This window comes from Capricornis sumatraensis, chromosome X (genome assembly GCF_032405125.1).
Source record: "Capricornis sumatraensis isolate serow.1 chromosome X, serow.2, whole genome shotgun sequence".
Taxonomy (NCBI): Eukaryota; Metazoa; Chordata; class Mammalia; order Artiodactyla; family Bovidae; genus Capricornis; species Capricornis sumatraensis.
In genome coordinates, this window is record NC_091092.1 from 148307208 (window position 1) to 148379080 (window position 71873).

The 71873-nt window shown below is 50.0% G+C and overlaps 1 protein-coding gene across 1 annotated transcript; it reads left to right on the forward strand.

Annotated features, from left to right (window-relative positions):
* The first annotated feature begins 18803 nt into the window (after nt 1–18803).
* On the forward strand, nt 18804–44858 carry MXRA5 (matrix remodeling associated 5). Its single transcript, XM_068963342.1, has 8 exons — nt 18804–18934; nt 21317–21535; nt 24517–24646; nt 25506–25896; nt 27268–30818; nt 30861–32331; nt 36616–37516; nt 42861–44858. Exons 1-8 carry the CDS (start codon nt 18804–18806, stop codon nt 44767–44769), a joined length of 8703 nt encoding a protein of 2900 aa, XP_068819443.1. The 3' UTR covers nt 44770–44858.
* Nucleotides 44859–71873: the final 27015 nt, after the last annotated feature.

Genomic DNA, 71873 nt, shown 5'->3' on the forward strand with positions numbered 1-71873 from the left:
TGCGCATAAGCTCGTGAAGAAAATGTCTTTTGGTGAGTGGTAAGAGTTGGACACGACTTAGCCACTAAGTAACAACATTGAGTTTGTTGACCACCTCAAATCGAGATATATTCTGGAGGGCTGAATGGCCCGCAAGGCTGAATCCAGGAGTAACTCTAAAGGTAAAAATAAAATTGCAAGCTAGAGACGTTCTATTTATCCGGTGGCTGTTTCTACCAATGTGTTTGTGTGTCTGTGTATCCGGTGTCTGAGTCTGGGAAATTAATCGGGTGACTTTGGGGTGGTCCAATAGTTAAGAATCCACGCTTCTAGGCAGGGGACACAGGTTTGATCCATGGTTGGAGAAGTAAAAGCCCCGCCTGTGTGTGTGTGTGTGTGTGTGTGTGTGCGCGCGCGCGTGCACGCGCACGCACACTCAGTCATGTTCAACTATTTTGTGAGCGCGTGGACTGTAACCCATCAGGCTCCTCTGTCCATGGGATTCTCCAGGCACGAACACTGGAGTAGGTTGCCATGCCCTCCTCCAGGGGAGCTTCCTGACCCAGGGATCAAAGCTGCATCTCCTGAATTGGCAGGCGGATTCTTTTTTTTTAACCACTGAACCACCAGGGAAGTCAAGATCCCCTTGGTGCAGCAAAAAAAAAATTTTTTTTTTTAATAAATGGGTCAAGGACCATAATGTTTATAGAGAAGAAGGTTACTGTGGGCTGAATTCTGTCCCCTGTAAAATCCTAACATTGAAGCTCTGACCCTCAGTACCTGAGAATCAAACTGTATTAGGAGATGAGAGTCTTTGAAGCGGGGATGAAGGTGAAATGAGGTCACTGGGGTGGGCCGTGATCCCATAGGACTGGGGTCTTTATAAGAAGAGTACCTGGAATCTCTGCTCCATAGCAGTGATACGCCTGCCCACCCCAACTAGAGCATAGGCCCCACTCGCTGCGACTAAAGAAAACCCCACAGCAACGAAGACTCAACACAGAAAAAAAAAAAAAAATCTTGCATGGAAAAAGACTGGAAATTATCTCTTTAAGGAACAAAAATTTCCCCAGAAAAATACTTGCAGTTCGTTGCCAAGGTAAATACAGTTCTTCAAATCTTGAGACGGGTAACATTGGCAGGCACTCCTTTTTGCCCTGAATGCGTTCATTGACTGACTTGCATTGATTGAACTCACGTGTTAATTAATGTATGGGCACCACCTGGCAAATTTGATCTTTACTTCCAAAGGGACTGTCGAGAAAAATTCACAATCACAACCTTGGGAAACAAACAAAGCTTGTCCCACCTTCAAAGGACGGCCTGTGTTAGCAGATGATTGATTTTCATGGTTGGTTGTCAGTGAAAAAGAAAATCCCTCTGTGACAAAGATGAAACCACCGGGCTCTCTCCCATCTTGCAGAGGATTAGAATAGATACTTCTGCAGGAGTAGGCTTGCAACGTTCATGTTACTGTTGCACCGAAAACAGAAATGACTGAACAGGTCTTTTTGCACACACCAGCCAAACACGCTTGCAAGTGTTAAACAATTTTAGTTACTTTTTTTAGCTATTCCACAGGGGTCTCAGTGGTAAAGAATCCGCCTGCCAATGCAGGAGACCTGGGTTTGATTCCCTGGGTCAGGAAGGTCCGCTGGAGAAGGGCATGGCAACCCATTCCAGTATTCTTGCCTGAAGAATCCCATGGACAGAGGAGCCTGGCGGGCTACAGTCCATGGGGTCACACAGAGTCAGACGTGACTGAGGGACTGAGCAGGCACACACACACACACACACACGCATGCAATATTTGATTGTATGTATGTACCACAACTTCTTTATCCATTCATCTGTTAGATCCAAACCAAACACAAAAACACACATTTAATGTTGATGGAATTCCATATGCAAATAGGCGTATACATTCCACCGCCTTTTTTCATCCGCTATATCTTCCCAGAGTCACTAACATACCTCCATGGAAGCAATTGAGGAAATGGAAGAATAGGAGCCCATCATTTCAGGATCTAACCAGAAGGCTGCTGCTGCAGCTGCTGCTAAGTTGCTTCAGTCGTGTCCGACTCTGGGCGACCCCAGAGACGGCAGCCCACCAGGCTCCCCCGTCCCTGGGATTCTCCAGGCAAGAACACTGGAGTGGGTTGCCATTTCCTTCTCCAGTGCATGAAAGTGAAAAGTGAAAGGGAAGTGGCGCAGTCGTGCCCGACTCTTAGCGACCCCATGGACTGCAGCCCACCAGGCTACTCCGTCCATGGATTTTTCAGGCAGGAGTGCTGGAGTGGGGTGCCATCGGCTTCTCCGATGGTGGATCAAAGTTGTTTTCCTTTTCACAGACTCTGAAAAGGAATGAAAGACCATGCAAATGAACTTATTTACGAAGTAGAAACGGATGCACAGGCTTGGAAAACAAGTTTCTGGTTACCAAAGGCAAAGGGAGGGAAAAGTCTTAGCCGCTCAGTCGTGTCCGACTCTTCGCCCCCTGGACTGCAGCCCCCCAGGCTCCTCTGTCCTTGGGATTCTCCAGGCAGGAATACTGGAGTGGGTTGCCATGCCTTCCTCCAGGGGATCTTCCCAACCCAGGGATCAAACCCAGAATTTGCCTCGTGGCCAAATTCTTTACCATCTGAGCCACCAGGGAAACCCAAAAAGGAAGGGAGAGAGGGATAAATTAGAAGTTTAAGTAGAAGATACACATTACTGTTTATAAGATAGATAAACAACATGATGCTACTATATACCACGGGGAACTATATTCCGTATCTTATAATAACCTGTATGAGAAGAACGTGTGTGTGTGTGTGTGTGTGTGTGTGTGTGTGTGTGTATTACTTGCTCAGTCATGTCCAACTCTTTGCAACTCCCATGGACTGTAGCCCACCAGGCTCCTCAGTCCATGACATTCATCAGGTCTCCAGGCAAGAATACTGGAGTGGGTAACCATTCCGTCCTCCAGGGGATCTTCCCAGACTTCCCAGACCATGTCTCCCGCATTGCAGACAGGTACATATATCCTTAACTGAATCACTTTGCTGTATGCCTGAAACTAACGCAACGCTGTAAATCAACTATTCTTCAATTGAAAAACCTAAAGAAAAAAGAATGATTCCATTCGAGCCGAGAAAGAATGTTCGCCGTTCATCAACTACCTCACCCCAAGTCAGGCATCTTGAACCCGACTCCTGGCAGCTCGAGAAGACGGATCCCAACACGCTCGTCAGCCCCGAGGCATAAACAGAGTCAGGCAGCTATTAATTAGCATTCATAGCGTTTGAGACAAGCACAGCGTTGATCCTTTATGCTCCGGATCCCAGTGTTCAGATGCGAAACAAAAAGACATTAAACACAGTGCGTTTCCACGGGTGGAGTAGGGAAGCCCTTCAGACGCCGTCACGAACTGTGGAGTCTGAGCTTCCCACGTAAGTTCTCTGCTCTTGAGAATCATCGCCAGGGGCCCCAAGAGCAGCTCCCGAGGGACGCAGTTTCCTGCTTAACTTTCTCGTCCAAGACAGGCAGTTCCTGGTAGCGAACTCTTTCAACAGCTCTGCGGCGCAGTCCTTGTATGTATGAGATTCTGGTTGTTTTTGTTAACGTGCCTGCTCGATGCCGGATCCAAAGCTAGGTGGCTGGGGTTACGAAGTGAGCACGACCAGAATCATTAGAACATCAGATGAGTCGACTGTGGTAGGTAGCAATAAACAGGTTGCTGGGAGACATTGTGTTAACAGAGAGAGAGTGGGTTGGTCCGGCCGGTCGGAGATGGGTGTCCCAGGGAAGACGCAGTACGTGCCAAGATCTCCAGCGGATGGAGGTGAAAGGGGAAGGAGAGACAGAGTGACTGGAGGGCATGGCAAAAGGGGAGATGGGTTAGAAAAGTGAGACCGGGGATGGAGAGAAGGACCACAATTTAGGACCTTATGCATCGAGCCAACGATATCATCCTTTGGGAGCCAGCGCTATCGTCCATTGTAAGAGCCGTGGCAAGCTGTGAAAAATCTAAGGAAGGAGAGCTTCCTCATGCAGAAGAGAATTTTGGCCAAGTGACTGCCTCTAAAAATCAAGTGCAGACAGTGACTGCAAGCCACGACATTAAAAAAAAAAAAAAAAAAAAACGCTTGCTGCTTGGAAGGAAAGCTATGACCAACCTAGACAGCATATTAAAAATCAGATACATCACTTTGTCGACAAAGGTCCATCTAGTCAAAGCTATGTTTTCTCCAGTGGTCATGTATGGATGTGAGAGTTGGACCATAAAGCAAGCTGAGCACAGAAGAACAGATGCTTTCAAACTGTGGTGTTGGAGAAGACTCTGGAGAGTTGTTTGGACTGCAAGGAGTTCTTCAGGGTTGATTTCCTTGAGGATGGACTGGTTTGATCTTGCAGGCCAAGGGAGTCTCAAGAGTCTTTTCTCCAACGTCACAGTTTAAAAGCAGCAACTGCAATCCAAGGGACTCTCAAGAGTCTTCTCCAGCAGCACAGCTCAGAAGCATCAGTTTGTCAGTGCTTGGCCTTCTTTACGGGGAAGGTCGCTGCTGCCCCCCAGAATCTGTTCATGGGAAGCAGTTGTTGCCCAGAGGAACCTGCTGGGGTCAGCAAGTCTCGGCTCAGCAGCTGAGCTGCAAACGCACTTTACACACTGAGCCTGCTGACCACGCTCTGGAGAACTTCTTGGCCAAATGCTCCAGGCCATCCATCTGCTGGTGTGGCTGGAGTGTGGACAGCAGCCAGCCCTCCTGGGGAGGAAAAGGGGCAGACGAGCTGGTCCAGGGAGGGGAGGACAAGGAGTCAGCATCCGCCCCTGCCCCCCGACCGCCAGGGAAATCCCAGAGGAGCTGAGAGAGATCCGTCTTTCCTAAAAGAACTTGACAAGGATTCGCGTTGTGCACCGTGGTCTCCTGGAGGCCACAGGAAATGTTGCGGGCAAGAATCTGGCGACTGTCAGCGGGACCGACTTTGCTGGAGCGGAAACTCGCCTCCCACGCGGTGGACAAAAGCATGCAAGGGGAGCGATCAGAAGCCCCAGGGAGGGTGGGCCGAGGAAACGCGAGAATTCCGGTAGCAGGAGCAGAAAGGCTGTGGTCAGTGTCTCCCGGGGTCCTGCCCGCCTTCCCGGGGCGACCCCGTCGCGTCTCCTCTGCCGTGTAGCATCCTCACTCCTGGTCTGCCCCTTCGCTCCCTCCTGTCTCCCTCCTCAGTCTCTCCTCCCATCCATTTTTTTTTTTTTCGTTCGTCCTCCTCCCGGTCTCCAGTCTCAGAAAAGAACTCTGCCTCCAGCCACCCGACAGCTTCCCGTGTTTCATCACTGTCTGTTCTTTAAATATAAGACTGTAAGGACCTCCCGGGTGGGTCAGCGCTAAAGAACCTGCCTGCTGTGCAGGAGATGCCACAACAGAGTACAAGATGAACCGAGGTCAAGCCGTGAGTGGGTTTCCATTTCTGACAGATACACCCCACACCAATAGAGCGTGAAGAATACGATAGAAACAGCCCATAAAGAAGGCTGAACACCGGAGAACTGAAGTCTTACAGTTTGCGCTGCTGGAGAAGACTCTCGAGCGTCCCTTGGACTGCAAGGAGATCCAACCAGTCAAGCCTAAAGGAAATCAACTCTGGCTATTCATTGGAGGGACTGATGTTGAAGCTGAAACTCCAGTACTCAGGCCACCTGATGCGAAGAGCTGACTTGTTAGGACAGAATGTGATGCTGGGAAAGATTGAAGGCGGGAGGAGAAGGGGACGAAAGAGGACGGGATGGTTGGATGGCATCACCGACTCGATGGGAACGAGTTTGAGCAAGCTCCGGGAAATAGTGAAGGACAGAGAGGCCTGGCGTGGCGCGGTCCACGGGGTCGCAGACGGTCAGACACGCCTGAGCCGCTGTACACACACAGCTGGCAGATAGGACCAACCCCACCCGAAAAAAAATCCCTCCAAGATGAAGCAGAGAAATGAAACTCCCCTGCCAGGGAAATATGTTCCCGGCTTCCAAAGAAGCCGTCCTAAGCTGTTTTCCTGCGTCTGCTGGAGGTGAGATAGGGCAGGCGGCCTCTTGAGCCTGACGTTTGCAGCTGGACTCCCTACAAAGATCCCGCGCTGGGCTCTAATCAGAGTGCTATCTCCACGTCTAGACTGTGTGTTTGGCCGCGCTCGCACAGATAGCGTGGGCTGGCCCCCGTCAACCCTGGGTCTTTGACCACAAAGCCGGCGACAGACGGCTCTGTGGTACGAGAGAGATGACGTCCCTTCCGTCACGTCCCCTTATTTTCTTTGTTTGCATTGAAGTATCATTGCTTTACAATGTCGTGTGGCTCTCTGCTGCACAACCCGAGTGAGTCAGCCGCGTGTGGACATGGATCCCCTCCGTCTTCACGCCTCCCTCCCACCCAAATTCACCTTGTGCTTCCCCTCGCCCCAAACACATACCCTGGATATATTTCACGGAGAAACCTCCCACACACGATTTACCTAAAGCGCCGCTTGCGTGAGGTCATTTTTGGCAAAAGCCCCGGATACTAATAAATCATATTTTCTGCTTTTCCTATTGCTGGTCCTTTTTTTTTTTTTTTTTCCTGGCATCTGTTATTGTGCTGATTCTCCAGGGATGTTTCCACATCTCCACGGCGGCCCCTCCTGTGTGTTCACACGTATCTTGAGTCATTGCAACGTCTTCTCAGTAGGCAGCATGTCTGGAACACTAAGAAGAGGAATAAAGAGCTCATTGTTGGATGCGTGAGACATCAAGACGGCGATGAACCGACTTCTGAAAGTGTTATGAAAGTCACCGCGGTGGTAGCTCCTGAGAGTCCTCTCTGTGTGTGATCGGTCCTGGGCTGATGGCTTCAGGGAAAATTTTTTTTTTGGGAGCCGGGGCTCTGAGGATGATCCAAGTGGGAACTGAAGCCTGAATGCAGGGTTTGGCTTCCGTCTCTTGAGTGCTTAAGCCACTTGTCTACACAAGAAAGCCTTTCAGAGCTCAGCATCATCATTATAAGTGGGCTGCTTTTTCTTTTCTTGTGTTTTCACATCAGGATCTTGGAGTTCTTTCAACACATAAATAAATGTGGATTTTTGTGTGTGTGTGAAACAAATTTTTTGCTAGAAATCTTTTTTTTTTTTTTTCCTTTGCTTTTTTTCTATTTCAGCTCCCTCCAAGGAGAAGACTGTAACTCAAAGTGGGGGAAGTGGGGGGTGGTGGAAAACCAAAATGATGATCCAAGTAAGAATAGTTTATGATGGGGCAGGGGGGAGGTACAGACAGTTATTGCATTTTTGTTCCACCATAAAGCCAATGGCTCAGATGGTTAAGGGTCTGCCTGCAAAGCGGGAGACCTGGGTTCCATCCCTGGGTGGGGAAGATCCCCTGGAGGAGGGCATGGCAACCCACTCCAGTATTCTTGCCTGGAGAATCCCTAGGACAGAGGAGCCTGGCGGGCTGCAGTCCATGGGGTCAAAAAGGGTCGGACACCACTGAGCGACCGACACAGCAGGAGTGGGACCATATCAGAAACCCATTCCTAATCACGCCCTCCAGTTTGAAACTGGAAGTGTCCTTTCCTGGTGCTTTCTCCGAAGGGCCAAAGGATATTTATCTCTTTTTAAACAGATTTGTAAAGTCCCCTTTTATTTCTGTAGAAGGACACGTGGGATGTCGGTTCCCTGACCCGGGATCAAACCGGTGACCCCGCATTGGAAGCGCAAGAGTCTGAACTACCGGACCGCCAGGGAACTTTAACAAAGGACATTTCTCTGTGTGCGGTTTCTCAACAAGAGAACCTGTGCAAACCTGTTTCTTAACATTCTGGTGCAGTGCTCACCGCCGTGAAAAAGAAGTCACTTCTTTCTGGAAGGACAGAGTTTTCGGAGGGCCCCTGCCTTTTTTTAGCCCTGCGCCATTTAGCTGCAGGGAGCGAAGGCGGCTTCAGTTCTGTATGGCTTGCTTTTCTCTGGTTGCAGTGTGTGGGCCTCTCGCTGCGGTGCCTTCTCTTGTTGCGGAGAACTCTGGGCTCTTAGGGCGTGACGGTTTTAGTAGCTGCAGCTTCCAGACTTCGTTGCCACATGGCACGTGGGAATCTTCCGGGACCAGGGGTCGAACCTGTGTCTCTTGCATCGGCAGGCGGATTCTTTACTACTGAGCCACCAGGCAAGCTGCAATGTCGTTTTTACAACCCGGGCTACATGGTCACGTGGCCTGGGGAGCCGAAGAACAATTCCACGGCTAGGTTCTCAATCCAGGAGATTCCGTTTCAATGGATGTGCCGCTCAAAAACTGCGGTCCATGGATCCAGACCACCAGTATCACCCGCGAGGCATTGGAAATGCGCAGTTTGGGGCCAACTGCTTCAGATACGTCTAGTAAGAATCTCTTGTTGTGTCTGACTCTCTGCGACCCCATGGACTGTAGCCCGCCAGGCTCCTCTGTCCACGGGATTCCCCAGGCTAGAATACTGGAGTGGGTTGCCATTTCCTTCTCCAGGGGATCTTCCTGAACCAAGGATCGAACCTGTGTCTCCTGCATTGGTGGGCACGTTCTTTAGCACCAGAGCCATCTTTGTTCAGTTGCTCAGTCGTGTACGACTCTTTGCGACCCCATGGACTGCAGCACACCAGGCCTCCCTGTCCATCACCAACTCCCAGAGTTTGCTCAAACCTATGTCCATTGAGTCGGTGATGCCATCCAACCATCTCATCCTCAGTCGCCCCCTTCTCCTCCCGCCTTCAGTCTTTCCCAGCATCGAGGTCTTTTCAATGAGTCCATTCTTCACATCAGGTGGCCAGAGTATTGGAGTTTCAGCTTCAGCATCCGTCCTTCCAATGAATATTCCCAAAGAAGAATGTGTACTGTACTAAGACCCCTGGGTGACTCAAAAGAACGTTGAGGCTTTAGAAGCAGTAACCTAGTAAGATTTCTCCGACCCATATGTTGTGGGGTCTTCTTGCAAAGCATGACACGTAATACTGTACCTCCTGAAATAAGAAAGGCTGTTTTTATTTTAAGACCCTCTTACCAGGCGGTCCACCCATGAGAACATTCTCCCCGCCCCCAGCACCTCCTTCACTAGACTTGAGACACACAGCATCTGCATTTTTATTTTATTTTTAGATCTCTTTAATAGATGCTTGCCCTCAACCCTTTAATTTAACACAGTATCCATGATGAGCCAGAAAAAACCTGAAACCTCTTTTCAAAGTCAACAGTGTTGAGAAAGAATCTTTTGACGCTTCATCATTTTTTTTTTCCCCCCTAGACCGAAGCTAACCATCCCCTCAAACCATCCACTCCCATTCCAGGGCACCATGGAACTCTTAAAAACAAATTAGACATAAAAAATTCGCCACCACAAATTCCCAGATGATTGGTGACGGGGCAAGTAGGCACAGCTCACAAAGAAGAAAGAAAAAAAACTGTGGGGGGGCGGGGAAAGGAACCGTTCTTTCCGCGATGGCTTTATTTTTTTAATTTGGAAATTGGCTTCCTTTTTGAATTTGTCTTCCAAGATGTACAGTGGCTTAAGCGGCGGCCCCTTGCCATCTGTTGTACTCAATTTAGAACTCTTCTCATCATGGTATTTTTTTGACCACTGCTTTCTCTGTGATTTTCATCTACCTGCTCCGTGACAGTGAAATTGTGCGTTTGTTCTGAACAGCTGCAGTTTTCAAGGTCTTTTGCCAGAATCATCAAAGCGGAGGCATTTGCTTCTCTTTATGAAGTTTAAATTTTCTTTCTTTTTTTTTTTCCCCCTTTACACACTGACACGCTGTAGATTGGGGATGATTCCATTCATGTCTGGTACTCGTAATGAATCTTCACCGTTTGCAGTTTCGAAGCTTCACCGTATTGCATCGTCTTATATTATACGAGGGGGGCTCAAATGGTGAAGAATCCGCCTGCAGTGCAGGAGACCTGGGCTCGATCCCTAGGTCAGGAAGATCCTCTGGAGGAGGGCCTGGCAACCCACTCCAGAGTGCTTGCCTGGAGACTCCCATGGACAGAGGAGCCTGGCAGGCGACAGTCCACAGGGTCGCAAAAGAGGATACAAGTTAGTGAGTAACACTGACACTTTTCATACAGTAAAAACGTGGCAGGTTTTTCTGTGTGTGTTGTGGTCCCTCTGTAAAAACAACTCCAATGAAAATGTCTCAAAATGCCAGTTTCCTCCCCCTCTTTTGCATGTAGTTGAATTAAAGATTCAACGTCTGTCTGCAACATCAAAGGTGACCTCTGACTCCAGAGCTAAAACAAAGACGTTTCCAACCTTCTGAAAGGATGCCGCTCCGATTTTCCAAATGCTGGTCCCCTAATAGTTTGCAAATGCAAAAGGCATCCTTTAAAAACACCCAGAAGGCAGGGGCCCGAAAGTAATCAAAGCAGCATAGGATGCTTACGATGGTGTCACACACGGGGAGGAAAGTTTTCAAATACTTTCGGCCGCATTTCTGCTTTCACAGAAGAGCCTCTGTTTCCTGTGGGTTTAACGATTTGTCTGTTAGCCTCCTGACCGGGAGACGGGAGAAGGAAGGAGAAACACGGGCCAGCAAGCAGGTTTATTTTGAATGGATGATTCCTAACGCAGTGGGGTTTGAGCCAGATGGAGAAATTCTTCCATCAAAAGACAGCAAGATAATAATGATGCTAATGCTATGTATCATTGCAATGTCTATATAAATGATATAATGTACTACTATATATTATTACCATATATAATATATATTATTACCATATATAATATAATATACTACTATATATTATTACCATATATAATATACTACTATATATTATTACCATATATAATATATAATTAACTACTATATATTATTACCAAATATAATAATATATAATAATACTATATATTATTGCAATATATATACAATATACTAATAATACATTATAATACATATACTAATAGCATATATTATTTCAATGTATATATGATAATGTAATACTATATATTATTACAATGTATATATTATATATTATTACAATGTACATGATAATATATAACAATAATACTATATAATATATATATTATGTAATAATACTCTATTATAATGCATATATAATAATTACAATGTATATATAGCAATATATAATACTATGTATTACAGTGTGTTATAACATATATAACAATAATATACATATATTACAATGTATATGTGATAATATATAGCATACTATATAATATTATTATGTATATATAATAATATACTATATATTATTACAATGTGTATATAACTATATAACACAATAATGATGCTATGTATTATTACAATGTATACAATATATAATTAATAATATATATTATAAGTATATATAATACAGTAATATATATTACAATAATACCTATTACTATATATTATTGCAATAATATAACTACTCTAAACATTATTATATAGAAAGTATTATATTGATTAATTATATAATGTACTATATTATCAACAATAATTTTTTTTTACATTGTTGTCTTTCCTGGAAGAATTTCTCCATCTGCCTCAAATAACTGTTAGTTAGTTAAGCCGCTCAGTCATGTCCGACTCTTTGCAACCCCGTGGACTGTAGCCCACCAGGCTCCTCCGTCCATGGGATTCTCCAGGCAAGAATCCTGGAGTGGGTTGCCATTCCCTTCTCCAGGGGATTTTCCTGACCCAGGGATCGAACCCAGGTCTCCCGCATCAGAGGCAGATGCTCTAACCTCTGAGACACCAGGGGAGCCAAATAACTGTTATAGAGTAATTATTCTACAAAGAGAATAAACACTATTACAGTTCTATTGATGCAATGATTATTATTATTCTGTTGGCACCAAAGAGTCTGATATTCGGTCTACTTACAACCCGTGCGTGCATGCTAAGTTGCTTCAGTCGTCTCTGACTTTGCAACCCCATAGCCGGGCTCCTCCGTCCATGGGACTCTCCAGGCAAGAATCCTGGAGTTGGGTGGCCATTCCCTTCTCCAGGGGATCTTCCCGACCCAGGGATGGAACCTGGGTCTCCTGCATTGCAGGCAACTGAGCTGCGAGGGAGGGCCTCCCCGCTGGTCACCATAAACTTATTTTCTATGCCTGTGAGTCTGTTTCTGTTTTATGAATGAGTTCGTCTCTGGCCTGTTTTACAGGCCGCATCTAAGTGGTATCACATATTAGTCCTTTTCTGACTTCCTTCACTTACTGTGACACTCCCTGGGGCCAGGCATGTTGCCGCACATGGCATCACTTCATTCCTTTTTTAATGACCGAGTAATACTCCATCGTATACAGCTAGCACGTCTTCTTCATCCATTCATCTGCCGGTGGCCATTTGCGTTGTCCCCATGTCTCGGCTGTTGTAAACAGTGCTGCTATGAACATTGGGATGCGTGTAATTATGGTTTTCTCTGGATATATGCCCAGGAGTGAGATGGCTGTATCACATGGTATCTCCATTTTTAGCTTTTTAAGGAACATCCATACTGTTCTCCACAGGGCCTGTAGCAATATACATGCCCACTCCGTTTTTACTTTTTCTTGTATCTTATCTTCAAATAGTCAAGTCGTCTGAGGGTATTTTCTTCGTACACATCTTCTGCCAGGCTTAACACTAGGAAGGGGTATTGAGGACTTTTATAGAAGTGGTTCAAAGAGGGCGTAAGCAGCTCATGGACATTGTTCTGACTGACTAAGTGTTAGGCGCTCAGCCGTGTCTGACTCTCTGCGACCCCATGGACTGCAGCCCGCCAGGCTCCTCTGTCCATGGGATTCTCCAGGCAAGGATACCGGAGTGGGTTGCCTTGCCCTCCTCCAGCGGATCTTCCCCACCCAGGGATGGAAGCTGCGTCTCTTGTGTCTCCTTTATTAGCAGGCAGACTCTTTCCCTCCTAAGCCATCAGGGAAGACCCGTTTTGAAAGAATGTAGAAAAGCAACGGCTGGTACAAGGGTTTTAACCAAGACACGCGCAGACGTGTATTTATTTCTACAGTAAAGAAAACACAGGAAACATAGAGTTTTTTGTTTTTGTTTTTGTTTTTTAACATTTAAAAGACAGCCAGGGAGAGGAACACTCATTGAAAAACGATGCTGGGAAAAATGGAAGGCAGGAGGACAAGGGGACGACAGAGGATGAGATGGTTGGATGGCATCACTGACTCAGTGGACATGAGTTTGAGCAAGCTCCGGGAGTTGGTGATGGACAGGGAGGCCTGGCAAGCTGCGGTCCACGAGGTCGCAAAGAGTCGGACACGACTGAGCAACTGAACAGCGACAGGGAGGTGAAGTACTCCTAGGTGTCTTACCCGTCCCCTGGGGGCAGGCATACCTATGACCCACGAAGGTTACAGAGACATGGATTTATAGGGCTGAATGTAACGAAGCTTGGCCTGCCTCTCAAAGACCCAAGCCCGTATCGTGGGAGGCGGGCAACTTACGTAGTTTGGCTGGGAGCTTGGCAGGAATGGTATGGAATTAATGTAGCCCTTGATGAGGTGATAAAATCAGATGGGAACTATATAAGCAGGTAGGAAGCTGCCCACTGTTGAATTTTATTTCCTTTGGAAGCACAGTTAACCTGTTCTTCCGAAGGTTCCTGCACACCAGCTATCCTGAGTTCAGCCCATGGGCCATCTATTCACGCTGGGAAAGATTGAGGGCAGGAGGAGAAGGGGACGACCGAGGATGAGATGGTTGGATGGCATCACCCACTCGATGGACTTGAGTTGGAGCAAGTTCTAGGGGTTGGTGATGGACCGGGAGGCCTGGTGTGCTGCAGTCCATGGGATCGCAAAGAGTTGGGTATAACTGAGCAACTGAAGAACAGCCCTACAGGTCTCCTAACCACTAAAATTACGGAAGAATCCAGGTCATCTGACTTCCTCTGGGTCTGTACCATCCCCCACCCCCATCAAGGTTGAAGTTGCTATTGCAACAGTGTATTACTTTTCCAATTAACTTAGCCCAGCTCCTTCCCCGCCAAGTATACACACAGACTGTTGTTTCTGGGGGCTTCCCAGGTGGCCTTAGTGGTAAAGAATCCGCCTGCCAAAGCAAGACACGAGTTCAGTTGCTGGGTGGGGAAGATCCCCTGGAGAAGGGCATGGCAACCCACTCCAGTATTCGTGCCTGGAGAATCCCATGGACAGAGGAGCCTGGTGGGCTGCAGTCCATGGGGTCGCACAGAGTCGGACACGACTGAGTGACTAACACAAAACTAATTTTGGTAAAGAACCTTTCTGCAATGCAGGAGGTACGGGTTTGATCCCTGAATCTGGAAGACCCCCTGGAGAAGGGAATGGCAACCCACTCCAGTATTCGTGCCTGGAGAATCCCATGGACAGAGGAGCCTGGTGGGCTGCAGTCCATGGGGTCACAAAGAGTCGGACACCACGGAAGTGACTGAGCAGGCATGGACTGTTCCCAGATGCGGAAACTGTAAATCGTATCTGTATTTCTTCACAAAACATACTGTATAGCGATATATATATATAATTCTGCAGGTGTCTCATAGGTGTGTTGGCCCCAGGGTTGAAATTTACATATGATCATGTCCTGTGCTTTTTTTTTTTTTTTTTTTACTTCCTTCACCATTGGGAAATGTTTACTCTGTCTCAGAAAGACGGTTACCTAAGATCGCAGCCTAAGGTGTGTCACTTGAGGGTACAGGATGTTGAGCTGAGTAAACAGAGTCAGCTCTCCTGAGAGGCTCTTGAAGGATGCGTAGGGAAGAAGGTGGGTGGTTTGTTTAGAACACGAATCTCAGGACTTTGCCTGGCGGTCCACCGTCTCATCTGTTTGTCCGAGTGACTTGGACGACTCTTTGGAAACTCATGCATAAGTGAGCCTGCTCATCCCAGTTCAGCAGCTTCCCTGATGCCTCAATGGCTGATAAATCCACCTGCAGTAAGGGAGACAGAGGAGCTGCACCTTTGATTCCTGGGTCGGGAGGATCCCCTGGAGGAGGGCTTGGCCACCCACTCCAGTCTTCTTGCCTGGAGAATCCCCAAGGATAGATGAGCCTGGCGGGCGACAGTCCATGGGGTCACAAAGAGTCAGACACGGACTGAGCAATTATGGCAAAATCGTTTCCATCTTCTCCCGAAATCCCTTTTCGCATAAGCCCCACGATGATGGGTCACTCTTGGGTTCACGTCCTTGTGTGGCTACCCTCTGGGTTGACCAGGAATTTCTCCAGCCTGTTTGGCAGAAATAATTCAGCTGAGCTCGGGAGATCTGGGAGGTTCCCTCTGATGGGTCCTTCTTCTTTTCTATTTTGAAATACGCAGTTGAGAAAAATCTGGAAACATTTGAGTGAACGCCACGGAACGGGAGACTTCCACCGACTGTGGTATGAACTAAGGAAGAAACCCAAAAATAACCCCTCATTCTCAGAGCCAGTAGCTTGGATTCTCATTTGAGGCTCCCCCCTAGACAGACGGCGGGCTGGGGGGCAAGTTTCACATGCAACATTCCTCAAAGTCTCTTTCTGCTCAAATAAAGATGCTGTTTCCCCATCAGATACCAGTGCACCCCTGGGATTCCGCGGCTTGGGCAAGTACACATTGCCTGTGCAGACTTCTTTTTCCCTTCACCCCCTTTTGTTTCCACTCACCCTAGAATATTGAGGGTCAGTTGTCCCCCTGTTGATGGAGGGTGAGTAGTGGTCGTGGAGGGAGGATTCACTTTTACAGCCCCCGTTAAGCAACAGGACTGAAAATCGCTCAGTCCTGTCCAACTCTTTGCAACCCCCTGGTCTTGACCGTTGATTCCGTATCATGTCTACCGTTAACAGGGCTGCAATGAACATGGGGGTCCATGTATCTTTTTGAATTATGTTTCTTCCACACCTCCCCGGGTGGATGCCCAGGAGTGGGATTGCTGAGTCATATGTCCATCAACATAGGGATGGATAAAGAGGTGGTGATGTGTGCTAAGTCGCTTCAGTCGTGTCTGACTCTTGGTGACCCCCTGGACTGTAGCCCGCCATGCTCCTCTGTCCCTCAGGATTCTCCAGGCAAGAATACTGGTGTGGGTTACCATGCCCTTCTCTGGGGGAATCTTCCTGCTCCAGGGATTGAAGCCAAGACTAAGTCTCCTTAAGAGTCCAAAAAGAACCCGGAGTTTTTAAAGAAGCTGACAGGTAGGTTTTTTAGGACTATTGCCACCCGGGAAGCCCAAAAACCACTAATGTGTGTGTGTCCAACTCTTTGGGACTCTTTGGGACCCCATGGACTGCAGCACGCCAGGCCTCCCTGTCCATAGCCAACTCCCGGAGTTTACTTGAACTCACGTCCATTGAGTCGGTGATGCCATCCAACCGTCTCATCCTCTGTCGTCCCCTTCTCCTCCCGCCTTCAATCTTTCCCAGCATCACAGTCTTTTCTAGTACATCAGCTCTTTGCATCAGGCGGCCAAAGGATTGGAGTTTCAGCATCAGTCCTTCTGATGAATATTCAGGGCTGATCTCCTTGAGGATGGACTAGTTGGATCTCCTTGCAGTCCCAGGGACTCTCAAGAGCATTCTCCAGCACCACAGTTGGAAGGCATCAGTTCTTCGGATGCTCAGCCTGTTTTTCTCTCTTCCCAGTGACTGCCCTTACCCTGTCTCACCTCTGCCCAGGTGGTCTCACTGCTGATAGCCCTCAGCTGACCCCTTGCCCTTTTTTCCCAGTTCTCCTTCCTCCTGGAAACCAACACAGGTCTTTCTCTCCCCTCTTCCTTGCCCTTCTGCGTTACAGACAGCACTGTCGTCTCCAGCCTTGATTTCCCCAGCCCTCCATTTCACTTGCCCCCGCCAGTACCTCGGGGCTCCACAAAGCGCTCATCCCGGCCCAGCCCCTTCAGGCTCTCCAAACCGGGACGAGGAAAAAAAAAGAAAGCATTCCACCTTTTTTTTTTTTTGGCAAAAGGACTCAGGCTGGAGGAGGGATGGTGGCTGCCAGGAGCCACAGGAGAGGCGGGAGGGCGTGGCCGGGGGCTCTGGTTGCAGCCTCGCCTACGGCTCCTCCGGAGATGCCGGCGGGCGCCCCCGGCTGCCTGCAGCCTGCACTCGGGGTCCGGAGGCGCCGCCAGAGAAAACTCCAGCCCGCCTGGGGGAGCGCAAGCCGTGTTCCTTCTCTCTTCCCCCCACTGAAAAGAAAGACACAGTCCTCCTCCAGGTCTTGCTGGGAAGGGCGCTCCGGGCGCAGACCTCGGGGCTGTGCGCTCCCGGGTATCTCTCCGTCCCTCGGGTACCCCCCGGAGTTCCTCTCGGGGGGGGGGGGGGTGAAGGGGCCCGGATACTTCCCCACCCCCGAGCCCCGCAGCAGTCCCTCCAGCTTCCTCCAGCCGGCCGTGTGTGTGCGGGGCACCAGCGGTTCGCCCCACCGGCGTGGACGAGGCGTGCCCACCCGGGCCGTGCGCGGCGCCATGCGGAGCCGAGAGGAGGGCTGAGCGCGCGGCGGCGGCGCGGCCAGGGTCCCCCGCGCCCAGTCTCCCCGGGGTGGGGCAGGGTGGGGCTGGGCCGAGGCGTGCTCTCGGGGAAGGCTCTCGGCGACGGGAATAAAAGGGCGCCGCGCTGGGAAGCCGAGCCGCCTTGCCTCGCCCCCCGGGCAGCAGGACATGGCCCCGGCCGACCCCCGGCGGTGACTCGCGCGCCCCGGCCCAGTGGATGCTCTGGGCGCACCGCTCCCGTGGGTCGCGGCTTCCGACAGACAGGTGAGGACCAAGGGCTGCCGGGGCGCCCCCGGCGGTTGCTGGGGAGGTGGCCGGGGGGGGCGGGGGGGCGGCTCTGTCTGCAAGGGTTGGAGAGAGTTAGAAACGGGACCGGTGTTGCGTTGAGGGGAGCAGGGGGCGAGGGTAAAGGCTTCTGGAAATGTTTCCTGGCGCTCCGTTAAAGCTCCAGCTACCATCCAGAACGGGCTTCCTTGGTGTCTCAGCTGGTAGAAGAATCTGCCCGCCATGCGGGACACCTGAGTTCGATCCCCGGCTGGGGAAGATGCCCCTGGAGAAGGAAACGGCAACCCACTCCAGCATCCTGGCCTGGAGAATCCCATGGAATTCCGTGGGGTCGCCAAGAGTCGGACACGACTGAGAGGCTAAGCACAGCACCGCACCGTCCAGCGCAGAAGCTGACGGAAATCATGCCGGAAGATGCACAGAGTGGGTCTAAGGTCCCCTTTCCAAAGTGGCCTCGCTCAGCTCCCCCGGGGAGCCCCGACAAGACCCTCAAGTGTAACCGGCTGTGCTCCTGCGTTGGTGGCGAGAGGCAAGTCACAGTTGCGGGGCCGTCTCCCCAGTTTCTCCAGATCCCTAAGACTCTCCACCCCCAACCCCCCGCCCACCTCCTTCTTTTGCCCTGCAAAGTGGGGAGACGCAAAGCAACCCCCTTCCTCTGCCAGGGGACGGGGGTTTGGGTGGGGGGAGTGTCTGAGCCGCGCGCAAGCTGGGGAAGTCATGATTTGGGGGAGAGACGCCCTTTGGTGTCCGAGTCTCTGGCCTCGGACACCTTCGGGGTAACCCGAGACGCGCTCCGGGAAAGCTTTGTGAAGTCACAGCGCAGCCTGCCCGGGCGCGTCCGGAGCGCGCGCTGGAAGCCGGCCAGGGGCGTAAGGCCGCGCGCCCGGCCCCTCCAGACTCTACCCGGCCGGGTGGACGCCCGCCGACCGCCTCGCGCCCCGAGTCCAGCTTCCCGGGGTTCGCCGGGCGTGCCCGGAGGTCGCGCAAACTCAGGGAGGCTTCCCCGCGAGGCCTCGGGATTGGGCTTCAAAGGGGAGCGGGGGCGCGTCCCTGCGGTCTTCTGGGGGTGAGAGCCGGAAGCGAGGCTTCGGGACGCCCGGGACCAGGTCCGCCTGCGTGCACAGGGCTTGGGCATGAGCCCGTGTGGAGTGTCAAGCGCGCGGGTGAGGGGCCTGGAGAACCGAAAAAAAGCTCTGCAGAAGCCGGTCGGTTCCAAGGCGGAGAGGAGGCCCTTGGGCTCGGTGTTTGCAAAGCTGCTTGCACCGTCAGCTCTTTAGGAGCAGCTGAAGAACGAAACGCTTGTTAAGGCTTCAGAAAACGTCTGTTCCCAGGTCCCCTAAGGGGCAGCAAACGCTGTGCGTGCATCTGGGGTGTCCCTACAGCGCGGGGGCAAATGCAGTGTTTGTGATCAGAAGTCAGGGTTCGCCACCGTCGGGAACGGGCGCGTTTCTCTCACCGTGTTCCGCCTGCTGTTACTGATCCATAAACTTCAAGCAGGAGTTGGCGAAAGCGGGATTTGATGCAGGCGTGACTGATGCATGAAGAAATAGTCACCGACTTTCTAAAGGAGACAGCGGCTGGTGCACCCTATATTGTCACTCATCTTTTCCTTCTCTCTCTCTCTCTTTTCCTCTTTCCCTTCTTTCTCTTCTGACCTCCCTTCTTTCCTGTCCTTTGTCCTTCCTCTCTCTGTGTCTTTTTTTGGTCTTACTGAGCTTGTTTGTTTCCCTCAAGATTCTTCGTCAGGCTATTCCTTGCCTCTTTCTCTCATGGCAGATTTTTCAGACGTTTCTCCAAATTTGCTCCCTGGTAAAGAGTGATGTTTTTCCCTCTCAACATTTTGGTTCTTCCAAGGTGTGTGTGTGTGTCGGGGAGGGGGGTGCGGAATTAAAGAGAGGAGACAAATTCACATACAGTGGAATACATTCTGCTTTAGTGAACATCTCTATAAAGCCCTTGAAGACGGTCTGAGTAAAACTTTAAGGAATGCCATTAAAAGAAGGAAATACTTCTGGTCATAATGGATTTCCTGAGAAGCTTGTTATTCAGTTATACAGAGTATGTACGGCTTGAGATAAAACATCGGAGGTGGACAGATAACAGTTACTTTTCTGAGTTGAAACATGAATGTATCTGGCATCCAAGGATGCGTGGGTGTTAGTCGCTCAGTCCTGTCTCTTTGTAACAGCGTGGCAAGGATGTGTGGGTGTTAGTCGCTCAGTCCTGTCTCTTTGTAACAGCGTGGCAAGGATGTGTGGGTGTTAGTCGCTCAGTCCTGTCTCTTTGTAACACCGTGGTCTATATAGCCCACCAGGCTCATCTGTCCATGGAATTTCTCATTGCTATATGTAAGCACAAATGTATATATACACATTTATACAAGCATATACTTGTGTGTATAGATACATTGTTGTTCAGTTGCTAAGTCATGTCCAGCTCTTTTTGTGACCCTATGGACTGTAGCCCGCCAGGCTCCTCTGTCCATGGGATTCTCCAGGCAAGGATGCTGGAGTGGGTTGCCATTTTCTCCTCCAGGGGATCTTCTTGACCCAGGGATTGAACCCCGTGTCTCCTGACTTTCCTTCATTGCCAGGCAGGTTCTTTCCCACTGAGTCACCTGGGAAGCTCTTATTTCTACATTTCTATAAATACATATTTACATAGACATATATTTGTACATTTGTGACTGTATATATACATTTTTACAAATACATATTTATGCATACAGGACCTCCCTGGTGGCTCAAACAGGAAAGAATCTGCCTGCAATGCTGGAGATCTGGGTTTGGTCCCTGAGTCAGGAAGATTCCCTGGAGAAGGGATAGCCTACCCACTCCAGTATTCTTGGGCTTCCCTGGTGGCTCAGCTGGTAAAGAATCTGCCTACAATGCTAGAGATGTGGGTTTGATCCCTGAGTCAGGAAGATCCCCTGGAGAAGGAAATGGCAACCCATCCCAGTAGTCTTGGCTGGAGAATTCCATGGACAGAGGAGCCTGGCGGGCTACAGTCCATGAGGTTGCAAAGAATCGGACATGACTGACTAACCCTTTCCTTTCACCTTTCATACATTTATACAAATATATATTTGTATATATACACCCATTTGTGTATTTGTTGGTATGTACAGGGCTTCCCTAGTAGCTCAGCTAATAAAGAATCTGCCTGCAATGCAGGAGACCCTGGTTGGCTTCCTGGATCAGAAAAATCCCCTGGAGAAGGGATAGCCTACCCACTCCAGTATTCTTGGGCTTCCCTGGTGGCTCAGCTGGTAAAGAATCTGCCTGCAACGCGGGAGACCTGGGTTTGATCCCTGAGTTGCGAAGATCCCCCTGGAGAAGGGAACAGCTACCCACTCCACTGGGCCTGTCAATTTCATACCCTCCCTTACAACACAGCGACATTTCCAAGTCGTAATATCGATGTCAGGAGTGGAGGCTGTATTCTACAGTTGTATTAAACTGAGTGGCGAATGACGATTTAAAAAAATCTTTTTAAGTTTTTTGTTGCTCCACGCACATGCTTTGCGTCACTCAGATGTCCCACGCTGACACCTTGCGAAGCTTAGCGTCGTGAGGCACAGTGGAGGTGAAACCAGCTGGCAGTACGGAAGCGGTCTGACACCTGGCTTTGTGTGGTTCCCCGACAGGTGTGCCGGGATGGCCCACCCGGACGAGATGCCGATGACATGGGCGTGGTGGCGAGCCCTCTCCATGGTGCTGATTCTGCTCTGGGGACGCCCCCACGTGGCCCTGGCCTGCCCCCACCCCTGCGCCTGCTACGTCCCCAGCGAAGTCCACTGCACGTTCCGCTCCTTGGCCTCTGTGCCCGCTGGGATCTCTCCACATGTGGAAAGAATCAATCTGGGGTTTGTACCACATTCCTTCTGAGCCATCTCAGCCTCCTCGCGAGCGGGCGGGCGGGTGGGTTTCGTCTTTCGTGTACGGGTGTGTGACCACGTACGTGACGGTGAGTGTGTATTCGTCTGTGGGTCACCGTGCCTTGCATGATGTGGGCCTAATTAAGAGGACATGTATAACTCTACTAAATGTGGTTCTTTGGGGGCTAGTATCTGAATTAATTAATCAGCACAAATCTCTGTCACAAAGCTTATGACCCATCAGAGACAGCTTCAGCTCCTTCATAAATTTCCATTAATAACAGTTCTTTAATACACTGCAGATGCGGAATATATGACGTGTGCATAAATATGCTGATAGCGTTTAAATAGATTTCAGCAGTTATTGATAAATAGAATGAGGGAGACATCTTTGACCCTGTAAATTATCTGTATGACTCAATCGTGACTTTGCTGAAAGAAGAGTTCTTTCAGGTTTTGCCTATTTAAAATATTGATGTCTTTTAAGCAGTTTTTTTAAAAATATATTTATGTGGCTGCATCAAGCCTTAGTGGCAACATACAGAATCTTTAGTTGTGTCAGGCCAAGTCTTAGCTGAGACATATAGGATCTAGTTCCCAGACCAGGGGTTGAACCTGAGCCCCTTCCATCAGGAGGAGCATGAAATATCAACCACTGGACCATCAGAAAGTGAAAGTGTTGGTTGCTCAATCGTGTCCGACTCTCTGCAACCCTATGCACTGTAGCCCACCAGGCTGTCCTGCCCATGGGGATTCTCCAGACAAGAATGCTGGAGTGGGTTGCCATTGCCCTCCTCCAGAGAATCTTCGCAACCCAGGGATCAAACCCCCGTCTCTTACATCTCCTGCATTGGCAGGTGGGTGCTTTTCCCCTTGCTGCAGCTGGGACCACCAGGGAAGCCCCCTAAACAGATATTTCAGTGCAGCATTTCAGGTAGAATTTTTATGTTTCAGTTTTCTTGTATACCCATATATACTTTCTATACCTAAGTGTCCATTTCCGTGAATTATAGGTACTCATAAAATTTTCATACTAAGCCCTCATTTGCACAATTCTAATAGTTAACAATCATTTGGAGTTCTTCAGCAAAATATGCTAGCTACTTCCTCCCACGTATAAAACAACACAACTATTTAGGGTTTGATGAATAGACGTTTTAGTAAGACAAGGTCCTCTTTGAGCACAGAGCCTCGAAAATTCTTGCCTTTACCGATTAGAAGGTTCAGTAGCAGAGTGGAGGAATGGGCAGTTAAGAGAGTGAGATACACACTTTGCAAATCCATAGCAATGGACCATGAAATAGCTCTCTCCAAAAAAAAAAAAAAAAAAGGCTTGGCAAACTTGACTGTCTGAAAAAACAAGATCTAACCACAATGATGATCACTCCACAGGGAAAAGTCGTTGGCTTTGCCAGAAGAGAGAATAGTAACTGTTTCCTTTTTATCATCTTTAAATCATTTGACAATTTTAAAACCAGCTTCCTTTTCACAGTCTTCCAATCTATGCAGGAGAGGAACGAAAGCTGTTTGATTCAGGGTAGAACGGGCGCTGCGAGTTGGTAGAAAGGAAAACAGAGTTGATCTGTGATCACTCTTGGCTCTTGGGCTTTCCCAGTGGCTCAGTGATAAAGAATCTGCGGGCCGTGCAGGAAACGCGGGAGACGCAGGGTCATTCCCTGGGTCGGGAAGATCCCCTGGAGGAGGGCAGGGCAACCCACTCCAGTATTCTTGCCTGGAGAGTCCCATGGGCCGAGGAGCCTGGAGGGCTACACTCCATAGAGTTGCAAAGAGTGGGACGACTTAGCAAATGAGCACGCAAAGACTTTGCCAGCGGAAGCAAAGACAGATATCAAAATGACTCTTTTTCCTACTTCCGCCAACAGTATCTTGAGATGGTTTTCTGTAATATTCAGTTCAGTTCAGTCGCTCAGTCGTGTCCAACTCTTTTTGACCCCATGAACCGCAGCACGCCAGGCCTCCCTGTCCATCACTAACTCCTGGAGTCCACCCAAACCCATGCCCATCGAGTCAGTGATGCCATCCAGCCATCTCATCCTCTGTGGTCCCCTTCTCCTCCCGCCCTCAATCTTTCCCAGCATCAGGGTCTTTTCCAACGAGTCAGCTCTTCGCATCAGGGGGCCAAAGGATTGGAGCTTCAGCTTCAGCATCAGTCCTTCCAAAGAAGAAAAAATAAAAAAGACCAGGACTAGTTTCACGGCACCAACGCGTAATACTTCCCTCTGGCTTAACGTGTAACTTGATTCAGCGTACCATGGTTTTATTGTCTGATTCGTGTTGCTGTATGGCAGAAACCAGTACAATGTTATAAAGCAATTATAGTCCAATTGAAAATTTAAAAAGAAAAAATTAAGTACACATAGTAGAAAAATATCACTCATAATATCGCAGCGCTGTTGCTCCATAGTGTCAAGTCGCTCAGTCGTGTCCAACTCTTGTGACCCCATGGACTGTAGCCCCCCAGGCCCCTCTGTCCATGGGATTCTCCAGGCAACAATACCGGACTGGGTTGTCATTCCCTTCTCCAGGGGATCTTTCCCACCTGGGGATCAAACCCCGGTCTCCTGCACTGGACGTGACTTCTTCACCGTCTGAGCCACCAGGGAAGTCCAGCCTCAAAGGAGATAACGAGGCTGGCATGGTGCATTTTGTTGGGAAAAAAAGCAAAAGAGAAAACAGCAGTGTTTACCGCAGATAGAACCCAGGGTCTGCGTTGCCTGTTAGCAGTCTGCAAAGGGTTGAAAACCCTCGGGGAATGACCGATTATTGGCAGAGCGCTCCTGATTTTCATTCCCACACAGATGTGTTTTTCAGGGTTCTCATTCAGCATTGAAAGAAACAGAGTGGCTCTTTCCTGTTTTGAAAGAAAGAGTTGTTGTTTCCTGTTGGGCAGCCCCAACGATTTTTTTTTTTTTTCCAGAAATGACTTTCCATTTTTTTTTCTTTTTTAGGTTTAATAGCATACAGGCTTTATCGGAAACGTCATTCGCCGGACTGACGAAGCTGGAGCTCCTCATGATCCATGGAAATGAAATCCCCAGCATCCCCGACGGGGCTCTGAGAGACCTCATTTCGCTCCAGGTAAACCAGGCGTGGCGGTTTCCCAGGTGGCTCAGTGGTAAAGAATCTGCCTGCCAGTGTGGGAGACACGGGTTTGGTCCCTGGGTCGGGAAGATCCCCTGGAGGAGGACACGGCAACCCACTCCAGTGTTCTTGCCTGGAGAATCCCATGGACAGAGGAGCCTGGCGGGCTACAGTCCATACGGTTGCAAAAGAGTCTGACACGACTGAGCGATTCACAAACACACACACACACCTTTCTGGGAGACTCTCTGGGTGGGGAACCCTAACCCTAACCCTGGAGGAGGACATGGCAACCCACTCCAGTGTTCTTGCCTGGAGAATCCCATGGACAGAGGAGCCTGGCGGGCTACAGTCCATGGGGTCATAGAGTCGGTCACAACTTAGCTACTAAAAACAAACTGGGCAAATAAGACCAGCACTAATTGCAAACCTCTAACCACCAGCCGTGGAGAGGGAAAGCTTTAAAATCCTCCTTCACAATGAATGAAACGGCCACTTTTTCTAAACATGAAAAACGAGCTTCCTGTCTGTCCTTCCCTGACCTTTCTTCTGCTTTCTGTTCCTGTTTGTGCTGTTTCATTTAAATTATAAACAGGGCTTCCCTGGTGGCTCAGCTGGTAAAGAATCCGCCTGCCATGCAGGAGACCCCGGTTCGATTCCTGGGTTGGGAAGATCCCCTGGAGAAGGGATAGGCTACCCACTCCAGTATTCTTGGGCTTCCCTGGTGGCTCAGCTGGTAAAGAATCCGCCTGCAATGCAGGAGACCTGGGTTCGATCCCTGGGTTGGGAATGTCCCCTGGGGAGGGGAAAGGCTGTCCCACGACTGAGAGACATTTTCCACTTCTGGTCTTTGCAGGTGTTCAAGTTCAGCTACAATAAGCTACGCGTCCTCACGGGCGAGACCCTGCAGGGGCTGTGGAGCCTGGTGAGGCTCCACATGGACCACAACCAGATTGAGTTCATCCACCCGGAAGCGTTCAGGGGCTTAACCTCCCTGAGGCTCCTCCACTTGGAGGGGAACCTGCTTCGCCAGCTGCACCCCGCCACTTTCTCCACCTTCGCCTTCCTGGACTACTTCAGGCTCTCCACCGTGAGGCACCTCTACCTGGCCGAGAACGCCATCAGCGCTCTCCCCGCCGGCATGCTGCAGAACATGCCGCTTCTAGAGAACCTCTACCTGCACGGCAATCCGTGGGCCTGTGACTGTGACATGACCTGGTTTCTGCAGTGGGACGCCAAATCCAAAGGTAGGGACCGTGCAGGCAGCTCGGACGGTCAAGAATCCACCGGCAGTGCGGGAGACCTGCATTCGGTCCCTGGGTCGGGAAGATTCCCCTGGAGGAGGAAAGGGAAGCCCACTCCAGTTCTTCTTGGCTAGAGAATCCCCACGGACAGAGGAGCCTGGTGGGGCTACAGTCCATGGGGTCGCAAAGAGTCGGACACGACTAAAGCGGCTTGGCCCGGATGAATACAGAAAAGCCGAGAGGCGTTTAGCAGGGAGGAAAATGTAGTCTGATTCTGTAGACATCAGTTTGAGGAGCATTTGTACCATCTGACGGGCTTGTCAAGTAGGGCGTCGGTATGCCTCTCCTAGGATGGGTTTGGAATGGAGAAGCATAGACGGAACTCATCGTCGGCCAGTAGACGGTAATTGAAACCACCCGCGTGGGCGAGACCCTCAGTGACAGGGCAGGGCAAGAAGGGAGGGGTGTTAGACCGAGTCCAGGAATCGTTCATCCGTAATGAGTTGGGCAGAGAAACGCTGAAAGCGTCAGTGTTGGCCAGAGAAGGACAAAACTCTGGAGGATTGAGTGTCCAGGAAGCCAAGAGTAAGAATGTGAATCCAAAAAAGAAAATACTGCCTGAGATGAAAAATTGTTGCAAAAGAAACTGTAGTTATGAAAGGGCGGTATGAAATGAGTTATGCCAACAGTTGGTTCTGAAGTGTTAATCACTCAGTCGTGTCCGACTCTTTGCAACCCTGTGGACTGTAGCCCACCAGGCTCCTCTGTCCGTGGGATTCTCCAGGCAAGAAGACTGGAGTGGGTTGCCATTTCCTCCTCCAGGGGATCTTCCTGACTCAGGGATCGAACCCCAGTCTCCTGCATTGCAGGCGGATTCTTTACCACGTGAGGCACCAGGAAAGCCCCACAGTTGGTCCTAGCACCTGGAAATAGGTTCATGGCTTGCAGAGACTTACATAGGTTCTCCTGAACCTTCATAAAAGGAAAATTGCATCCTATGTACAAAGAGAGGTTCCTTGTCAACTTAAAAATGTCTTTTCCTTGCCGCATGTGGGATCTAGTTCCCTGACCAGGGATGGAACCCAGGCCCCCTGCGTTGGGAGCATGGAGTCTTAGCCACTGGACCACGAAGGAAGTCCCTAACAATATCTTTTTAAAAAGTACTCCCTGTCAAGAACTTCCCAGACCCTTAGTTAGCACACACAGGGTTAAATGGATTTAAGCTCCTAGGTGACATCAGGGACACCAGGTTGGTAAGGTCTTGAATCTTGGCTGAGATGCACCCAGGTGATAAAGATGCAAATAGAGGCTTCATCCTGTGCCCATTCTTCAGGTCACTGACTTAGAGCTCATTCGTCTGCTGCTGTGTTTCAGGGGTCCTGAAGTGTAAGAAGGACAAAGCGTACGAAGGGGGTCAGCTCTGTTCCACGTGCTTCAGTCCCAAGAAGTGGCACCGACAGGAGCTTCAGAAGCTGCAGGACGTCCGCTGTCAGAAGCCTTCTATCGAGTCCCCACTGAGACAGAACCGGAGCCGGAGTCGCGAGGAAGATCAGGACGAAGACGAGGATGCTGACCACCCCTTCTCCCCGGACGGGCTCCAGTTCCCTGGGTGGAACGTGTCCGTGAACATGAGCGACGAGCACGGAAACACGGTCCACCTAGTCTGCGACATCAAGAAGCCCACCGACGTGTACAGGCTGCACTTGAACCACACGGACCCCCAGGAGATAGAGATCAACGCCACGGTCGCCTTGGACTTTGAGTGTCCCATGACGCGGCAGAGCTACGAGAAGCTCTGGAAGCTGATCGCCTACTACAGCGAGGTCCCCGTGAAGCTCCACCGGGAACCCGCGCTCGGCCAAGACCCCAGGCTCGGCTACCAGTACAAGCAAGATGCCGACGATGACACCACGCTGTACTACACGGGCGTCAGGGCCCACATCCTCGCCGAGCCGGAGTGGGTCACGCAGCCGTCCATAGAGCTGCAGCTCAACCGGCGTCTGAGCTCGGCCAAACTGGTGGTGCTGTCCTATTCGTCTCAGCACGCCCTGGTCGTGTCCGCCAAGGACGCGAGGCTGTCTCGGAGCAGGAGCTGGGTGATGATCGAGCCCGGCAGAGCCGTGCAGAGAGCCCAGACCGTCCTGGAGGGGAGCTCCTGCCAACTGAGCTGCAATGTGAGGGCCTCCGAGAGCCCCTCCATCTCCTGGGTGCTCCCGGACGGGTCCGTCGTGAAAGCGCCGATGGAAGACCGCGACGGCAGGTTCTCCGTCCTCACCAGCGGCTGGCTGAAGATCAGGTCGACGCAGCCGTCGGATGCTGGTCTGTACCAGTGCGTCGCTCGGGTGAGGGATGAGACGGACCAGATGCTCTACAGGGTCCTGGTGCAGCCGCCGGTTGTTCAGCCTCCTGACGCGTATACGGTGACCGTTCAGAAGAACCCAGGGGAGCCCGTGATGCTGCCTTGCCAGGCGCTGGCCGTACCGGAAGCCCAGATCAGCTGGATCCTTCCAAACAAAAGGATGCTGAACGCGATGGCCAACGCCTCACACGCCTACGTGCTGGCCGACGGCACTCTTTCCATCCCCAAGGTTCAAGGCAGCGACAGTGGTTACTACAGATGTGTGGCAGTCAACCAGCGAGGGGCAGATCACTTTACGGTGGGCGTCCAGGTGAGCAAGAAGGGGTCTCCGAAAAGACACGGGCGCCCAGGAGGCAGGATTCTTCCCGGAGGGCGAGGCGGGATCGTGGAGGATGAAGGCGGATCCGGTATGGGAGATGAAGAGAACGTATCAAGGACGCTCCTCCACCCGCAGGACCAAGAGGTGTTAATCAGAGCAACAGATGACGCCGGCGGCAGGGGTAAGAAGACCAGGAAAGGGCGCAGAAAGCTGAAACCCTGGAAGCACCCTGCAAAGGAGCCGGAGACCAACGTCGCTGAAGGCCGCAGAGTCTTTGAGTCCAGGCGGAGGATAAACGTGGCCAACAAGCAGATTAATCCAGAACGCTGGGCAGATATCTTAGCCAGAGTCCGTGGGAGAAATCTCCCTAAGGGAACAGAAGGACCGCAGGTCATCACAGTCCGCTCGCCTTCACTGATGAGGCAGGAAGTGACTCCACCTCCGCCTGCCGTCGCTCCCGGCTCAGCATCGCCTGTGCAGACCACGAGCAGTGCAGAAGAGTCCTCGGGAGATATGTCCGTATTTGGTGAGGAAGACCAGGTTTCCAGTGCTGTCTCCTCCCCTAGGACCGTTCCGCTCCAACCTGGCCATGACGGAGTCATTCGTAGTGAACCCAGAGTGACAAGCACTCACGCAGAAGAATTTATCGACGAGGACTCTTCTGAGAAGACCGTGGGTGCAACTCCCACTGAAATTGACTCCAACCAGACCCCAGCCACAACACCGGCATCTGTACTTTATGAATCTTCTACTCTGCAGACCCTGGAAATGGAACACAAAGAGCCCACTGAGGAAAACGTAGCCACAGACGGCTGGTCTACCCTCCATGCTGGATCCGTGCCGGACTCCACATCCCCTGAGGAAGAATCTCCGATGGACGCCGTACCCTTGGCTGAGTCTGAGACTGTGACCTACTTTTACCCCGACCTGGGGACAAATTCACAACCAGCTGAGAAGACCGTGAAAGAACAGGCCTCCACACGCTTCACGCCAACTCCCGCCTCGTGGGTTGCTGAGGCCAGGACGTCTGAGCCTTTTGAAGACCCCGCCTTAGGGGACCCTGACGTCCCAGCTGAAACGCGCCTCCAGGAACAGACAGACAGCCAGCAGCTTGTGAAAACTGGTTTAAGCACTCCAGGCCACCCACTGACTCCCGAGGACACGGAGGAGACTTCTCAGACACTTCAGGAAGGGGGTACGCTAGAGACACACCCCACAGACTCCAGAAGCGTCGAGGGAAATGGGCAAGCCGCAGACCCGACCACTCCGCTTGACTCGATGCTGGAAGTGGTGAACAGCGTCACTGATTTGCAGCCTGCCGGGGAGTCCACGCTTGGCGTCGTGTTTGGCAAGGACACAACCACGGCACCTGTGACCACACCAGCCCAAAAGGACACTTCACCGTCGGCACTGACCACTCTTCCTTCTCGAAAGAGGCCCCATGGGAGGAGGCGATTCCGACCCCACAAATTCCGACACCGCCATAAACAGACCCCGCATACGACGTTTGCCCCAACAGACACTTTCTCAACTCCACCGACCCAAGTCCCCGAAGTGAAGACTCCAAGCCTTCACGTGGTGAGTTCTCTGGTTCCTACGACCTGGGTTAACAGCGCTGTAGGTACCACCGGACGCTTGGACATGGAGGACCACGGTGAACCCGTATCCAGGGGCAGCCCACAGAGGAGACAGGGCAAGAGGCGCAACAGACACCGATACATCACTTCCACCCTGAGCTCTGCGGCTTCTGTGTCCAAGCCCAGCCTTTCTCCAGAAGATAAGCATAAAACCTCTTTTCCCCACAGTTCCCAAGCTGCGCTTTCCCCTACCACTGTCTCTTTCACTACTGGAGACCCACGGGAGATAACCCGCGTGGAAGCTTATAGCATAGCCAGCATCAGCAAAACACATTCATCTCCTGGCAGATTCCGAGAGACCGTTCCAGTCACACGTGAGCCCGCGTCAGACGGAGAGGAAATGAAAAAGCATGGTGTCACAGACCTCGGGGACTATCAAACCGTGGTCCCTGGAGGCTCACTCACTCACGCGGCATCACCGTCTGTGGCCGAGGTCTCCCATGCGAGAGGGTTTAAGGAGGCGTCTCTGACGTCTCCCTTTCCAAAAACGACGAGCTGGGATGGGGCATCCCAGCCTGGGATGGAACACACAGACCCACCTGTTACCAGCCCTTCGGAAGCTGTTACAGAATCACCCTCTGAGAGAGAGTCGGCGGATCTAGCTTTGCTTGTTACCAGCCCTTCGGAAGCTGTTACAGAATCACCGTCTGAGAGAGAGTCGGCGGATCTAGCTTTGCTTACTGAGTTTTCTCCTTCAGCAGCGGTCTCTACGCTGTTTCAACCCCAGCGGGCGGCTCCTTCAACAACTCTCCCCGTCCTAAAAGTAGAGGCATCCTCAAGTCCGGCGGAAACCACCGTCCGTGATCAGAGAGGCCGTGAAACCACTCAAGCTACCGTCCATTCTGAAATCGGACCCCAGAGTCGCGTGTCCACTCACGCCCCGGTGGAGGAGCCAGAATGGCCATTCCCACCCACAACTTTGATGCCCTTCGCAGAGACCACCACAGAGCCCACACCACCTCTTACTTCAGGGACGTCCCCAGCCTGGGAAGCTTCCAAACACCACGTCTCCTTCCATTACGTGGGGACCCCAGAAACCAAAGCGCCTTCCGTGAATAACGAAGTGATTCGGCATCTGGTGAAGCCAGACCAGTTATCCACGCCCTCTTCCGAGCAGGACAGGTTCACCTTGACCCCAGAGGAGGCGTTAAGAAAGGAAGCGTTTGATGGTACAATGAAAAACGTGCTTCCCCGTGCTCCAGACAGTCCAGACGAGGCTGGGAGGGCCCCGGTTTTCCACCAACCAGCCAGAGTTCCCGCCACACCGATCCCACCGAGAGGAACCGTGAGACCCCCGCACGAGGTCACACAAAGCCCCTTCAGATCCTCGGTCACCTTCCAGCCCCCTCATCACCTGACCCGCAAACTGGGAGTCACCGCGTACCCGTCGAGGGTTTGGCCGGAGGGCAGGCACACGACGACTCCGAGATCACCGAGTTATCTGACGACTCCCGTGGTGGTTTTGTGGCCTGGGTCCGAACCTAGCCTTCCGGGTACAGTGACCGGCCAAGGAGCTGACCGATTCCAGGGCAACTCCAGATCGTTTGCAAATAACCACCTGCCCGATCTAAGAAGAGACCCTGTGGGCAAGCTTCCGAATTCAAGAGCGCCTCCTCTTCCCGGCGGAAGATTCCCTTTCTTTATCAACAGGACCGTCTCTTTCCCCCAGTTAGGAGGTACTCCAAAACCTCAGGGACCCAGCTCTCCAGCCCCAGCATTGAGAGACAGGAAGGTCAATGTAGGTCCCTACACGCGGATCCACTCTCAGAGCACCTTCCACATGGACCTGGGGCCCCCAGCGCCTCCCGTCTTGCACGCCCCCAGGACCACAGCGTTCCCTTCCACCAACGTACGGACCATCCCCCCAGTCTCCTCCACCCGGACTTCCATCCCCTTCACGATGTCTTCCGCCCCGCCCTCCAGAAGCTTCCATCACGGCAGCGGAAAGCTCTTCTCTGCCGGAGGGCCGCCTGCGTCCAAATTCTGGACGCTCGGGGAAAAGCCGCAGATCGTCACCAAATCCCCGCAGGCCGTGACCGTCACCGCAGAGACGGACGTCACATTCCCCTGTGAGGCCACGGGGAAGCCCAAGCCCTTCGTGACTTGGACCAAGCTGTCCACAGGTAGGGCGTTTACACGTCGGGCGTCCTAAGCGGGGCTGGTAGGTGAAGAGGGGTCAGTTCCTTGAGCATGAGAAGTCCACGTAGAAGCAGAGACTCTCAGAAGAGGACAACAGATAGGTGTGATAGGAAAGGACTCCAGAGAATCTTATCGACGGGTGTATCCCTTTACAGAGACGGGGGAGTAAAAAAATGGACAAGGGTGTGAGGTTTTTTTTTGTTTTTTAAAGCAGCCGTGGAAACACGTAGCATTCCTAAGCGGGACTTAGGGCTTCCCAGGGGGCTCAGAAGTCAAGACTCTGTCTGCCAGTGCAGGAGACGCGGGTTCCATCCGTAGGTCGGGAAGATCCCCTGGAGAAGGGCATGGCAACCCACTCCAGTGTTCTTGCCTGGCGAATCCCACAGACAGAGGAGGGTGGCGGGATACAGTCCACGAGGTCGCAAAGCATCAGATGTGACTTACCAACTAAATGATGAGAAACCGAGGCTTAGAAATGTTCCGCACAGGAACCTCTTGCCTCATCCCCGTGAGGTTCGGTACAGAGGTCATCCGCAAGCCCCGAGGGGCTTGCAGGAAGGGAGGGTGAGGGGAAGCCCGCTGCATCCCCTCACTGGCGTGGAAGGTCGCTGGAGGTTGGTCTCAGCTCGGCGGGCGTTGGTTTGCTTTGAACCTAGAGCTGTGATTTCAATGAGTCAGCTCCGTCTGCTATCACTGAGCACCCTACACGGGGCGGCTGGAGCAGCCAACTTATTTTCTGACCGTTTGGGAGGTTGGAAGTCCGAGATCCAGGTGACAGCAGGGCTAATTCCTCCTGAATCCTCTTCGGCGTGTCAGTGGCCTCTCCTCACGTGATCATCCGTCTGTGTGTCCTCATCTCCTCTTTTTATCAGAACCCCAGCCCTATGGGATCAGGACACATCCTCGAAGACCTCATTTTTTACCTTCATCCCCTCTTTAAAGACCATCTCCAAGCATAGCTGCATTCTGAGCTTCTAGGGGCAGCGGTGGGGGGGAGGGGACAGGTCCAACTCCAGCATAGGAATTGATGGCGGAAGGACAAAATTCAGCCCATATAACAAGGGTCCACACAACAGTCTCTACTTGGCAGGCTGGGGTGCTGCAAAGACCACTTTGCTTCCTCCAAAACGACCCATCTGCTTGGATGTCCAGATTCTAGGCGACGCAAGGAACTAAACGTGATGAGCCCCCCTCTAGGTCATCGCAGAGCACCGAGCTGAGCTCTCTGTGTTATTTAGAAGCTTGCCAGTCTCTGTCTGTATTTTACACGTGTGGGGTATATATGTCAGTGTCCCTGTCTCGGTTCATCCCACTGTCTCATTTCTCTGCTGTGTCCACAAATCTGCGTCTCTATTTCGGCCCTGCAGTCTCCGTGAACGTACCTCCCTTTTCCTCTTTGTCTTTCCTCCTCTCTCGAGCACAGCTGTGTCCTTCAGGCTTGGATTCGGTTCAGGAGCTTGGGTTTTGTTTTTTTTTTTTTCCCCTCCATCTGCCATGTGGATAACCCAGGAAGTGACCGATGCTGCTACACTGGAGACAGCTGTACGTCTCTGCTAACCTCAAGTATGCTGGACGTTTTCCAGTTGTGAGAAGAGGTGCTGGGCGCAGGCGGATTACTGACATCTCTGATAGGCTCCATGCCGGACGCCAAATGCTTCCCTAATGATTTAATGAGGAATTTGCTGGAGGAAGCAAGCAGGGGACACCGCGGGGTTTTTCATTCTGAAAGGACTCTGCCTCGGATGGAAGGCGTGTCCCTCCACTGAAGAGACCCCATTTGCATTCGTCCTCAGCGTCCTCTGTGCCTTGTTCCATCCTAGAGTGCCCCTGGACCACGCCTCCTCCCGAGACCATCATGCATCTTCTTCTACCTGACCAGGATTCTGCTTCTTAGCACCAGCTTTTCCTTTGGAGCAGGGCACGGCAACCCACTCCAGTATTCTTGCCTGGAGAATCCCCATGGACAGAGGAGCCTGGTGGGATACAGTTGACAGGGGTCACAAGGAGTGAGACACGACTGAGTGACTAACACTGTTCCTAGTTAGCTCCACTTTTTTTTTTTTAATATAATTGCTTTACATAATTCTGTGTTGGTTTCTGCTGTACAGCAACGTGAATCAGCTATAAGTATCCATATATCCGCTCCCTCTTGAGCCTCCCTCCCAGCCCCCAGCCCCCCATCTAGGTCATCAGAGAGCCCCGAGCTGAGTTCCCTGGGCTACACCCCAGCTTTCCTCCATCTGTCTGTTTCACACACGGTCATGTGCATATCTCAGCGCTGCTCTCCCGATTCACCCCACCTTCTCCTTCAGCCGCTGTGTCCACCTGTCGCCCCTTCGCTCCATCTGCACCTCTGTTCCTGCCCTGCAAACAGGGTCATCAGGACCGCCTTTCCAGATCCCGTATGTAGGCGTTAGTATTACAATATCTGGTTTTCTCTTTCTGACCTCCTTCCCTCTGTATGACAGACTCTAGGTTCCTCTGCATCTCTGCAGCAGGCTCAGCTTTGTTCCTTTTCGTGGCCGAGTAATATTCCATTGTGCGGGTACCACACCTTTATGCGCTCCTCTGTGGATGGACACTTAGGTTGCTTCTGGGTCACGGCTCTTGTCAATGGTGCTGCAGTGAACACCGGGGTGCCTGGGTAACGGCTTCCCTGGTCGCTCAGCTGGTAAACAATCCGCCTGCAATGCAGGAGACCCCAGTTCAGTTCCTGGGTCGGGAAGATCCCCTGGAGGAGGGATAGGCTACCCACTCCAGTATTCTTGGGCTTCCCTGGTGGCTCACCTGGTAAAGAATCCGCCTGCAGTGTGGACAACCTGGGTTCAATCCCTGGGGTTGCGAAGATCCCCTGGAGAGGGGAAAGGCTACCCACTTCCAGTCTTCCTGCCTGGAGAATTCTTTGGACTTCATAGTCCACGGGGTCGCAGAGAGTCGGACACCACCGAGGGACTTTCACTTTCTGACTTACTCCACTCTGTGTGACAGACTCTAGGTTCATCCACCTCTCTACAAAGGACTCGATTTCGTTCCTTTTCATGGCTGAGTAATATCCCAGTGTGTGTGTGTGTGTGTGTGTCTGTGTGTGTGTACCACGCCTTGTTTATCCGTTCATCTGTCGATGGACACTGAGGTTGCCTGCATGTCATTACTGTAAACACTGCTGCGTGAAGGCTGTGGTACATGTGTTTTTTGTTTTCGTTTGTTTGTTTTGAGTTACGGTTTTCTCGGGGTATATGCCCAGGAGCGAGATTGCTGTGTCATATCTAGTCCTGTGTTTTGTTTTTCAAGGAGTCTCCATGCTCTTTTCCATAGTGGTTGTTATCAGCTTCCATTGCCACCAACAGTGCAAGAGGCGTCCCTTCTCTCCACACCCTCTCCAGGATTTATCATCCGGCAGTTGAGTTCAGTTCAGTCGCTCAGGCGTGTCCGACTCTTTGCCACCCCATGGACTGCAGCTCATTTTAAGGGGGAAAGAAATAGATGGCGTAGCAGTGCTAAGTCCAACTCTCTGCGACACCAAACAGCAAAGGCAAAAAGACCCACCCCCAGTACCTCCACAATCGTGTGCGTTCTGGAGGGGTGTGTCTTTTGCTCTTTGCTGCGTGGACCTAAAGGGGAGAAGTCAATAAATTAAAGGGCTTCGCACGTGTCTTAGTGGTAAAGAACCCCCCTGCCAGTGCAGAAGACTCCAGTTCGATCCCTGGGTCGGGAAGATCCCCTGGTGAAGGGCCCGGCAACCCAACTCCCATCTTCTTGCCTGGAGAATCCCACAGACAGAGGAGCCTGGTGGGCTGCAGTCCACAGGGTCACAGAGAGTTGGACGCGACTGAAGTGACTTAGCACACGCACACAAATGAGATTAGAGCACGTCCTGGGGACTGGGCCTTTTGCTTTCTTTTTTTTTTTTTTTTTTTTTTTTGCTCTTTGGACATAAAGAGGAGCATCAGATTAAAGGGTTTCCCTGACGGCTCAGTGGGAAAGAACATGCCTGCCAATGGAGGAGACTCAGGTTCAATCCGTACGTCTGGAAAATCCCCTGGAGAAAGGAAATGGCAACCCTCTCCAGTGTTCCTGCCTGGAAGAATCCCACGGACCGAGGAACCTGGTGGGCTACCGTCCAGTGGGGGGGTCGCAAAGGGCTGGACACGACTTAGCGCCTGGGCAGTGGCAACGCACAGATCCATTAACTAACACTCTTTATTCCATCCTTGTGGAAAGGGCTCGGTGTACATTGCATGTGACGGCAGCTATTTTTTGAATTCCAGGCGCTCTGATGACGCCCAACACCAGACTGCAGCGGTTCGAGGTCCTGAAGAACGGCACTTTCATCATCCGGGGAGTCCAGGTGCAGGACCGCGGGCAGTACATGTGCACAGCCAAAAACCTGCACGGCGCCGACCGCAGGGTGGTCCTCCTGTCGGTCACGGCGCAGCAGCCCGAGATCCTGGCCTCCCACTACAAGGACGTCACCGTCTACCTGGGCGACACCATCGCCATGGAGTGTCTGGCCAAGGGGACCCCGGCGCCGCAGATCTCCTGGGTCTTCCCCGACGGGCGCGTGTGGCAGACCGTGTCCCCCGTGGAGGGCAGGGTCACGCTGCACGAGAACCGGACGCTGAGCATCAAGGAGGCGTCCTTCCAAGACAGGGGCGTCTACAAGTGCGTGGCAAGCAACGCGGCGGGCGCCGACAGCCTGGCCATCCGCCTGCACGTGGCGGCCCTGCCCCCGGTCATCCACCAGGAGAAGGCCGAGAACATCTCGCTGCCGCCCGGCCTTAGCATCCACATCCACTGCACGGCCCGCGCCGCGCCCCTGCCCAGCGTGCGCTGGGTGCTCCGCGACGGCACCCAGATCCGCCCCTCGCAGTTCGTCCACGGCAACCTCTTCGTCTTCCCCAACGGGACCCTGTACATCCGCAACCTGGCGCCGCAGGACAGCGGGCGCTACGAGTGCGTGGCTGCCAACCTGGTGGGCTCGGCGCGCCGGACCGTGCAGCTCCTGGTGCAGCGTGCGGCCGCCAACGCGCGCATCACCGGCACCTCCCCGCAGAGGACCGACGTGCGCTACGGAGGCACCCTCCGCCTGGACTGCAGCGCCTCCGGGGACCCCTGGCCGCGCATTGTCTGGAGGCTGCCATCCAAGCGGATGATCGATGCACTTTTCAGGTACGTACGTACGGGGGCGCTGCGGGCTCCCCGTCATTCCCCGGGCACCTCCGTGCGCTCCCCGGAACACCTATGCACGCTTCCCCTTGCAGTCTTCTTCTTGGGATGCCTCCCTCCATCTCCAGTTGGAACTTTGTTGTTCAGTTGCTCAGTCGTGTCCGACTGTTTGCGACCCCATGGACCGCAGCAGGCCAGGCCTCCCTGTCCATCACCAACTCCTGGAGTTTACTCAAACTCAAGTCCATTGAGTCAGTTATGCCGTCCAGCCATCTCATCTTCTGTCGTCTCCTTCTCCTCCCGCCCTCAGTCTTTCCCAGCATCAAGGTCCTTTCCAATGATTGGGATCTGGGGAGACCCCTTTTTGTGGGGTCGGACAGAAAAACGAACAACTCCTTGTCTGGAATGAATGGGCTTCGCTGGTAGCTCAGTTGGTGAAAAATCTGCCTGCCAATGCAGGAGAGACCCTGATTCGATTCCTGGGTGAGGAAGATCCTCTGGAGAAGGGACAGGCTACCCACTCCAGTATCCTTGAGCTTCCCTGGTGGCTCAGCTGGTAAAGAATCCGTCTGCAATGCAGGGGACCTGGGTTCAGTGCCTAGGTCGGGAAGATTCCCCTAAGAAGGGCGTGACAACCCAGTTCAGTATTCTTGCCTGGAGAATCCCACAGACAGAAGAGCCTGGCGAGTTTCAGTCCATGGGGTTCCAGAGTTGGACACAACTGATCGACTGAATAGCAACAACTCAAGAATAGATAAAAAGCAGTTTCCCTTCTTTTTCTATAATCGAATTTCAACGAAACACATAGAAGCTCCAGATGTTACGTTAAAATGTATCAACAGAAGGAAAGGAGGGGAAGAAAGATGGAAAGGCACTGTGGCAGCACAAAGGTCGCGCATTTGAATTCCTTAAAGTTCATTTTGGCTACAAGGAAACGCACCTTGCCTTGTTGCCCTGTCTTCGAGCCCCAGATGTACGAATCTGGAGACATGAGTCTGAACCCACGGGGGATTTTGTGCCCCCGGGGAACTCTGGGCAATTTGGGGAGCCATTTTTGGTTGATGTGACTTCAGGAGCGGGGAAGCGGGGCTCCCGGCACAGGGTGGGTGGAGACCAGGGGCGTTCCTCCACACCCCATGGTGCCCAGGACGCCCCACATCAGAGAGCCGTCCAGTCTGGGTGTCAGGTGGGCTGAGGCTGAGAAACCCTCAGCTGGCACGAGAGACTGTCTAATTATCCATCCGTACATCTCTCTGTCCAACCATCCATCCATCCATCCATCTATCTATCCATCCACACATCCATCCATCTATCTATCCATCCACACATCCATCCATCTATCCATACATCCATCCATCTATCCATACATACATACAATCATACATACATACATACAATCATACATACATACATACATATTCCTGTCTACCCATCCATCCGTCCAACCATCCATCCATCCATCTATACATACGTCCATACATCCATCCATCCATCCATCCATACATCTGTCCATCTATCCATACATATGTACAAACATACATACATCTATCCATCTATCTGTCCATCCATCCATCCATATGTCTGTCTACCCATCCATCCATCCATCCATCCATCCATCCATCCAACCACCCAACCACCCATCCATCCATCTTTCCATACATTCATCCCTTTATCCATCCATACATGCATATATATATATACATCCATCTATCCATCCATACATACATCTGTCCATCCATCCATCTACCCATCCATCCATGCATACATCTATCTGTCCATCAATGCATACATGCATACATCTATGCATCCATCCATCCATGCATCCATCATCCATCCCTCCATCCATCCATCCATGTCTATTTACCCATCCATCCATCCATCCATCCCTCCATCTATCCATCATCCATCCATCCATCCATCCATCATCCATCCATCCATCATCTATCCATCCATCCATGCATACATCTTTCTCTCCATCAGTGCATACATACATACATCTATGCATCCATCCATCCATGCAGCTATCTATCCATACAGACATGCATACATCTATCCACCCATCTATCTATCCACCCATCTATCCATCCATCCATTATCCATCCATCCATCCATCCATCTATTTATCCATCTATCCATCCCTCCATCTCTCCATCCATCCATCATCCATCCCACCATCTATCCATACATCTATCTGTCCATCAATGCATACATACATACATCTATGCATCCATCCATCCATGCATCTATCTATCCATACAGACATGCATACATCTATCCCTCCATCTATCCATCCATCCATCATCCATCCATGTCTATTTACCCATCCATCCATCCATCTATTCATCCATCAATCCATCCATGCTACTGTTTAATTAGTATAGATCAGGAGAGCTGCCACAAACCATCCATCCATCCATCCATCCATCCATCCATCCATCTATCCATCCATCCCTCCATCCATCCATCCATCCATCCATCCATCCATCCATGCTGCTGTTTAATTAGTGTAGATCAGGAGAGCTGCCCCAACCCCGCCGTGCGCAGGACACCCACCGTGGGCAGGCATCCAGCCCCCGATATCAGTAGTGCCAAAGCTGCAAAGTCCTGGGCTAGTTCCTCCCAAAGCCACCGTCTCTGTGTTCAGTGTTTCAAGCTGCAGAGGAGAGAGACAGTGGTTGGCAGCAGGGAGGCAAAGCCGCACCCATGACACCGTGTTGAAACCACACCCATGACACCGTGTTGAAACCACCCCCTTCCCTGGCTCTTCAGCCTGTAGAGCCAGGCAGCTCGGCTCGGTGTGGGTTCCTCCCCGGGGACAGGACCAAAAAAAAGCAGCATCCAGGGTTCTGTGCAGCCATCCAGTCTCCTTCTAGTGCAGGAAAATGTTGCCGTCGCGTTCTCCCAGCCTGTATATTTTAACTTCAGGCAGCTGGGTGGTACCTCGCGAACTTTTGCACAGTCGATCCGGAATACCACGTACCCAGTTTTCCGCAGAACATCTTCCAGCTGGGCCGGCGTCCTGCCACGCGGAGGCCTGTTTTCCATTGACATTGGCAAGGCTGAGGCAAGTGTGGAACGGACGCTGAGATGAAGGATGGTCATTCCAATGTCGACGGGGGCCGTTCTGCAGCTTCTCGCTGTAAATCATAAACGGCGGTCTCTGTAGCTTCATTATTCCTAGCTTCTGGCTAATTACATTCTCAGAAGAAAAAAAAAAGTGTCATTAAATAGCGCATGGGAGTTTTATAAAGGAGTGGGCTCTCTGCCCTGCCTACACGCTGGGATTGTTCAAAAAAAAAAAAAACAGAGATATTGGACTTTGGCGTCTTGAAGCCAAGTCTCCTGTGCGGTGGAGCCAGGTGCCTTTTTCAGGCTTGCCCTGTTGATTCTGATTGTGACCAAGGCTAGGATTTGCTGCCATAGGCATTTCTAAATGTTTTTCAGCCATGTGCTACTGTATACATTTCTGGAGTCTGACTCCAAGACACATTAAAACATCTCTGTCTTCACTGCTCTCCAGTGACCGATGAATTCACAGAGACTTGACTCTCTTTTTCATGGCCGGAAAAACAGTTGTTTTGGTCCTTGTCAATAGGTGATTCTAGCTCAGTTGGTAAAGAATCTCTCTGCAGTGCAGGAAGAGCTGGGTTTGATCCCTGGGTCGAGAAGATTCCCTGGAGAAGGGGCATGGCAACCCACTCCAGTATACTTGCCATGGGAAATCCCATGGAGAGAGGAGCCTGGTGGGCTACAGTCCTTGGTGTCTCTAAGGAGTCAGCTATGACTTAACAACAGCACCAATGAGGTTGTCACGTTGAATTCCATCATAGGCATTTTTTTTTCTAATTAACCATTCCATACATGCTATGAGAATGAGGCAGTGTACAGGAAATATTTAAGGATGAATGTTCAAGTTCCCCCTACAGAAGCTAGAATGGTCATTTATAAGTAATTTGGATGCTGGACACTTTTAAAGTAGCAACTTCCCAAATGTCTTAACCCGTTATTCATAGCATTAGCTTTGCACTGCTGGAGGAGATGCCAATATATGTTTATAAAAATGTCCTGTACCTAGGGTAACTATTTACGTCTTTCTTTCCATGTTGCCCCTTTATGCTGAAAAAAAATTTTTTCTTACATAATAACTCAGCAGCGTGTGAATGTAGGCCTACTGCGTGGAGAAATGGCATGTCAGCATAGGGGAGTGAGAGCTGGTGAGGGTCTGTAAGCTTTATGGAGAAGGAAATGGCAACCCACTCCAGTATTCTTGCCCGGAAAATCCCATGGACAGAGGAGCCTGGCGGGCTACAGTCTTTGGGGGTTGCAAATAGTCAGACATGACTGAACCGCTTAGCACACTGACATTGACACATTGTAGAGAAGAAACCTGTAGACCAACAGCATCAAGTTCTGAAGCATCCTACCTTAGCGTCGAAACTCTTCAGATCACCACACCTCCGTGATCCATGGAGTCAGCGCTTTGCTTCCCTGTTTGCCTCACAGTTCAGTCCAGCAGCATAAGAATTGTCAACGGTAGAAATCGTCCATAAAGTGCTTTCTTTAGGAAAAGTTTCACCTCTTCCTAAGGTTAATGCATATTCATTCTGTCTGTGATTGTAGCATTTGATCTGATTTTATCATTACTCTAAGCACCGCACTGGCCAGCAGGCAAATATTTGATCCACACACACACACTAACAGGGTTGATGTCGTAGGCTGCATTTCACATCTTTGAATCCGTGGCTGGGCCAGCCAGAGGGCAGGCTCCACCGGGAAGTTCTTATTCATGGTAAATAAATTGCTTCTGTGTTTGGGTCGTGTCCCCTCTCAGCTGCAAAAACCATCTGACGTTTTGAGTGGCAGCCTTGTGTACTGATGGAGTTTCCCTGGTGACTCAGCAGTAGAGAATCCACCTTCCAGTGCAGGAGATGCAAGTTGCATCCCTGGGTGGGGAAGATCCCCTGGAGAAAGGGCATGGCAACCCGCTCCAGTATTCTTGCCTGGAGAACCCCACAGAGTAGGCGACTCAGAGGTAAAGAATCCGCCTGCGATGCAGGAGAGGCGGGTTCGATTCCTGGGTGGGGAAGATCCCCTGGAGAAGGGGCATGGCAGCCCCCTGCAAGTCTTCTTGCCTGGAGAATCCCATGGACAGGAGAGCCTGGCAGGTGACACTCCACAGGGTCGCAAACAGTTGGACATGACTCAGTGACTGTCAACAACCAGCCTGAGCATCGGTAATTCTCAGAACCCCAAGTTGCTGTCAGGCTTTTTGATGCTCTCAAGCCAGGCGAGAGGGAGCATTTGGGAGACTGACTTTCTTCCTCCTTTTCTTCTTCCCTCCCGTCAGCTTCGACACCAGGATCAAGGCGTTCACCAACGGGACGCTGGTGGTGAAATCGGTCACCGACAAAGACGCGGGGGATTACCTGTGCGTCGCCCGGAACAAGGTGGGTGGCGACTTCGTGGCGCTCAAGGTGAACGTGCTCATGAAAGCCGCCAAGATCCAGCGCAAGGAAGCCAACGACCACCAGGTCCTGTACGGGGGCGACCTCAAGGTGGACTGCCTGGCCACGGGGCTCCCCAACCCCGAGATCTCCTGGAGCCTCCCGGACGGGAGCCTGGTCAACTCCTTCATGCAGGCGGACGACAGCGGCGGGCGGGCCAAGCGTTACGTGGTATTCCACAACGGGACGCTCTACTTCAACGAGGTGGGCCCGCGGGAGGAAGGCGACTACACGTGCTTCGCGGAAAACCAGGTCGGCAAGGACGAGATGCGCGTGCGCGTCAAAGTGGTGAGCGAGCCGGCCGCCGTCCGCAACAAGACGTACTCGGTCATCCACGTGCCCTACGGGGACGTGGTCTCCGTGGCCTGCGAGGCTCGAGGGGAGCCCGCGCCCAGGGTCACCTGGCTGTCTCCCACCCACCGGCTCATCCCCGCCTCGTCCGACAAATACCAGGTCTACGAGGACGGCACGCTCCTCATCCGAAAGGCCCAGCGCTCCGACAGCGGCAACTACACGTGCGTGGTCAGGAACGGGGCCGGGGAGGATCGGAAGACCGTCTGGATCCATGTCCACGTGCAGCCACCCACCATCAACGGCTACCCCGAGGCCATCACCACGGTGCGGGAGGTGGCCCCCGGCGGGAGCCGCAAGGTCATCGACTGCAGGGCAGAAGGCGTGCCCGCGCCGCGCGTGCTCTGGGCCTTCCCCGAGGGCGTGGTACTCCCCGCCCCCTACTACGGAAACCGCATCACCATCCATCGCAATGGAACCCTGGACATCAAGAGCGTGCGGATGAGCGACTCGGTGCAGCTGGCGTGCATCGGGCGCAACGAGGGCGGGGAGGCCCGGCTGGTGGTCCAGCTCACCGTCCTGGAGCCGCTGGAGAAGCCCGTCTTCCACGACCCGGTCAGCGAGAAGATCACAGCCATGGCCGGCCACACCATCAGCCTCAACTGCTCGGCCACGGGCACCCCGACGCCCGCGCTGCTGTGGGCCCTGCCCAACGGGACGGAGCTGCGGAGCGGCCAGCGGCTCCACAGGTTCTTCCACAAGGGGGACGGCCGGCTGCACGTCAGCGGCCTCTCGTCCGAGGACGCCGGCGCCTACCGCTGCGTGGCCAGCAATTCGGCGGGCCACACGGAGAGGCTGGTGTCCCTGAAGGTGGGGCTGAAGCCCGAGACGAGCAAGCGCTACCACAACCTGGTCAGCATCGTCAATGGGGAGACCCTGCGGCTGCCCTGCGTACCCCCGGGCGCCCGGGGGACGCGCCCCTCCTGGACGCTGCCCAGCGGCGTGGTGCTGGAGGGCCCGCAGGTGCGGGGACGCTTCGCCCTCTGGGAGAACGGCACCCTCACCGTGCAGGATGCCTCGGTCTTCGACCGGGGCACCTACGTGTGCCACGCGGACGGTGAGCACGGCCCTTCCGTCGTGAGCGTCCCGGTGATCGTCATCGCCTATCCTCCGCGGATCACCAGCGAGCCCACGCCGGTCATCTACGCCCGCCCCGGCAGCGTCGTCAAGATGAACTGCATGGCTATGGGTATCCCCAAAGCCGAGATAAGCTGGGAGCTGCCGGACAAGTCTCATCTCACCGCGGGGACTCAGCCGCGTCTCTATGGCAACAGATTCTTGCACCCGCAGGGGTCCCTAACCGTCCAGCAGGCCACCCAGAGAGACGCTGGATTCTACAAATGCACTGCGAAAAACCTCCTGGGCAGCGACTCTAAGACCACCTACGTCCACATCTACTGAAACGCCAAGCAGGGCGGCGAGGCCTCCACCTTCGTCGCCTGAAAGCGAAAGTGTTCATCGTTCAGTCGTGCGGGACTCTCTGCAACCCACACCCCCTGGACTGTAGCCTGCCAGGCCCCTCTGTGCATGGGATTCTCTAGGCAAGAATACTGGAGTGGGTTGCAATCGCTTAGGAAGTTAAAATGAAACCTGCTTTGTGGGGGGTCACAGCTGGGGCCAGAAGGTCAGAGCTCGAAAAGGGTTTGTCTGGCGCTACAGTGGCGTGACAGGAAAGACTGAAGGCTAAAGAAGAAGAGGGTGACAGAGGATGAGATGGTTGGATGGCATCACAGACTCAATGGACATGAGTTTGAGCCAACTCCGGGGAGATGGTGAAGGACAGGGGAGGCCTGGCGTGCTGCAGTCCATGGGGTTGCAGAGAGTCTGACACAACTGAGCGACCCAACAACAAACCACAGTGGCGGCCCCTCTCCAGGTCGGTGGGTTTCAGGCTCTCGTTGACCTTGACCCACGCTTGATGATGAGGGGAAACAACCGCAAACGCTGTAAGGAGGTGTCTGCCGCTGTCGGGGGAACTTTGTGACATGTTTACAGAGTGCCAAGTGCTCTGGTCTTGCTTTTCACGGGACTTGGGTGCGGATCTCAACTTCTGAGTTGCTGGTACCACCCTGCCGCTTGAACGAGCGTCTGTAGGATCCCTAAGGAGCACTCACTGCAAATAAATCATAGAGATTCACTGTGCCTTGCTACCCGCCTGCAAAATGCCTTCCCTAGTTAACCTGCTGCAGTTTCAACACGATAGAACCTTCTAGAACGAGTATCCATCTTTCCGTTATTTCAGCATTCCGCTTTGCCCAACAAGGGCTGAGAACCACAATGATTGAATTTTTTTCCCCCCACGTACAAGTGTCATACAATACATCTCGTTTTATAAGAATGCTTTCTTCCTGGAACACACTTTTTATATAGTGTTTTATATATATTTTTTTCTTTCGAATCAGACGATGAGAGTAGAAAAGAAAACGTACTTTCTGTCTCATTTAAAAATAATAAATTATTGGTCTTTACAAGACTTGGATACATTAGAGCAGGCATGGAAATTCAAAGCAAGTTTCCTCCTCAACTTCCTTCAAATTCTTGAACCACGAAGACATTACTGTTCCCAGGGAATCCTGTGGTGGGGGGAGGGGAGTGACATATTGAATTTCCTGGCTTGTAATAAAGTTTATCCCATGAAAGTTGCAGGGAGAGGAGAGGAGACAGAGCAGAAAGCAAAGTTGTGACCCCAGAGAATAAACCCCCTGCCTTCTGGACAGGCCCGGAAATCGCTTTCTTCCTGTCCATTTGTGTCCACTGAAAGTTCATGTTATTTCCATGACTGCTTTCCTGTATTTTTAAGATCGATATAATGGACATTGGATAATAAAATAATATTTCCCAAAGAGCCAAGCAGTCATGATAGTGATATTTTTCAAGGGCAAAAGCACATGAGTTGCATTTGAGTTTTAAATCAGATTGGTTGCTTTCACTTCCCTGGTGATCCAGTGGATAAGACTTTGAAGATCCCACATGCCTCGGGGCCAAAAAAACCCAAACCTAAAATGGAAGTCGAATTGTAAGAAATTCAATAAACACTTTAAAAATGGTGGGCCACGTCAAAACAAAACAAAAAAATCTTAATAAATCAGATTGGTTAAAAATTGCTTTTATCCACCGCACTGGAATTACTCCATTCTCTGAAACTCTTTTTATTACAAAGAAACTTGAGTCCAAGGGGGTGGTTCTGGCGACCCCTTTGACTGGAAGAAAGGGTGGAAACAGTTCCGATCTGAACCAAGATAATTTGAGGCTGAAATAATGGTGTCACAGCAATCCTTCAGCTAATTTTCTTTAGGAAAGACACATCCTGGGTGCATGTCCCGTGCACAATTTTTGGCTTTCTGCGCCGAGAAGCGGGTAAAAAGCAAGATAGTTTTCACCATGCCACCAGTCTGGAAAGAAATAGCAGTCATTGAAGCAAAAGAGAGCTTGGCTTCCCACCATTCTGGGAAGCGTGGATGCTGTCTCAGGCATGAATCCATTTATGGGCTTAAGGATAAGTCCACAGCCCTTAGGATGTGCCAGGTACCAGGATGGGGTACCGGGGGGTACCCAGATATGTTGGAAACATGTCCTGCTTGAAGCATTCATGCTCCGGAGACAAAAGGCTTTTATCTCGGACAGGGTTTGTCAACATTCGCAGCACGGATTTTGGGGGCTGGGTCATCTTCTGGAGTGGGGGCTGGGTCATTTTCTGGAGTGGGGGCTGTGGTGGGCATCATGGGGTGTTTAGCAGCATCTGTAGGCTGTACTCATGGAGCGCCAGTAGCTTCTTGCACTCCAGGTGTGTGGCAGTGAAGTAATGGCTCTAAATATTTTCAATGCCCCCCCCCACCCTTAGTTGAGAACCACCATGAGAGATCTTAAGTAGATACAGTTTGCTAGATAATACATAGCTAGCTAGCTAGATGATTCATACATGATGGATGGGTGGATGGATGGGTGGATGGTTGGTTGATAGACATATGCGAATATCAGTTCAGTTGAGATAAGATTTGATAGATAATACATAGCTCGCTAGATGATACATACATGGATGGATGGGTGGATGGATGGGTGGATAGATGGTTGATAGATATATGCGAATATCAGTTCAGTTGAGATACAATTTGATAGATAATACATAGCTAGCTAGCTAGATGATACATACATGGATGGATGGATGGAAAGATCATTGATAGATATATGCAAATATCAGTTCAGTCGCTCACTGATATCCACCTCTTTGCGACCCCACGGACTGCAGCATGCCAGGCTTTCCCTGTCCATCACCAACTCCTGGAGCTTGCTCAAACCCATGTCCATCGAGTCAGTATATAGTATAAGTATATGGCAGATGACAGAAAATAGCTCAATGATGAAAGGTTGTTGCTGAACCACGAAAGACGCCAGGTTTCTTGGCCTCTAGAGGAGAAGAATTCAATCTGGGGCCAGAGATGAGGCTTGATTGCTCACAGCTTTTGTGTAATAAAGTTTCATTAAAGTATAAAGGAGATAGAGAAAGACATAGACATCAGAAGGGGGCAGAAAGAGTACCCTCTCTAGTATTAGCAATCCAGTTTTAGACTTCTTAATTGGCTATTACAGTGAATCTAAGGTCCGTCTAGTGAAGGCTATGGTTTTTCCAGTAGTCATGTATGGATGTGAGAGTTGGACTGTGAAGAAGGCTGAGTGCTGAAGAATTGATGCTTTTGAACTGTGGTGTTGGAGAAGACTCTTGAGAGTCCCTTGGACTGCAAGGAGATCCAACCAGTCCATCCTAAAGGAAATCAGCCCTGGGATTTCTTTGGAAGGAATGATGCTAAAGCTGAAACTCCAGTACTTTGGCCACCTCATGTGAAGAGTTGACTCACTGGAAAAGACTCTGATTCTGGGAGGGATTGGGGGCAGGAGGAGAAGGGGACGACAGAAGATGAGATGGGTGGATGGCATCACTGACTCGATGGGCGTGAGTCTGAGTGAACTCCGGGAGTTGGTGATGGACAGGGAGGCCTGGCGTGCTGCGATTCATGGGGTCGCAAAGAGTCAGACACGACTGAGCGACTAAACTGAACTGAACTGTGAATCAAAAGAATGTCTAGTGATAGCAATCCAGTTTCACACTTTTTAATTAGCTATTACAGTGAATCAGAAGAATGTCTGGACGTTGGAAAGACCTTACTAGGCCCACTCCCATAATTTACATTTTAAGATAACAGGATTAGCCAGAAGGCTTTTTTCCGGAAACTCTCCTCAAGCAGGCTACATTATTGTTATATAATGCTCAGGAATGTAGAAGGAAAAAAAAAAAGTCTGTTCTTTCCTCCTCCTTGAGAATTCCAGACCCCTCTCTCCTTGGGGACCCCCAGACTTCTTATCAACCTGCCTAGGAGTTGACCCTCTCAGTGATATGATAGATGAGATAAACAGGTATGTGGATAGACGAATGGATGGATGATTGACAGGTACATGTATAGACAGGTATGTATAGATAGATACGATTGATAGGTAGACAGTATGGAGATACCTAGATGGATGGTACATAGAGACTTGGATGATATATAAGATAGAGAGGTGTGTGGATGGATGGATGGATAAGTGGACAAATCATTGCTAGATACATAAAGGCGTGCCTGCGTGCTAAGTCACTTCATTCATGTCTGACTCTTTGTGACCCTACGGTCTGTAGCCTTCCAGGCTCCTCTGTCCATGGGAATTCTCCAGGCAACAATACTGGAGTGGGTTGCCGTGCCCTCCTCCAGGGGATCTTCCCCCACCCAGGGATCGAACTCACAGTTCGTGTGGCTCCTGCCTTGCAGACGGGTTCTTTACCAGCTGAGCCACCGGGGGAGCTCGGATACATACATATATAGCAGGTAACAGCTAGCTCGCTAGATGATGATAAAAGAGATGACAGCAAACGGGTAGATAGGATAGATAAGAGCTGAATGATAGAGGAGATAAATAGGTATGTGGATAGAGGAATGTACCTTAACTGAAGTGAACTTGCTCAGTCGTGTCCAACTCTGCGCCTCCATGGACTGTAGACTACCAGGCTTCTCTGTCCATGGAATTTTCCGGGCAAGAATACTGGAGTGGGTTGCCATTTCCTTCTCCAGAATGCATAGAAAGGGGATACCTAAATATATAGTGGACGATACATATGATTCATAGACAATGTCTGATACACAGATATAGAGAGATGTGTGGATGGACGCATGGATGGATTATGGAAGTAGCTATGTAGACAGATGATTGATACATACCTATACAGTAGATAGATACCAGCTAGCTAACTAGCTACATGACAATCAAAATAGATACATGGGTTTCTATGATCAAGGATGGATGAATTCCTTGTTTTACGCCACCCACTTTGGTGTAATTCATTATAGCATTCCTGAAAAACTCAGCTCTTAAAAATTTTCTAGTAAAGACAGTTGCAGTGAGACGTACTTAAATACTTCAAAACTGGATCAGCAGATAAAGAATTCACCTGCAATGCAGGAGATAGAGGAGATGTGAGTTCGATCCCTGGGTCGGGATCGATCCCCTGGAGAAGGGCATGGCACCCCACTGCAGTATTCTCCCCCGGAGAATCCCACGGACGGAGGAGCCTGGGGGGGGCTACAGTCCACCGGGTCGCAAAGAGTCAGACATGACTGAGTCGACTCACACACGTGCACACACATGCAAGTACGCATTGCTATTTCCAGAATTCTTGCTGTTATTCCCCTCCGGTTTAAAACGGCTATGGTTTGCAAAGCACTTTCAGGCACTGTATACCACTGAGACTTCCACAGTGTCCTTGGAAAGGCTGACGCACCACGATCCCCAAGGAGGGGGCCCCGGGTTCGATCCGTGGTCGGGGAACTAGGTTCTGCATGCTGCCACTAAGTGTGAGTCAAGATCCCATGTGCCACAGCTAAGACCCCCGTGCAGCCAGATGCACAAACATTTTTAAAAGAACAGAACGAGTAAACTGTATTTTGATTTTTACAGTCATGAAAAGATAGGGAGCAGAGATGCACTGTTAGTGAGAAACCTCATTCAACTTTCCATTATTTAAAAAATAAACACACACACACACGGCTTTTGGAAGGAAACAATAAACGAGGCTGTTTTCTCCATTTGGAGAAGGAAATGGCAACCCACTCCAGTGTTCTAGCCTGGAGCATCCCATGGACAGAGGAGCCTGGAGGGCTACGGTCCATGGGGTCGCAAAGAGTCAGACATGCCTGAGCGACTGACACATTTTTTCCATTAAGATCTGGCAACGTGATTTCAAAAATAATGGTAAAACAAATCCAAGAGACTTCCTGTGTACCGTAAAGGTTCCTGCAGTCTCTCTCTCTCTCTTTTTTAAATTGCTTTATGGTATATAAGCATCTGTGAAATATGTGACGATAATTCAGTGATACTTTTTCTGAGTCTGGATGAAGGCTGGGAGTTTATGGACTTCCTCAAGATCTTTCTCTCAATGATTATAAAAATAGATTCTGTGTAAAAGCATTTTTTTTTTTTCTGTTTTTCTTCCTGGACAATGGCAGTAGCCAGAGGTCTATTTTAAATTACTAGCTAAAAGAGGAGCTTAAAAGCACAATTTTCAGGGGACAGGATTACTATCCTGTTTCATTTTCTTTTTGTTGATTCTGGAAAGTGAGACTCTTTGTCAAAGCCGGGATTTAAAACTAATAATTAAAAAAATAATAATAATAACCACCGAGATTTTTCCTACAGAAAATACCACACTGAGTCCATTTCAAAATGGGGGGAAAAGTGATCTTTCTTGATGTCTTTCCAGCAGAAACCAGGAAAGTGCTCACAAGGCCACCCACCATGAGGCCAGGTTGCTGGAGAGACTAAAAGAATTTAGCCAGAAATGAGAAATCCCACAGACAGAGGAGCCTGGTGAGCTACAGTCCACGGGGTCGCAAAGACTCGGAAAGGACTTAGCAACCAACCAACAGTAACAGCGAAACACAGATCCGATCGGGGGTGAGGGGCGTTCTGGGAGGAGAAAACCAAGTTTCTAATGTTTTCACGCAGCAAGCTCGTACTCTCCTGAGTGTTTTTAAATCCTTATTCTGTAGTAAACGTTGTATCAGTTCAGTTCAGTCGCTCAGTCGTTCGTGTCCAACTCTTTGCGACCCCATGAACTGCAGCACGCCAGGCCTCCCTGTCCATCGCCAACTCCCGGAGTTCACTCAGACTCACGTATAAATAACTATAAACAACAAATATAGGAAGAAATGGAAAGCGTAAAACACAAAAATTCCCAGTCATACTGTGTTCTGTGTTAGTCGCTCAGTCGTGTCGGACTCTGCAACCCCATGGGCTGTAGCCCGCCAGGCTCCTCTGTCCGTGGGATTCTCCAGGCAAGAGTACTGGAGTGGATTGCCATGCCCTCCTCCAGGGGACCTTCCCAACCCCGGGCCTCCTGCATTGCAGACAGATTCTTTACCGTGTGAGCTACCAGGGACCAAGGAAAAAAAATACTCTGAACAGCCTCAGATTTTGGTAAGTGTATGCAAAGATTAGACACACACACACACTGGAAAAGACCCTGATGCTGGGAAAGACTGAAGGCAGAAGAAGAGGGTGACAGAGGATGAGACGCTTGGATGGCATCACCGACTCAGTGGACATGAGTTTGCGTGAACTCCGGGACTTGGTGACGGACAGGGAGGCTCGGCGTGCTGCAGTTCATGGGGTCACAAAGAGTCGAACACGACTGAGCGATTGAGCAACAATTATATCATGCACTCACACACAGACGCACGTATACACACATATGTTCTGTTTATAAACCAGACTATATGGTGTTAGGGCGTCTCGGGTGGCAGTAGGGGTAAACAACCCGCCTGCCCATGCGAGACACGTAAGAGACCTGGGTTCGATCCCTAGAGCAGGAAGATTCCCCTGGAGAAGGGAATGGCAACCCACTCCAATACTCTTGCCTGGAGAATCCCATGGACAGAGGAGCCTGGCGGGCTGCAGTCCATGGGGTCGCAGAGAGTCGGACATGCCTGAAGCGATTCAGCATGCACGCGTAGTGATCGGCGCATCTATTTCCCACATTAACAATATGAATGCTTTTCCCCATGTCGTCAGTCAGACTAAGACCCCATTCAATGCATATGCCGTTAAGAGTTGAATCCTCTCTTGGTGGCTGTTCATGGTATGTTCCATGTTTGGCCATCTCTGCAAAGGCTCTCCCATAAATCCCTGAATCCCGAGATAGATCACTGCAACCCTGAAGGGTGTGAACGTTTTTAAGGTTCTTGCCAAGCATTCTGGAAGTGCCTTACAAAACCCTACAAGGCTTTCCAATTTCTGTTGCCGCTGTACTGGCATACAAAGATACTATGTTTCTGCACATTCTGCCAAAGAACGGCTCCCATTTTCAGTTCAGTTCAGGCTCTCAGTCGTGTCCGACTCTCTGCGACACCATGAATCGCAGCACGCCAGGCCTCCCTGTCCATCACCAACTCCCGGAGTTCACTCAGACTCACGTCCATCGAGGCCGTGATGCCATCCAGCCATCTCATCCTCGGTCGTCCCCTTCTCCTCCTGCCCCCAATCCCTCCCAGCATCAGAGTCTTTTCCAATGAGTCAACTCTTCGCATGAGGTGGCCAAAGTACTGGAGTTTCAGCTTTAGCATCATTCCTTCCAAAGAAATCCCAGGCGTGAACTCCTTCAGAATGGACTGGTTGGATCTCCTTGCAGTCGAAGGGACTCTCAAAAGTCTTCTCCCATTTTCAGAACCCCTAATTTCATGCTCAGAGATACCCATGTATTTCTCTCTTTCATGCTTCTTCATTAACAAGTCAAAATACATAACTTGTCCGTTTCATGATGGAATTATTTATGACCTTTTGAGCTGTTTACACTTTGCTGTCTGAGCAATGACAGTGATTTACATAACAAGGCATCCACATGTCCTAAATACTGCAAATACTCAGCAAGGCATTAATACTTGTTCTAAGCATCACAAATACTTGTGTTTCTTTTAGTCCTCATGTTTTCCAGTTTTGTTTGTAGAACAGCAGTTTTTGAAACGACAGCATTTTTAAATTGTTTGTAGGTTGAGAAATAAGAAAATATCTCTCATTTTCTTCCTCTTGCTTTCACTTTTTTTCATTTTTTTAAAAAAATTATCTTGCCACGTTTAGACAGTGCTTCATTCTGAGATTAAATATTCTCCTCCGAGCTTCTAAGATATTTTTCACTTTCAAATATCAAAACTGAGAACATTTGTAACTCGCATAGCTCTAAGGCATGAGATGAAAAATCTAATTTTTTTGACCAATTAAACCATTTTTTCTAACATCAGGTATTGCTGTGTTATTTCCCCAGCAATCAGAAGTGCTTCCCACATTAAATACACCTGCAGGCGTCTGTTCTCTGGCTTATCGTAGAGTGTCTTATACCATATTTTAATGCAGTGCAAATCTTATATGTTAGTATGGCAGTGCAAGTCTCTCAATATTTTCCATACTGCCATCCGCATTCTTGCCCAATTTTGCTTGGAGATAAATTTCAAGGACCAAGATCTCACAACAAAAAGTCATCAGCATTTCAATTAGAATTTTTTTTAAAAGACAGATTAATTTTGCAATATATATATATATTTGAGGTTGAATCTTTCCACAGGACATGAGTTGCACCTCCCATATTTTTAAAAGCATTTATTTATTTATTATTCTTCCTTTATTAAGGAATTAAAAATTCTTTATGAGAGAATCAGAGGGACTTCCCTGGTGGCACAGTGGCTAAGGATCCATTTTGCAATGCCGGGGATGCCAGTTTTATCGGGGAACTAAGCTCTCACATACTGTGGAGCAGCTAAACCCGTGTTCCAAAGCTAGACAGTGTGCTGCAAGGAGAGATACCTTATGCCCAAACTACAGCCAGATGGAGTCTAATAAACAAGAAAAAAAAAATCACTGAGCTAATTCAACAAGTGAGCAGCTAAAAATTTAAGTAGAGTGATGTGTTGATATTACATGTCTTCGATGTGTTGGTATCCATAGAAGGAGATAACAAGCATCTTCATATCTACCAGATGGCAGCCCACTCCAGGACTCTTGCCTGGAAAATCCCATGGACGGAGGAGCCTGGTGGGCTGCAGTCCATGGGGTCAGGAAGACTCGGACACCACTGAGTGACTTCACTTTCACTTTTCACGTTCATGCATTGGAGAAGGAAATGGCAACCCACTCCAGTGTTCTTGCCTGGAGAATCCCAGGGATGGGGGAGCCTGGTGGGCTGCCGTCTATGGGGTCGCACAGAGTCGGACTTGACTGAAGCGACTTAGCAGCAGCGGTGGGGCCTATCTACCAGAACCTTTTCTTCCTGGAAGTCTCAAACACTTCTGCTAAGTCTTCTCGTAGAGGTCTTTTTTACATACCTAGTTTTCAGCATAGTTACTTCATCGATCAGATGGTCTGTGACAAAATATAGCTTCTTCTCCTCCTCAGTTGTTCGACTTCTTCTGTGCGTTTCACGTCCCACTCCGCTGGTTGTCCCAGATGGGCACTAGTGGTAAAGAACCCGCCGGCTAACACAGGAGACATAAGAGACACAGGTTCAATGCCTGGGTCGGGAAGATCCCCTGGAGGAGGGCATGGCAACCCACTCCAGTACTCTTGCCTGGAGAATCCCATGGACAGAGGAGCCTGGCAGGTTACAGTCCATGGGGTCACAGAGAGACGGACATGACTGAAGCAGCTTAGCATACACACACTACTGGCTTTTCATCCCAGAGTCGTGGCTGACAACAAAAATTCTGATGCTTAATAGGAGGATAACGTGTCTGGAGGAGCATTACCTACGTGGAGCTCAGAATTCTGCTTTGGCTTCTCATTCTGGCTGATGCCCTTAAACAAAGAGACAGGACATTTCTATTCAAGAAAGTTTGCCTCTGGCCCCACAAAGCAAACATTAAGAAGAATCTTTCTAGAAATGCAAATGGCCGATAAGCACAGGAAAAGATGCTCAACTTTGCTAATTATTAGAGAAATGCAAATCAAAACTACAATGAGAGGGGGGAAAAAAAACTACACTGAAGTATCAGCTCACACCAGTCAGAATGGCCATCATTTTTTTTAAAGGCTACATATAACAAATGCTGAAGAGAGTGTGGAGAGAAGGGACCCCTCTTATACTGCTGGTGGGAATGTTAATTGGTGCAGCCACTTCGAAAACAGTATGAAAAGTGAAAGTGAAATTGCTCAGTCGTGTCCAACTCTCTGCGACCCCATGGACTGTAGCCCACCAGGCTCCTCTGTCCGTGGAATTCTCCAGGCAAGAACAGTGGAGTGGGTTGCCATTTCCTTCTCCACGGGATCTTCCCAACCTGGGGATTGAACCCAGGTCTCCCACACTGTAGGCAGACGCTTTACTGTCTGAGCCACCAGGGAAGCCCAGTATGAACGTTCTGCAAAAAAAAAAAAAAGAGAGAGAACTAACCTATGAGTCAGCAATCCTATTCCTGGGCATATATCCAGATACAAGTCTTAATGCAAAAAGATCCATGCACCCTAATATTCATAGCAGCACTATTCGCAATAGCCAAAACGTGGAACCAAACCCAGTCTCCAGCAACAGAAGAATGGATAATGAAGCCGTGGTGTATATATATATATATATATATATATATATATATGCCGTGGAGTATTACTCAGCCATGAAAAAGAATAAGAGAATGTTATCTGCCGCAACACGAATGGACCTAGAGATGGTCATACCGAGCAAAATAATTCAGACAGAAAAATACAAATACCATATGATATCACTTATATGTGGAACTCAAATATGACACAAATAAAGTTATCTGTGGAGCCGAAACAGACTCACAGAACAGACGTGTGGTTGCCGAGGGGGTGGGAGCTGGAGCGTGGAGGGGGTTGAGAGTTTGGAATTAGATGGGATCAGCGTCTCTAAGGGAGCTGTCTCTAAAGACCTGAGTTTCCAAGATTTCCCCGAGGACGTGAAACCTCAGCCGTGACCGAGTCACCCACCCAGGACTCTCCACGGACCCCGTGAAGATATAAACAACTGCTTCCTAACTGGAATTCCCCACAGCGAATGCAGAGAGACCACTTTTTCTTTAAACAGCCAGCATGCCACAATAAACAGAAGCCGCTTCAGGAGGAACAGCCAAGCCTCAGAATTGAGTAATAAAGATTCACTCGTATGAGAGAAGGCTGAGATGAAAGCGCAGGATATATGATTTATAGTGGAATCTACACTAGAGCCTCTGAACCCACCAGTCTCATCGGAAACATTCTCTGGGTCGAAGCTTCCCAGGTTCTGTTTTTTTTTTTCCTCCAATTCCGGGCCTTTTGGTTTCCAGATTATATTATTGTTTCTGTGTAGCAGAGAACTCCAATGGAAAAGAACTCTTAAGGAGTTCCACATGGGTTTGAAAAAAAAAAACAAAATAATAAAAGCAAACCTTGGAATAATTCATAGCCTCTCACTTCCCACCCAAACCCTGCATATGTGCGTGTGCTTAGGAACTTGGAAGCTTTTGTTTTCCTCTGACTCTAAATGGCTTGGGTTTATAAGATACAAGGTAGCAATAGGTTTTGCTCTTGTCCAGCGTTGTTTATGTCAGCTTCGTGCCACCGACCGAAGTGCCGTTTTTATGTGTTTGCTGTTAAAATAGCTGAGGAGACGGCATGCCAGCACGTTTATGAACTGCGTTACAAATTCTTAGCTGTAGAGTTCCACCAGTGGTCCACTTTGCATGGAGTTCTTAGACATGAGAATTTCGTGCCCTTACATATACATCAAATCCCTTCATTTGCATCTTTTCATGCTTTGTGAAGATTTACTGTTGGCGATCAATTCACAGTGTGGTGGCAAGAATGAGTGAGACATACCAGTGACCCCGGGGAAGCAGTAGACCACCAGCTGAGTGTTCATTAAGAGGAGTAGCTGAGTTTTCTTTTTCTTAGGACTTTTTATTTTATACTGGAGTATAGCGAGTTAATAATAGTTGTTAATAGTTGTTTGATAGTTTCAAGTGGACAGCAAAGGGACTCAGGCATACGTATACACAGGTCCTTTCTCCCCCAAACTCTCCTGAGAGAATTTTTAATCTTTATTTTATTGAAGTACAGCTGATCTACACTTGTGTGCATTTCTGCCCTGCAGCAAAGTGGCTCACTTCTACACATATAAACATCCTCTTTCATATTCTTATCCGTGACGGTTTATCAGAATGTCGGACAGAGTTCCTTGTGCTATACAGGCTGCGGCTGCTGCTAAGTCGCTTCAGTCGTGTCTGACTCTGTGTGACCCCACAGACGGCAGCCCACCAGGCTCCCCCGTCCCTGGGATTCTCCAGGCAAGAACACTGGAGTGGGTTGCCATTTCCTTCTCCAATGCATGAACGTGAAAAGTGAAAGGGAAGTCGCTCAGTTGGGTCCAACTCTTCCCGACCGCATGGACTGCAGCCTTCCAGGCTCCTCCGTCCATGGGATTTTCCAGGCAAGAGTACTGGAGTGGGTTGCCATTTCCTTCTCCAGTGCTAAATAGGAGAACCTTGCTATTTATCCATGCTGCGTATGTTCAGTTCAATTGCTCAGTTGTGTCTGACTCTGTGCGACCCCATAGACTGCAGCACACCAGGCTTCCCTGTCCATCTCCAACTCCTGGAGTTTGCTCACACTCATGTCCATTGAGTCAGTGATGCCATCCAATCATCTCATCCTCCGTCATCCCCTTCTCCTCCTGCCTTAAATCTTTCCCAGCATCAGGGTCTTTTCCAGTGAGTCAGTTCTTTGCAAAGGATTGGGGTTTCAGCTTCAGCAAGTTTGCATGTGCTAGTCCCAGACTAAAAGTGGGAATCAAATTGGGTGAGAAAGGATTCGTAGAAGAAGGGTCAGTCCCAGAGGGTTGCGATTTGGTCAGGCAGAGATGGGGCTTCCCGGGGGCTCAGTGGTAAAGAATCCACCAACACACGAGATGCAAGAGATGAAGGTTCAGTCCCCTGTGGGGTAGGAAGATTCCCCTGGAGGAGGAAATGGCAACCCACTCCAGTGTGCTTGCCTGGAGAATCCCATGGACAGAGGACCTTGGCGGTCTATAGTCCATGGGGTTGCATAGAGTTGGAGACAGCTGAGCGACTAAACACAGGAAGTATAGACGGCGGGCAAACATCCCCGCCAGAACATTATCCTGAGGAAGAGACAGGATGTGGATCCTGGGTCTTTGAGAAACAGTGAACGGTGCAATCTAGCTTAGAGCTGAGTCTCACGGAGTGTGGGGTGGAAGAGGACTCTGACGGAGCCCGTGTGCTGAGTTTTGGCGAAATGCCCCAATAGGAAGAAGTGCATAGTCAGCATGGAATAGCTGCGGGCTATTCTGTTTGCTTTAGACTTCATGTCATCAATTATTTGCCAACTAAGGGCCTTCAAGGAAATTAATTGGGTGGGGAGGGACTTCCCTGATGGTCCAGTGGTTAAGACTTTGCTTTCCAAAGCAGGGGGTGTGAGTTCATTCCCTGGTCAGGGGGCTAAGATCCCACATGCCTTGTGGCCAAAAAACGAAACAAAACAAAACAAAAACACACACAAAAAAAACAGGAAACAGAAACAGTATTGTAACAAATTCAATAAAGGCCATTGTAACAAAATTTAATAAATAATTTAAAACCGTCTACATAAAAAAAACTTTAAAAAAAAAAGAAAGAAAATTGATATGAACATGATAAATTGGATTGATTCCCATTGGGAAAAGTTAATGGGGTTCACACGTGTGATCCCTGGGTGGGGAAGATCCCCTGGAGGAGGGCATGGCAACCCATTCCAGGATTCTTGCAAGGAGAATCCCATGGACAGAGGAGCCTGGTGGGCTACAGTCTATGGGGTCGCAAAGAGACACCACTGGATGGACTTAGCCTGTACGCACAGGCATGCCCTTTAGTAAGAAGGGGGAAGTTGAAAGATGAAGTCGTTATTTTTTTTACCAGATGTTGAACTGATACCATCAGGCCAATTTCATTAGAAATGAGCTAGTTTCTATTCACTGTCACCAGATTCAGAAATAATTACATTAAAAAAATGTTTCTTTTCTGTTATTTCAAAGTTTAACTTTTTTGGCTATTAGATACTTATCGATATGATCTGAAAGATCGCCTGGAGAAGGTACCCACTCCAGGATTCTTGGGCTTCCCAGGTGGCTCACTGGTAAAGAATCCCCCTGCAATGTGGGAGACCTGGGTTCGATCCCCTGGGTTGGGAAGAGCCCCTGGAGAAGGGAAAGGCTACCCACTCCAGGATTCTGGCGTGGAGAATTCGGTGGACTATAGTCCATGGGGTCGCAAAGAGTCGGACATGACTGAGCGACTTTCACTTGAACTAAAGACACCAAAAGAATAATGGATACACAATGAGGCCCTGTTACAGAGTGTAGGGAACTATATTTAATACCCTATGATAAAACATCATTGAGAAGAATACATATATATGAACTGAATCACTTTGCCATACAGTAGAAATGAATAGTGTTACATTTCTACTGTAGAGTAAGCCTGGCGTGCTGCAGTCCATGGGGTCACACAGAGTCGGACATGACTGAGCGCCTGAACTGAACTGGAATCAACTATGCTGCTGCTGCTGCTGCTGCTAAGTCGCTTAAGTCGTGTCCTACCCTGTGCAACCCCATAGACGGCAGCCCACCAGGCTCCCCCATCCCTGGGATTCTCCAGGCACGAACACTGGAGTGGGTTGCCATTTCCTTCTCCAATGCATGAAAGTGAAAAGTGAAAGTGAAGTCGCTCAGTCGTGTCCAACTCTTAGTGACCTCATAGACGGCAGCCCACCAGGCTCCCCCGTCCCTGGGATTCTCCAGGCACAAACACTGGAGTGGGTTGCCATTTCCTTCTCCAATGCTGGAAAGTGAAAAGTGAAAGTGAAGTCGCTCAGTGGTGTCCGAGTCTTCCTGACCCCATGGACTGCAGCCTACCGGGAATCAACTATACTTCACCTTAAAACCATGCCACTGACATTCATAGACAGAAAGTCAAGCAGTGGTCGCCAGGGGCTGACGGTAGAGAGGAATGGGGATGGATTGTTTAGTGGGTACCAAGTTTCAGCCCGAGAAGATGAAAAGGCTCTTGAGATGGATGGTGGTGATGGTTTTGCAATACGAACACACTAAATGTTACTGAACTGTGTGCTTTAAAAAAAAAAAATGCTTAAAATGGTAAATTGTATGCTGCATTTTACCACAATAAAAATGTTTTCAAGGCCTTCTCTGGTGGTCCAGCGGTTAAGACTCTGCACTTCAAATGCAGGGGGTCGGGCTGAGGGTCTGAGCCCTGCTTGGGGAACAGGATCCTATGTGCTTTGCAGTGCAGCCAAAAAAAAAAAACAACCCACAAAGTTTCAGTTATCAAATGGATACATCTATGCATGCTCTGTCGAGTGTCTGACTCTGCAACCCCCATGGACTGTAGCCCTCCAGGCTCCTCCGACCATAGGATTCTCCAGGCAAGAATACTGGAGTGGGTTGCCATTTTCTTCTCCAGGGATCTTCCCGACCCAGGGATCAAACCCACATCTCCTGCCTTGGCGAGTGGATTCTTTTACCACTGATCAGGAAGCTAAAACCGATACATGCCCTTGATAAAATAAAGTGGATTAAAATAAAAATGCATACATTGGGGGGGGGGAAATTCCAAAAGAAAGATTTGATTTTGAGGGCAAAAATCAAACTGTAGCTGCCTCAGTGAGAATTTCCAGTGATCACCAAAGCATGCGATGCCATGTTATGCTGTCTCTTCAGTCGTGTCCGACTCTGTGCGACCCCGTGGACTGCAGCCCTCCAGGCTCCTCTGTCCATGGGATTCTCCAGGCAAGAAGACTGCAGTGGGTTGCCATGCCCTCCTCCAGGCTAGCTGATACCAAGTCATAACACGGAGATTCTTATTTTGATTTCAAGATGCTTCGTCACAACCCCAAACATACGCTGCTTGTAGACTGGGGAAAGGTTCATTAGCCTCCTATAAAATCTTTCTCACTTGGCCCGAGTGGAGGCCATAAAGACCCCCACCCAGAAAAACCGTCCGTTACTACAAAAGCCAGGAACGTCCAGAAGCAAAGTCCTGGCTGGCCTGCAAAGCTACGTGTCTGGACGTGGGGGACCCCCAGGGGTTGCTCGCAGAGCTGGCTGCCCGGGAGGACCTTGGCTCTCCACCAAGGACAGCCAGAGACAGAGCCCGCCTCACCACACCCGGGAGTCAGCAAGAAAGAATCGCAGACACAGAAAACGGCAACTCTAGAGCACAGAGAACGGGGCAGTGATTCAGACGCTGCTGCTGTTGCTCCTGACACCAGAAGCCGGCAAGGGGAAACAGGCAGAAGATGCAGAAAGAAAAAAAAAGGCACAAGTTTCCTTTGTAAAACCAGGCAAAAGAGAAAAGACCCAGTTCTGGTTGTTCAGTCACTCTGTTACGTGCAACTCTGTGACCCCATGGACCGCAGCACGCCAGGCCTCCCTGTCCATCACCAACTCTCGGAGTGTGCTCAAATTCACATCCATCAGGTCAGTAATGCCATCCGACCATCTCATCCTCTGTCGTCCCCTTCTCCTCCCACCTTCAATCTTGGCCAGCATCTGAGTCTTTTCAAATGCGTCAGTTCTTCTCGTCAGGTGGCCAGAGTACTGGAGCTTCAGCTTCAGCATCAGTCCTTCCAATGAACACCCAGGAGTGATTTCCTTTAGGATGGACTGGTTGGACCTCCTTTCAGTCCAAGGGACTCTCAAGAGTCTTCTCCAGTACCACAGCTCAAAAGCATCAGTTCTTCGGTGCTCAGCCTTCTTTATGGACCAACTCCCACATCTGTACACGACTCCTGGAAAGACCCTGTGGGTACACACAGAAGACTCTCAAAGCGCGAAATGTTCAGTGCGGTGAATGGAAATCTCATTAGTCTAAACGTTTCAGCGACTTCGATGCCATCTCCGAGCCAACAAAACCATCGCCGACTGCCGGCCAATTTGCCAGGATAAATAAAGCCGGCTGGACCCCTCCTGGCTTGGAGAACCACTTTTCTGCTAAGGGTGGTGCCTAGGAAAGCTTGGGCTTTGACCAAGAGCTCACTGAAGCCGCATGCCTATAGAATGAATCACGCTGAGGCCAGAGTCTCGGTAAGCGCACCAGGGGAGGAACGGCGTGAATTATGCGCGTGGGCAGCGGCGGTTAAGTCTGTTAGGCTTGCATTTTGTTTTTCACTGACTGTAACCGTGGGAGCCCAGAAGGAAGGTCAGGCAGAACTGCTAACACTGCCGTCAGTTACGGGAAACCCTCCGTGATAATTCTGTTTGGTTTTGTTTTTACTCTGAGAGTAACGTGGTGGAAAAATAGCACAAGTCAGATACACCAGGGATGTAGAAACATTTAAAGCAAGGTCCTGGGACAGAGCGTGGGGAGATTAAGTGCAACATAAAACGAATTCTGTCATTAAAGGGCTACCTGGGGCAGGGCGGGGTGGGGCTTGGCTAGGGGTCCAGTGGTTAAGACTCTGCCTTCCAATGTGAGGGATGTAGGTTTGACCCCTGGCAAGGAAGCTGAGATCTCATATACCTCCAAGGCAAAAAAAATAAAATAAAATAGACAATACATAAGACAGGAGCAGTGTGTGCGTGCAGGCTCAGGCGAGTCTGACTCCCTGTGACCCCGTGGACCGTAGCCCAGCCAGGCTCCTCTGTGCATGGCATTCTGCAGACAAAAATCTTGGAATCGGCTGCCGTTTCCTCCTCCAGGGGATCTTCCCGACCCAGGGATCGAACCCGGGTCTCCTGCATTAGTAGGCGTATTCGTTACCACTGAGCCACCTGGGAAGCCCAAAACAGAAACAATATTGTAACAAATTCAAGAAAGACTTGAAAAAACAATTCACGTCAAAAAAAAAAAAAAAATCGGGGAAGAAAAGAATAGACTGGCATTCTTCAGACAAAAAGTTGCATCAAAATCAAACCTGTCAAGACTGCACATATCTTGAGGCTTCCCTGGCAGCTCAATCAGTAAAGAATCTGCTTACCGAGGCGGGAGACCGAGGTTGGATCCCTGGGTTTGGGGAAGATCCCCTAGAGAAGGAAATGGCAACCCACTGCGGTATTCTTGCCTGGAGAATCCCCGTGGACAGAGAGAGGAGCCTGGCGGGCTACAGTCCTCAGGGTCACAAAGAGTCGGACAGGTCGGTTTCAATTAACGCAACAAGTGTGCAGGGCTGGAGGTGCATGGTGACGCGTGCAAACATATCCAAGGGTAGACAACACAACCAGGGTCTCTGCAGACACTTGGATGGGGAAGATGTGCTCACTAGCAGGCAGGTAACTGACACAGAGAACGGGAAACAGCAGGTAATAACATGTGAGTGATGTATAGGCATCAGGAAGGAGGGGACGTTGCATTTGGGGCGGGGGAACTTGGTAAGGTGTCGGGGCAAAATGACTTTTGGAAGCTGGGGGCTTCTCACTGAAGTAGTCCGTCACCCAGAGAAGGCAGAGAGGGAGTCGGAGGCGAGAGTGTGGTCAGAGAGAGGCAGGGGTTGAGGGGAAAAAGCAGATGGACCCGGAGGACTTGTCGACGTGAGACAAGGGGGAAAGCCAGCGGGAAACCCACCAAAGCAGACGCAGGTCAATGACCCTCTCATCCGTTGCGGTTGTAGTTTGACCGCTCAGCCGTGTCCGACTCTCTGGGACCCCATGGACCGCAGCGCGCCAGGCCTCCCTGTCCATCACCATCTCCCAGAGCTTGCTCACACTCACGTCCATGGAGTCGGTGATAATAACTTTTGGCTGTGTTTGTCTGACCTGGGAATCAAGACCCCGAAGAACCGCTTTCAAGGCTGGAAAATTTGCTAATTCGTTCAGGCGTCATCTTTGGGAAAACAAGAGAAACATAGAGAATAAGGCATGTAAGACGCTCAGCACCGCGACTGTCAAACAACTCGATTCTCAGGAAATCATGAAACACAGCAACACTTCAAAGGTGTAGAATTGACTACCGACCCAAAGAATTAACCATGTGTATTTACAGAAGTTGATAGACTCGAGCTTTATAGATGTTTTCTGTTTGCTTTCTAAACACAGTGCATCTTTGGGGGAGAATGAAGAGATGTCTATGTATGCCTGAGTCCCTTTGCTGTCCCCCTGAAACTATCGTGACATTGTTTATCAGTCATATTGTTCTTGTTCAGTTTCTAAGTCGTGTCCAACTCCTTGTGACCCCGTGGACTGCAGCACGCCAGGCCTCCCTGTCCATCACCAACTCCCGGAGTTTGCTTAAACTCATGTCCATCGAGTCGGTGATGCCATCCAGCCATCTCATCCTCTGTCGTCCCCTTCTCCTCCTTTTGTCTTGAATCTTTCCCAGCATCAGGGTCTTTTCCGATAAGTCAGCTTCTGCATCAAGTGGTCAAAGTGTTGGAGCTTCAACTTAAGCATCAGTCCTTCCAATGAACACTCAGGACTGATCTCCTTTAGGATGGACTGGTTGGGTCTCCTTGCAGTCCAAGGGACTCTCAAGAGTCTTCTCCAGCACCATAATTCAAAAGCATCAGTTCTTCAGCACTCAGCCTTCTTTATGGTCCAGCTCTCACATCTGTATGTGACTACTGGAAAAACCATAGCTTTGACTAGATGAATCTTTGTTGGCAAAGTGATGTCTCCACTTTTTAATAGACTGTCTAGGTTCATCATAACTTTCCTCCCAAGGAGCAGGCGTCTTTTAATTTCATGGCTGCAGTCACCATCTGCAGTGATTTTGGAGCCCAAGAAAATAGTCTCTCACTGTTTCCACTGTTTCCCCGCCTATTTGCCATAAAGTGATGGGACCGGATGCCATGATCTCTGTTTTTTGAATGTTGAGTTTTAAGCCGGCTTCTCCACTCTTGCTCTTTTCACCCTCATCAAGAGTCTCTTTAGTTTGTCTTCGTTTTCTGCCGTAAGGGTGGTGGCATCTGCGTGTCTGAGGTTGTTATTTCTGCGATGACGTAGGTAGATAGATGATAAAAAGAGAGACAGCGACAGATAAGACTGCTGTGACTTGGATGATATATACAGAGATGATAAAAAGTTAGGTGATCGGTAGACAGATGACATTGATAGGTACACACAGAGATAGACGGCAGATAAATAGGTAAATAATAGATAGATGATATAGCCAGAGAGACATAGATGGATGAGAGATGGACAGACAGATGTGATCTCTGACGCTAAGTCAGGGATTCCCAGCCTCTGCACTGCTGACATCTCGGGGCTGGACGACTCTCTGAAGTGGGGCGTCCCTCGCTTTGTGGATGTGGAGCGGCATCTCAGGTCTCCCCCCGGGAGCCCCTTCCCACAGCGGTGACAGCCAGGAGCATCCACAGACAGTCAAAGGCCTCAGGGACGTGGAGATGCCGCGGAATCAGTCCTGCTTGACGGCTGTTCATAGACACGCTCCGCCTGACCGTCTCCATTCTATTGCTCAGAACTGCAACCTGGACCGGCTCAACCCCGCGGGCTGCATGGAGCTCGTCAGAGTCCTCACGAGGGTTTCACACGCCCGCTGTCCTAAGGCCAATAAGGGGTGAACTCTCGCCCCTCCTTAAAGTTTTCTGGGTCCCCTATTTTGATTCTGTGTGACCACAGACGGGGCTCAGTGCTCAAGAATCTGCCTGCCAATGCAGGAGATGCCGGTTTGATCCCTGGGTCAGGAAGATCCCCTCGGAAGGAGGAAATGGCAAACCGTCTCCAGTATTCTTGTCTGCAGAATCCCCATGGACGGAGGAGCCTGTTGGGCTACAGTCCACGGGGGTCACAAAGAGTCGGACACGACTGAGCTTTCATGCACGTGACCACAAACACATCTAAACGGGGCCCGCCTTCGCATGTGTGTTTCTGAGGGGAGTACGAACACTTTGCTTCACCACATCGGACAAAGCTCACAAGCACAACACGGCCGTGCGGCATGATCCAAGTTCCTTAAGATTTTCAGACTCATTATATGGCTCCTCTCTTTGCCTGCCAGGAGAACAGGCTTTCAGGAGGGCTAAACAAACCCAAGTCCAGATGTTGGCTCAGCCCTGAAACTGAACTCCTTTCTGCCAGGATGAAAGAAACGCACGGGATCTGCCTCAATCCTATGGGTAAACCCAGGGGGCAATACCGCTACCAAACCCCTGAGCCTGCGTACGGACCAACAAGGGCATTGGCAAGTCAGCAATTTTCCAGGTAACCCATTCTGGGGCACCGAACTGAACGATTCACCAAACTGAGCAATAAGGCCAGAGGGAATTCCCGCTACAGTTTAACGCTTGGCCTTTTCCTTCTCAAACGCCCATGTGTATGATTTCCATTTTATGGATCTGAATCTGAGTTTTAATAACGGTCTGATTCTTTTTTTTTTTTGCTTCCCCTGGTGGCTCAGCTGGTAAAGAATCCGCCTGCAATGCGGGAGACCTGGGTTTGATCCCTGGCTTGGGAAGATCCCCCTGGAGAAGGGAAAGGCTACCCCCTCCAGTATTCTGGCCTGGAGAATCCCATGGACTGTATAGTCCATAGGGTCGCAAAGACTCGGACACGACTGAGTGACTTTCACTTACTCTCTCACAAACGAAGTCTACGATATGGATGCATTGATAATTCAGGGGCTCTGGGTGAGAAACAACCCTTCCTCATTATAGCTCTACAAATTCAGCTTAAGAGAAGAAGCATCCGTTGAGCATCCACCCAACAGGGAAATAAATCCTTTTTTTTCTGTTTTCCGTTGGGTTACTCCGATGCTCGGTAAGCTGATAAAAGCGATTGTTCCTCAGAAAACTGGTGTGTTCTTTCTTTAAAAGCCCATGATCCCAGCAGGTCATTATTCCATCAGATAAAATCATTTCTCTACCCCTAATCATGCGACCAATTCTTTTGCTATGCTTTTCTTTTTTTAATGCAAGAAAAAAAATATGTACTCATATACACTCAGTAGATAGATATCCAGGCTTCCCTGATAGCTCAGTCAGTAAAGAATCTGCCTGCAATGCAGGAGACCCCAGTTCGATTCCTGGGTCGGGAAGATCCCCTGGAGAAGGGAAAGGCTACTGACTCCAGTATCCTTGGACTTGCCTTGTGGCTCAGCTGGTAAAGAATCCGTCTGCAATGCGGGAGACCTGGGTTCGATCCCCTGGGTTGGGAAGATCCTCTGGAGAAGAGAAAGGCCACCTACTTCAGTATATTTAGATAAACAGATAGATAGATATAGATGGTAGGATGGATAGACAGGTAGATATAGACGATTGGTAGAAAGATATAAATAATAGGAATGCACCTTGCTAGATACAGATAAATAGGAAGGTAGATACATGGGGTCGCACAGAGTCGGACACGACTGAAGCGACTTAGCAGCAGCAGCAGCAGATACATAGGCAGAAAGATGCAGAAAATAGAAAGATAGAAACACATGACAGATAGACACAAAGATAGAGGATAGATCTATTTACAAAGATAGGTAGACAGCCAGATATAGGCAATAGATAGGGATTATGGAAAGACAGAGACGATACATAGATGACAGATATGATGGGGTGTCTCAAACTGCAAATAAAAAAAAAAATCACATCTCTCTTTATTCTCTGTTTTGAAAACCACAACTTGATTTCAATATGGGTTTTTTTTTTTTTAAAAGAAAATAATCCAGCTTGGTATGGTGCAAGCCATTTAGTAGTTAAGGTTGCTTAGCTTCAAGAGCTGGAAGCAAGGAACTTGAATCTGCTTTTACGGACAGGAAGTCTCAGACGGGTTACGGATTCAGCTGCGTCTGAGACAGCAACCGCAGCGTGAACTCCAGAGGTGAAAGCAACCACGGGTCGTCAGAAATGCAGCCTGCTCTTCCGTTCGGGGAAACGTCTCTAGATGGCCCTGAAGAAAAAAAAAAAAAACCACTGTTCCCTGAGAAAGCATTGCTTCTAACGTTGCAGACACGCACTTCTCACGTTAAAGAGCTAATGTTCACATACATAATGTTCAGATACACTCAATCAGATAATTTAGTGAAACGTAAGCAAAATGGCTCTCAGCGTCCAAAGGAATGGTGTCAGACAAGAAGGGTGTGCAAAGGTTTCAGGTTCTCGGTGCCTGTCCCGAGGAAGTTCGGCTTCCTCTGGGTTATATTTAGTCTGCGACAGGTAATTAAAACGCCATCTTGCCTGCATAGCTTCCACCTGAATGCGTTCCTCACGAATCTGATATATGCCCAGCGTCGGGGCTAGACCACGGACCATCCTGTCTGGTTGTCGCCAGCTTAATCTCATGAATAGTATCCTTTGGATGGCCTTCACGGGGGGATAAACCCTTAATCACCACCCACAGTCAGCAGGAACACCACCTCAACGGAACCCAATCATTAACCCACACCCACCACCACGGGGTCGAAATCATCTCTGAAGCATCTTCCGTTTCCTCCCAAACGAAGGTGACCCAGCAAGGTCTGTCGTGGTTTAATCAGTCGTGTCTGACTCTTTGGCGACCCCATGGACTGTAGCCCGTCAGGCTCCTCTGTCCATGGGATTCTCCAGGCAAGAAGACTGCAGTGGGTTACTTTGCCCTCCTCCAGGGGGATCTTCCCCACCCAGGAACTTCTGCAATGGCAGACAAGTTCTTCACCGCTGAGCCACTAGGGACGTGCCCAGCAAAGTTGCCCCCCCTGATAAAACAGAAACGGGCTCTGAAGCCCACCAGGTTTGAGCTTGTCACTTTTTGTTTTCTCCCAGACAAGCTTTCACCACTGCCGTTTCATCACAGTGCCTGGGTGGAGGGGAGTCGGGCGTGGGGAAGTCAACGATTCTACCAGCCTTTTTCCCGCCCCGACACCACTCTCTGTGAAATCCAACTTATTACAGCATACGCCTGGTATTTCTTGAGGACTCTTCTGGGGGCAGCGTACGTAACCGGCATGTTGGACAACCATGATTCACGGGGGTGAAAGCAGAAAGCAATTCTGTTTTGTCTCCTAGCATTCCTTTCTGAGCTTCCCAGGAAACTCAGAGGTAAAGAACCCACCTGCCGATACTGATGATCCGCTCCGCTTTCAATTCCTGGGTCGGGACGATCCCCCTGGAGGACAGAATGGAGACCCACTCCAGGATGCTTGCCTGGAGCAAGCCATGTTCAGGGTAGCCTGGTAGGGATACAGTCCATGCGGTCGCAGAGAGTCCGACACAACCTTGTACAACAACCCTCCCTTTCAAATATATTCGGAGGGTGAGAAGCGGGTTTTTTGGAGACGTCTGGAGGGAATCGCAGGCGGTCTCCTGACTTTTTCTTGCTGGCTCTTTTTTTTTTTTTTTTTTCTCTTTCATCTTCTTCTTTGTCCTAACTCCTTCTACAGTTGAATCATATCTTCGCAAGATCCCGAAACTAAAAACACAGTCATGCCACATCCCAGGCTGTACGCCCGCTCCTGCATATTCACAACCTCACACACACACATACACACACACGTGCACGCGCGCGCGCACACACACACACACAGCCGTTCTCATCCGCAAACCAACATACCGCCTGTGACGGCCAAATGCCAGCCACTTTCGACGTGATTTGTACTCCAACTTACTTCCCCACGGGATCAAGGGATTTGAGCTGGCTTCCGATGAACTCAGCCCCGCCCGGTCGTTCAACTAAAGACAGGGGAATGCCCAGCAGGTGTGAGACCAAGAGAGCCCCTGAGCTTCCCAGGCGCCTGGAGGAATTTGCATCTCATTCTTTTAAAACCTCTTAAACGCACACAACTGAAACCCTGGGGATTCCTTCCATATCCTTACAGGATTTGAAGAGTTTGGTTTTTTTTTTCTTTGCTGGAATCTTCTGTTCTTCATTGTGTGATGTATAAAAACGCCCTTAAAACCAATCTGTATGTTTACAAGGGTTCGATCTCTCTATATATTTTTAAATGTTCATTTTGCGTTTTAACTTTGAATTTTGTATTGAGGTATAGCTGATGGAAAGCCACTTTGCAGGTGGCTGTAATGGTAGAGAACCCGCCTACCAACGCAGGAGGTATAAGAGACGGGTGTTCAGTCTCTTGAGTTGGGACGATCCCCTGGAGAAGGGAATGGCAACCCACTCCAGTATTCTTGCCTGGAGAATCCCATGGACCGAGGAGCATGGTGGGCTACAGTCCAAGGGGTCGCAAAGAGTCAGACACAACCGAAGTGACTTATCTCGCACACGCTACACATAGCTGATTAACAGTGTTGGCATACTTGCACGTGTACGGCGAAGGGACTCAGCCAGGCATATGAAACCCTCCCCAGAAATGCAAGCCCGCTCTGTCCACAAACCTCACACAACTCTCCCCAACAGGTTTTAACAAATGCCAGTCTTTGTAGGAAAGAGAATGCCAGATCAGCCTTCTGTGTCACAAAAATTATCATTGAGTTCATGCCTAAGAATTTCTCCCCTTGGGAATGTTAGGTGTGGGGGAGAAACCCCAGCTTAAACACTTTTCCGGTAAAAGAGCTCTCAACTGCTAGTCTTATGTCTGTGTTTAAGCATCACCGACTCAATGGACGTGAGTTTGAGCAAGCTCCGGGAGTTGGTGATGGACAGGGAGGCCTGGAGTGCTGCGGTCCATGGGGTCGCAAAGAGTCGGACACGACTGAGCGACTGAACTGAATTGAACTGCATTTATTTGTATTGAAATGTAGTTGATTGACAATGGTGTGCTAATTTCAGGTGTACAGCAAAGTGATTCATGTCTGTAGGTATATATGAAAATTGATATTGTTAATTGCTCAGTCATGTCCAACTCTTTGCGACCCCCATGGACTGTAGCCCACCAGGCTCCTCTGTCCGTGGGATTCTCCAGGCAAGAAGACTGGAGTGGGTTGCCATGCCCTTTGCCAGGGGATCTTTCCAACCCAGGAATCAAACCCATGTCTCCAGCATTGGCAGGCAGATTCTTTACCACTGAGCCACCTGGGAAGCCCATTTATCAGTTCAGTTGCTCAGTCGTGTCCGACTCTTTGCGACCCCATGGACTGCAGCACGCCAGGCCTCCCTGTCCATCACCAGATTCTGGAGTTGACTCCAACTCATGTCCACTGAGTCGGTGATGCCATCCAACCATGTCATCCTCTGTCGCCCCCTTCTCCTCCCGCCTTCAGTCTTTCCCAGCATCAGGGTCTTTTCCAATGAGTCAGTTCTATATATAAGCTATATATGGGCCCATATATAAACTATATATGTAATTCGTGGATGTAAATATTTTTTAGACTCTTTTGTTTATAGGTTCTTACAAGATACATAGCATCTGTGCTGCACAGTAACTTCTTGTTGTCTCTTTTGTATCTAGCTGTACGTGTATCTCTTAACCCCACAGTCCGGCTTTATCCCATGCTCCTTCCCTTTTCGTAACTATAACTCCATTCTCTACGTCTGTGAGTCTGTTTCTGCTTTGTAAATAAGCTCATTTGCGTCATTCTCTTTCACACTCCACACATAAGTGATATCACATGATGTTTGTCTCTCTTTT

What these genes read in the sequence shown, in the direction of transcription:
- MXRA5 (XM_068963342.1), top strand. Translation starts at nt 18,804, where the DNA reads ATGAGCCCGTGTGGAGTGTCAAGCGCGCGGGTGAGGGGCCTGGAGAAC. An exon ending in TTGGACCAAGCTGTCCACAG is followed by an intron (nt 32,332 to 36,615) that starts GTAGGGCGTTTA and finishes TTTGAATTCCAG; the next exon opens with GCGCTCTGATGACGCCCAAC. An exon ending in ATGATCGATGCACTTTTCAG is followed by an intron (nt 37,517 to 42,860) that starts GTACGTACGTAC and finishes CCCTCCCGTCAG; the next exon opens with CTTCGACACCAGGATCAAGG.